This window comes from Photinus pyralis, unplaced genomic scaffold (assembly GCF_008802855.1).
Source record: "Photinus pyralis isolate 1611_PpyrPB1 unplaced genomic scaffold, Ppyr1.3 Ppyr1.4_LG6, whole genome shotgun sequence".
NCBI classification, from domain to species: domain Eukaryota; kingdom Metazoa; phylum Arthropoda; class Insecta; order Coleoptera; family Lampyridae; genus Photinus; species Photinus pyralis.
Genome location: NW_022170663.1, coordinates 34653460 through 34724988, shown reverse-complemented (window position 1 = coordinate 34724988; position 71529 = coordinate 34653460). Strand labels below are relative to the sequence as shown.

General features: G+C 36.3%; 5 protein-coding genes across 9 annotated transcripts; 2 read left to right on the top strand and 3 right to left on the bottom strand.

The window, feature by feature from the left end:
* Positions 1–15928: 15928 nt before the first annotated feature.
* On the bottom strand, positions 15929–26350 carry LOC116174380 (N-acetylgalactosamine kinase-like). 3 transcript variants are annotated; one of them, XR_004146100.1, is made up of 9 exons: positions 26111–26350; positions 21081–21248; positions 20830–21031; positions 17643–17751; positions 17393–17550; positions 17089–17344; positions 16668–17038; positions 16414–16614; positions 15929–16365 (listed from the first exon to the last, which is right to left on the bottom strand). XR_004146100.1 is itself a non-coding variant. In XM_031492293.1 (7 exons), the coding sequence occupies exons 1-7, from the start codon at positions 26242–26244 to the stop codon at positions 16680–16682; spliced, it is 1386 nt and encodes a 461-aa protein (XP_031348153.1). In that variant the 5' UTR covers positions 26245–26350; the 3' UTR covers positions 16636–16679. The 3 variants fall into 3 exon arrangements, 2 of the variants coding, with proteins under 2 accessions (XP_031348153.1, XP_031348154.1); XM_031492293.1 differs by lacking the exons at positions 15929–16365; positions 16414–16614 and having other exon boundaries at positions 16636–17038; XM_031492294.1 differs by lacking the exons at positions 15929–16365; positions 16414–16614; positions 26111–26350 and adding an exon at positions 21449–21579 and having other exon boundaries at positions 16636–17038.
* A 7364-nt stretch (positions 26351–33714) lies between these two features.
* Positions 33715–38033, top strand: LOC116175195. Its single transcript, XM_031493330.1, has 3 exons — positions 33715–33898; positions 35053–35205; positions 36923–38033. The coding sequence occupies exons 1-3, from the start codon at positions 33838–33840 to the stop codon at positions 37120–37122; spliced, it is 414 nt and encodes a 137-aa protein (XP_031349190.1). The 5' UTR covers positions 33715–33837; the 3' UTR covers positions 37123–38033.
* Positions 38034–42928: 4895 nt separating this feature from the next.
* On the bottom strand, positions 42929–45386 carry LOC116174703 (protein mitoshell). 3 transcript variants are annotated; one of them, XM_031492665.1, is made up of 5 exons: positions 43817–45386; positions 43564–43762; positions 43348–43517; positions 43163–43300; positions 42929–43115 (listed from the first exon to the last, which is right to left on the bottom strand). In XM_031492665.1, exons 1-5 carry the CDS (start codon positions 44915–44917, stop codon positions 42930–42932), a joined length of 1794 nt encoding a protein of 597 aa, XP_031348525.1. In that variant the 5' UTR covers positions 44918–45386; the 3' UTR covers position 42929. The 3 variants fall into 3 exon arrangements, with proteins under 3 accessions (XP_031348525.1, XP_031348524.1, XP_031348523.1); XM_031492664.1 differs by having other exon boundaries at positions 43564–45217; positions 45269–45334; XM_031492663.1 differs by having other exon boundaries at positions 43564–45386.
* A 3427-nt stretch (positions 45387–48813) lies between these two features.
* Positions 48814–55506, bottom strand: LOC116174889 (leucine-rich repeat-containing protein 15-like). Its single transcript, XM_031492915.1, has 4 exons — positions 55404–55506; positions 55211–55356; positions 53820–55164; positions 48814–49345 (listed from the first exon to the last, which is right to left on the bottom strand). The coding sequence occupies exons 2-4, from the start codon at positions 55283–55285 to the stop codon at positions 49137–49139; spliced, it is 1629 nt and encodes a 542-aa protein (XP_031348775.1). The 5' UTR covers positions 55286–55356; positions 55404–55506; the 3' UTR covers positions 48814–49136.
* A 14249-nt stretch (positions 55507–69755) lies between these two features.
* Positions 69756–71475, top strand: LOC116174112 (ATPase family AAA domain-containing protein 1-B). Its single transcript, XM_031491928.1, has one exon. It carries the CDS (start codon positions 69906–69908, stop codon positions 71037–71039), a length of 1134 nt encoding a protein of 377 aa, XP_031347788.1. The 5' UTR covers positions 69756–69905; the 3' UTR covers positions 71040–71475.
* The last annotated feature ends 54 nt before the right edge of the window (positions 71476–71529 follow it).

The following is a 71529-nucleotide window of genomic DNA, read 5'->3' as shown; positions in this document are numbered from 1 at the left end:
ATTTTAGATGTACCAAGGTGATCTCTAAATCTTTTATTGTAGCATATAACTTCTGTTGATACCTTAAACTGAGTGTTTTTACAATATTTCTTCATGGACCCAGCTCGGCGCATTTTGCTTTCCATTTTTGTCAAACCGAATTTTTCTTTGCTAGCCTATGATGATGTCATGATTGTTAACCTTTTTTTCATTTGTATTAATGAAATCATTATTAACCAGTAGTCAATAATGAGAACTGTGACGCTCAATAAACGTTTACTTCCCTAAAATCGATAATTGTAATTTCCTTCATATTTCCAGAGAAATTACATACTTAAAACTGTCACATTTTGAAAAGATTCAAAACGAAATTTCTCTTTGATAATATGTCAATGACAGAACAAAATACTCCTGCTTGACTTTTACTTAGCGAATAATCAAAAATCTCACGTATAAGAGCTCGCGTATTTACGTATATTTAGTAAAGTTGTAATAGGGTTTCCTATTACATGCGAATGGTTGAACTTCCTTGCTTTAAAATAATTACAATTTACCTGTGACTCAAACATTTTTTTTTCTTAAATTTGTATTAATTTGCCAACGACTAGCCTCTAAGATACATTCACAATTACTTACTGAAATCTCTCCTGTTTCCTGCACTTTTTTTTAAAAATTGCTACAAAGTGAGCTTTTTATAAATCTATACTGCTTGCTTGTAACAAATTAAACGGCCAATTATTGTCATGTTTGGATATACCGATGTGGTTCCAAATCTCGTCCTCATTTTACAAGATTTCTATTACATATTTTTTCTATAAATTTCTAATTCACGGTGTCTTTATGTTAGAATCAAACAATTTTGTTTCCTTTAAATGTGTACTTTTACAATTTACAATTAAAAAATGTATTGTTGTATTGGGATTTCTGCCAGTGCCGTAAAGATTCGATTTTATTTTACTCAAATGTAGTCTTCCATCCCTGTAAATGTAGCTAGCCCGTTATAGTATCAAATTGAAGCACGAAAAACAAAGCAGAAGACGTGATAATAACAACACGTTGTCGTTTCGTATGACGTCATAGGGGAGCAAAACCCTATTGAACCTTATTGCATAATATAGGCGGGCCACACACTAGACCGAAACGAATTTTCCAGGGTAGGTAATCTACAATTTAAAAAAAGAGAGAGATTGGGTTGTGTGGAGTAAACTATGTTGTTGCAATTGTCGTGGCCTACAATTGCATCCGAAAACTAAAATCACTTCCTTCTTTAAATTTTCAATTAAAAAAATCTTCCAATTGCCAGATATAAATAAAGTCTCTTCCCGCTTTTTAATTTGGTACATTTAAAAATTTTCTTGAAGAGCGAAACGTAGTTGTGCGCCTCGGGAACACTACATTCCGGGAACTGATCCAAGAAAACGGAATTCCTCAGGACTCCGTAATTGGCGTTAATCTTTTCCTAATCGCAATCAACAATATAACCAGCAATATTGCGAAAAATGGACATTTTCGGCCATAATTCACTGCATACCCTTCTCCAGAAGACGCAACATTGCAACTCCCACCCTTAAACTCAACAACATCCTACTCCAACATCCAAAACAAATAAAATATTTGGAATTGTACTTGACAAGATGCCTTTGGATCTCTCATTATAAAAAAAAACCACCGAAGAAGCCAGGAAAGCTTTAAATATAGTCGAAGTCAAAGGGATTCTAATAAAATGTACAAATTGGGAAGTAAAAAATGGAATCATGAGGAACAGACAAGCGCTAAGAGATAAAAAGGTATATATCGATAACGACCTGACGTTTACAGAAAGAGAAGTACAAAAGAAGATCCGAGAAAGGATGGAGGAAGAAAAAGAAAAAGGCAATACAACAAAAATATGGCGGACAGGGAGGGGGAAGATCACAGAAACAATTAACAAAGGAACTACAGGTGACAACAAAAACAAACAGAAAAAGAAAAAGAGAAAAAAGAAAACATGACAAAAAAAGGAAACATCAAAATTGGATTCTGGAACGAGGCGGGAATCAGCAACAAGGATGAAGAATTTTGGCAGTACGTGAAAACTTATTATGTAATCGGCATGACAAAAGTATGGGCAGAAGAAAAATATTGGGAAAATTGGGAGCAAAAACTACCAAAAGATTTGAATGGGAATATCAATACGCCAGAAGGGAAACAAGAAAGGGAGAGCCAAGGAAGAATGAATGAATGAACAGATGTAAGAAAAATGATAAAAACTGAAAAAACGATGCGGAAACACGAAAATGGAATACAAGAAAGAAAAATCATACTAAAAGATGTACCATGGAGAGTGTTTACATTGTACAATCACATGAATATGAAAAGGATGGTGGACGAGCTGAACAACATAATAGAAGAATCGGGAGATGATGTTATAATAATAGGAGGGGATCTAAAAATCTAAAATAAGAGAAATACAAATAAGCATCAAAAACGACGTGTGGAAATTTATAAACAAAAGGAGGAAAAATAAAGAAGGAATACCGGACGACATTGGAGAAGAAGAAGGGAAAAACTACTTTATACAAAGTTTAAACGGACAGATAAGCTTCAGAGGGGAAAAATAAAAGAAGAAGTGAAAATGAGGATGAAGAAATAGGGGAAGAAGAAATGGAAGCAGAAATAATAGAGAGAGATAAAAAAAGAAAGCTCCTGGACCAGACCAAATAACAAATGAGATGATAATACATGTGCCGGAAAACGTGAAACAGCAAATCAGAAAAATTATTAACGGGGTATGGAGAGGAGTAGGATTTCCGAAAAGTTGGAAAAGAAGGAGAAATATGCCCAATATAAAAAAAAGGAAACAAAGATGACATCAAAAATTATAGGGGAATCACACTCTTAAACTCAACATGCACGCTAAAATACTAAACAACCGCTTAAATGAAGAAGTAGAGGACAAAGAAATACTAGATGAAACACAAATGGGTTTTAGGAAGGAAAGGGGGACGATAGACCACATATACATAATAAATCACGCAGTACAACAAGAACTGGAAAAGAAAGGAGGTAAAATCTACACCCTATTCATAGATCTAAAAGCAGCATTCAATAAAAATCTAGATAGGAACGAATTATATAAGAGCTTGGAAAAGAAAAATATTGACAGCTTACTAAAAGAAACTCTCAAGGAGAGAAAGAAGACCAAAAAAGCAAAGTGGACAGAAGAAATAAGAAGATATTTCCAAAGGAATGGGTATGCAGAATATGAGGCGGAAAGATTAAGGAGAAAAAGAGTAAATATACCAATGATTATGAAGGAGGGAGACAAAGACAACCAAAATACCAAATCAACCGAACACCTACAATACCACGTAGAAAGAAATAAAAACATTACACTTGCCAAAGTATCTACAGAAGAACAACAAAAATATAAAAACCATTGCAAGATTTAGGATGCGGAGATGAAAACAGAACCGGGAAAAGATGGAAGGAAGAAAGGTGCCGACTATGTAAGGAAGAACACGTGATATAGGTACTAGATGCAGTAACAATTTAGAAGCGGGATTTTCAAAACAAATGCATTCTACTAAATTTATGCCATATGTAAATTATCTGCTATATAACCAAAAAATGCCACAAGACCTTTGTAGTTCAGGCATTATTCGTTCAATAAAAAAAATATTGCTTTCTCAGCTATTAAGGGGACAAGGCATTTCATATTTGGGAAATTATCCTTTATAAGAAAATTTTCGTGGCAATATTTCTAATTTCTTTAACTTTTGAAGTTGCAATTAATCCTTCTCCGTTTTTGTTGTTCATTATATAACATTGAATTCGTTTTGAATATAGCTTTCTTTTGCGTTCCGGTCACTGAAAGTCTGCCTCTCACTCATAATAATTACTTATTTCGTACCATACGTCACTCAAGAACTTGGAACAAAAGCTTCATTATAAATGAAAACAAAGTTCGAATTGAAAACAAAGGAAATGGGAAAGCAATTCTTTGATGCTAATTAGCTACTTTGCTCTTCAGGGGAAGCTGTTAATAGGTAATAATAAAACACGCAATGTAGATTTCTCCTGAAAAGCGGGATTTATTATGAACACCTACTTTGGAGTGACACTCAAACCTACACTGTATACTGGTATCAAGACAAATGCAAATGTTATACATAAGATACTGTTCCCGCGCCGATTGTGTGTCTTATTAGACTTTTTCGAAATAAATGGCAGTCGTAAAAAACCCTCGGAATCCCGTGTAAATGAATAGGGCTGTAAATTGGAAACCTATCGAAATAGGCTGTGGCTCTTCGCCCACTCGTAAAAAAATTAATCAAGCGGCAAATGTGGTGACTTCAGTCGCATGTAAAATTCGTGCTCCACTGACGATTGTACGGTACCAAATCGATTTGCGTAATTTCGCTTCTTTTTGTATTTTACCAGAACATTTATGTCTGTGACTACACGTCATGCAAGAGCGTTTTTTTTTCAATGGCAAACAGAACATGTTCTGGCAAGCTTCTGGTTAACGGCAATGAAGCTTTTATGAAAATCATTTAAACTGCCATCAAAGTAGGTACATGTCGAGACTACTGAATAGGACGGAGATGAAAGGGTGTATTTTAATAATTTCCTTTACATCAACATTTGAGATTGCGTTTTTAATGAGTTTTTTTTTGCAAATGTGTCTTATCAGAATTGCGCAAACTTCCTCGAAATTTAATTAAACTATTAACTGAATCAGAAATGAGCCCTTTAAGGCTCTCAGTTTTAGAAAACACAAGCTTAGTAGTTAGCGTTATACATTCTCTCTTACATTAACTAAATAATTAATTTATTAATGACAGGAAGCTTAGGTCCCTCGGGAATGCTGAAACTTGCTTCGGACTGCACGAACATTTCGATTATAACTGAACCGCTGGCAGCGAAGAAAACGCATTTGGGAATAAACGATCTGTGGCGCAATTTTCGTGTACGAAAGGTGAACATGTGCAAAAAAAAAATAAAATGAAATGGACGAATTACATTACAAGCTAATTAAATTGCACCACTACATTAGTAGATAATTAATGATCACTTATTCTTTGGGATTATCACCTATAGATGTGCACATAATGGACTTTGATGTTGCGCGATTGATTATTCCCATTGATCTGCCTTTTAACGTATAATCGTCGAAAAGCAATGCGATCTTTAGCCAATATTAATATGTTAATACAAAAAAGGTCACTCAGGGAAGTTCCTAGGGAAGTTCAGTCCCTGACAAACACCTTCACTCGCTAATTTTTATTTTGATTTTCTTCAACCACACCAAAACTTGCGGCTAATATCCCAGGTATCATTTTCTAACAACCGATGCGATTTTACTTAAAAAAGTCTCATAAAATTTTAGCAAAGGAGAAATTGAAAATAATAGTCGATAAGTCAACAACTCATTCGAAATTTGGGGCCGGTTTTGTGTTTCGGGTCACAAAACACAAAGTTCATAGCAATGCCGAGCAAGCCGAAGACGAAATTGGCATAAGTCAACCGAAATTCTGGGTCATTACATGGTACCGGTCACGAAATACATACTAATACCGAGCGAACGGAAGGCGAGATCGGCATAAATAAATCGCTCGACCGGAATTTGGGGCCAGTATACGTTTTCGGTCACAAATACAAAGTTCACCATACCAATCATCGAAATTCCGTGTCGTTCATTATACGGTTCCGGTCACGAAATACCAAGATCAACTATACGTACTCAGACCTCCAGTTCGAGATACCAAGTATGTTGGTTGGTCGGTCTTCAAGAGTACTAAGCTGTTATCGATTATTTCTTCTAGATCAGCTCCTTTGTAGTACTGATGTGATCCCCATAGTAGACTATCACAGTTAAAATCTCCAATTAACAGCACTGACGCTAGGATTTTCTGTAATAATCCATTCATCTGCTTTAATATTCAAATCTGATAAATTGCAAATGAACAGTGCTATAGAGGCACTCACTCTTACAATTCTTTGCAGGTCGGTCACTATTTTCACCTTTTTTTGGTACGTTGTCCTGTATGTATAGGACCACCGCTCCTTTAGCGTGACCATCTTCAGGAACGAAAGCTAACTTTTATATCCTGTGTATATTTATTATTAAAATTATTATCATATAAATTTGTATGAAATTCGGATTTACGTGGCCTACAGAGCGGCTTCACATTGCTTTTCCGTGGTATTGATGGTCATGTCAACGATACCTTTAAAGTGGAGAGTTGTATTCGTTCTCGCTTATCTTTGTAAGTATATTAATGGCACTTTTTTTTTGGAAAAAAATTCTTAAAATGGTAGTAAATAAATGCGGTTCAGCATTACGAAACAACAGATATGTCACGTGTAACAACGTACGGCAATATCACCAGACCTTCCAATGACAATTAGCTTTAGGACAGTCTCGAAAACGTTCACGGTTTTATTCGCCATAAAATGTAGCTACTTTGTTGTGTATACAATGTAGAACTTCGAACTACAGTCAAGCAACTTCTGAAACGTTTCTATTTACTAGCTTTGATTAGTAGTCTATATTCAAAGTTTACTAGAATACTTACTTTTTAAACCAACAGTAAACAATTTAGTTCGAATTGAAATGTACATAAGTAGCAAAGGCATTATGAACAAATTTTTACTCCATGCACGAGAAGTTTTACGAGTATCAAAGTGCTCCAATATTGTTCGAGTCTAGAACTTGCGGTGAAGGAATCTTGGCTTACGGTCAACAAATTACATGGAGCCTCGCAACCTCTCAAAGTTAAAATTCATTTTTTCTTTCGAAATTGGTTTTTAGTCTAAAAAAAATTTTCTTATATAATGTGCCCTGTAGAATCCATAATTTCAAACAGTTCGAAGATTGGGCTACTAGTTCAAAAGTTACAGCCCTTTGAATTTTCTTTCGAAATTGGTTTCTAGTCTATAACTTTTTATTGAGAAGTCTGATCGAAAAAGTACGTATTGATTTGGATTCTACGCCCCAAAATTAATAAGAAAAAGTGTTTTCCCGAGAAAGTTTGGTGTAGTCGATTTTTGATAAAAAAAAAAGGAAGGTGCCTTTTTTTGAACCCCGAAAAAAAATTGTCTCAGATCGCCCTGTAGAATCCATAATTTCAAACAGTTCGAAGATTGGGCTACTAGTTCTAAAGTTACAGCCCTTTGAATTTTTTTTTAAATTGGTTTCTAGTCTATAAATGTTGATTGAGAAGTCTGATCGAAAAAGTACGAATTGATTTGGATTCTACGCACCCAAATTAATATGAAAAAGTTTTTTCCCGAGAAATTTTGGTGTAGTCGATTTTTGGTAAAAAAAGGAAGGTTATAAACTGCCTTTTTTTGAGCCCCGAAAAAAAAGTGTCTCAGATCGCCCTGTAGAATCCATAATTTCAAACAGTTCGAAGATTGGGCTACTAGTTCTAAAGTTACAGCTCTTTGAATTTTTTTTCGAAATTGGTTTCTAGTCTATAACTTTTGATTGAGAAGTCTAATCGAAAAAGTACGAATTCTTTTGGATTCTACGCCCCAAAATTAATAAGAAAAAGTGTTTTCCCGAGAAATTTTGTTGTAGTCGATTTTTGGTAAAAAAGAAAGGTTATACACTGCCTTTTTTTGAGCCCCGATGAAAAAAATTGTCTCAGATCGACCGGGAACAAAATTTTCTTATAGAATGTGCCCTGTAGAATCCATAATTTCAAACAGTTCGAAGATTGGGCTACTAGTTAAAAAGTTACAGCCCTTTGAATTTTCTTTCGAAATTCGTTTCTAGTCTATAATTTTGTATTGAGAAGTCTAATCGAAAAAGTACGAATTGTTTTGGATTCTACGCCCCAAAATTAATAAGAAAAAGTGTTTTCCCGAGAAATTTTGGTGTAGTCGATTTTTGGTAAAAAGGGAAGGTTATAAACTGCCTTTTTTTGAACCCCGAAAAAAAAATTGTTTCAGATCGCCCTGTAGAATCCATAATTTCAAACAGTTCGAAGATTGGGCTACTAGTTCAAAAGTTACAGCCCTTTGAATTTTCTTTCGAAATTGGTTTCTAGTTTATAACTTTTGGTTGATTCCATTCTAAGCATCTATACATCAAATAAATGACGCTCACATAACAATACAATAATAATTATCCAGAGAAGTGGCTATTGTTGACGTCATCTGTTGCTAGTTGAGATCATTGAAAACGATCTGGATGGCTATTTATTTTATCTACTAGCAAGTTTTTATGGAACGAACTGGATTTTATGCTTTACCTCACGGTTACCAGTTACGGGGTACAGTTACTAGGTTTTGGATCAGATGTAACGACCACTCCAACAGGTAAGGTGCCCAAGAACGAGCCGGGTCAATTATTTGATCAACAAATGCGAAAATATTTCTGAAAATTCAACGAGTGCGTGTTTCAGACGTTTTTCTCGACTTATGTGGCAATCTGGGATATTGTGGATTGCACGATTTCAAAAAATGTTTGAATCTTTTGGAACTGAGAGATTATCAGATCGATTGCCTTCAAAACTTGTACACGCAATAACAATTGAGCCCCCTCAGTATTGGGTCTTGTAATGGTTGTGGGGAGTTGTGGTTCAGTGATCAAGGGGTTGTCTACCTCGAACCAGCGTATGACAGCCCCAAGTGAGACTAAAGACAACATCCTCTTGTCTGTGCCGTGCGAGACGACCCGTAATAGCGAATGAACGGATCCTTGTAGTTGCCTGAAGTTTCGACAACCCATCATCGGCAGTGTCATCGGGTCAGATTGCCGTCAAGTTGAGCATTTTTAGGGTCGGTAGTGGCAGCAGATTGCCTAGCTGTTCTCGAATGACCTACTCCAAAGCGAAATCGGGCTATTTTCACACCTCATTATAGGGTGTGACTCAAATGCTCACTATACTACATGTACGATCACTAACGTCAACCCTAAGGGTAAATTATTAGTTGAGTATCTGACCAATTTTCACAGTCAGTGAAATATCTCTAATGTCCTAAATAGGCAACAGCGTCTTTAGTCTCTATTAACATTTCAAAGTACACATTTCAATCAAATATTCATGATTACTGCACCAGAGGTAACAAAAATATCAGGATACCTTTCTTCAGGTTGGACAAAACCAAGAATAGCTCTGAAGTGATGGCGTTAAAATTCTACAACCATCTCCCAGAATCTACGAAAAATTTGGAAAATGCCAAGTTTAAGTTAGAAGTTAAAACACTTCTTTTGAATAATTGTTTCTATAACTTTGAGGTTTTTTAAGTTTTAAATTTTAAGTTTTTTTATGTGTAATATTTCGATTGTAATTTGCGAAGAATGCAAGCGAATTTTTTCCCTGTAAGCATAAATATATTATTATTATTATTATTAGTAAAATTTATCGGAAGATCTTGTAAGATTTTTAAGTAAATTTCTATGAAAAATGATTTCAAAGATACCTAAAAAGAGACTTTGTCTAGAAATATTTTCTAAAAGGCCCGTAGAGGTATTTATAAGGTTTCAGCACCCCAAGATTGTTTCTCTTAAGGGTCCCTAGATGCCGTTTATGATTTGAAGGGAAAACTGGGAAACATAGTCAACAAAATTCATTAGGAAAGTAACTGAAATGTTTTCAGAGGAAGTATTCCTATATGAATTTGAAGAATTTCAAAGAACGCCCGATTTATTGCTCATTCAATGTCTTCGGATGATCAATCAATGGTGATAACCACAAAATAAATCAATCCTATTTAGGAAAATTGTGTTAAATAAATTTATTTAAGAAACTTCTATCGTTAAATTTAGAAATCTCGTAAGCTTTCGGCAATCGCAATTACAAGTTTGTCTCAGCTTGTTATTCCAACTTTTCACTTAGTTGGTTTACGCACGCACGCTGTTTTTTTCTTTAATCGAGGCCTAACGCGAAAATTTCAATAAGTTTTTATAAGATATTAAAGTTACCCCAACATTAGGAATATTAAAAAGCGATGATGGATTATTCCACCAAACCGCAACAGCGCGCCGCCGATTTTCCGGAGAGAAAAAGGGAGACCGTTCGGGTTTACCGAAACAATTTGGGTTAGTTAAATTTATGAAGACGAGGAAGTGGAGAAACTACACGCAAGAAACCTCCAATAACGCCTCGATGGGCCATAAACCGCCCGTTGACCTGACCTAAACGATATTTCTAAAGAAATAAAATTCTATCAACGTTAACCCGCCCCTTAAAAAACAATTTACATCTTTCCCAAACGCTTTACTTGGCGATCAGATGGTGAATAAATAATAAATACCTTTGTGCCTTTTTTAAAGTTAATGCAATTTAAGCGCTTTAATGGAGAGGGTTACCTGCTGAGTTATCGCTCCGTTGAAAATTGGAAACGAGGATTGGCGATAATCGTCACTCGAGCTAAACTGCGCGATCTAAATTAGGAGATCCGTCCATTACACAAATTGCATCCGATGGACATACACTAAAAATATAGGTTTATTTCGACTTTTACTTCATTTTGCTCAAAAGCACTGCCCGAGCGCCGAATAAATGTTGAAAACGGTCGTGATAGACGATTTTCAGTTTCTAACAGTAGTAATTTCAATTTTTCAAATTATCCTGTTACAGTTCAGCTACCAATAAAATGAACTTTAATAATACGAAATGGTGGGACTGTACGCTTCATTTGATAAGATTTATCCTTTAACTCATAACAATTGGTCAAATTGGTATACCAAAATTAAGCATTAATCCTTCACATTCTCAAACTCAATTAATCGTATTGTGGAAAAACTCATTTCGTTCAACTTCTCTTATTTTTGTTTTTGGTTGCAAATTGACCATTCTACAAATATTATTTCAGTTTCTAACTAATCTAAAATTACTTCTCAATTAGTTTACCATGTAAAACTAATACGTCTTTTGCAAAAACGGCACGAAGTGCTAACCGGTCCGTAGTCCAAATAAGAACCAGAAATTGAGAATCCAAAGAAAAAATTTAAGGAAATTAATGCAAAACCTACAAGTTAAGAGAGAACTTGAAGAAAAAGGAGCAACTGATGTTTGAAGGAAGTTTGGAGGGAGCGAATAAGCAATCTGAAGAAGTACGAGAAGATCTTTAAAAGCACAACAGTCAAACTTGTACCTTCAGATCAAACACGTAAAGAGAATTAGAAGAACAATACTTGAAAATGCAAAAGACGGAGGAACTAGAAATCAGAAAAAATACTGGATAAAAAAGACAAGATCAAATTACAGAAATTGTGAACATTCAAGAAAAATTAAAAGTGGCAGAGCAGAAGTTAAAAAAACGCAAAATAGGTGGCGTCTCTAAATAAATCAATATTCATCATTAAGATTTTACCAAATATTTGTGTCAATAGAACCCCAAATAAAATCGGATTCAGACTGATATTAGTTTATGCGCGACAGCAAAGCAAAGCTCATTTGGAACTTAAAATTTATGGAGGGTTACCAGAATCAATATTAAAACTGGGTTTTGTATAATTTCTTAACAAACAATAGTTTAATTACATCCGTAATTTTACCCTGATGGCTTTGATATGGAAATTTGATCGTTTTATCGGTTCTTCATTTTGGATGCTTCTTCCACTCCCTCTTACTTCGGATTCGGTGAGATATTTACCAAATATTTATCTTAAACCTCGTCATATTAAAAAGTATATCTTAGCTTTGGTAGATTTTGTAAATTGCTGAAGCTTTGTTACAAGTTTGAACTGTTTACCTTTTCGGCAGTGCAACGTCAAAGTGAAATGTGAGTTTTATGAAAGATTAATAAATTGCTTGCAAAGGAGAATGTACAAGTTAAAGTTACACGAGGAATACTTGTTTAGGAACTTTCTCGCTTACCTGTCCCGTTTGAGACTGTTTAAAGGATTAAAATACTTCAATAAACTTCCATGCGACGATTATATTTTAGCAATCAATAGTTGACACAGATTTTATTTAAATTCACTAATGTCATTTATTTTAGTTTTGCTGATGCCGTAATTAATTAAAAACAATCATCCACGTAACTTGACTTTCTCTAATGTTGGTTTTCTGTTTCACGCGACAGAATGGCGCTGATTTTGTTGCATAAAGTACGAGATTTGTGCAGAAAAATCTTGAAGACGGAGAGACTTCATTGATTCAATATTAACGTTTTCTGGATGTCGCTTATTTATGGAAATTGACGAAAGTATGAAAGGTTGAAATAGTCATTCCCCTACAACAACGAAGGGAAAACTTTCGTTTCTTTGACTTGCTCTATATTGACTTTACGTCAAAATCATCTAAAAGTGTGAAATTACTTTTAAAGTGTTACTTCGTATATAAAAAACCTTTCTTTTCGATGGCATTGCTCAACATGAATTTTTATGTTAACACAAACGGCGCGCCCTTTCCAAAAAAAAACACTTTGTTGGCCATTAGAAAGCTTCTTAAATGGCGTAAAAGGGAATTTGGTTTACCTATACGATACCCCCAGAGCAATTTCTGAATCGATCGACTTAAAGGTAAAATTGGGATATTTGAGTGTGTTAATGCATTCCCTAGATACCGCTATCTCTTCGATTCTGCATAGAGGCCCTACTAAAAATTTATCGGCGCGCAAAAACTGAGGTAATTTATCATGCCACCTACATCAAATGTGACAGGTTAGCGTAATTCGCCCAATTTCATTGAAGGAAAATAATAAACTAATTAATCACGCGTTATGACAGTCAAAAATGGATGAGAATCGAAATTAAGTACGAAGTAAACGGTTTAAGTTGTTACAACAATCGTTTGCTATGAGTAATGATCTTCGAGGGAAATAAAATTCTTACCTGCGGCAAGAACGGTTCTGGCAAATTTAAGCTGTCAGACCGAAATGCGAGCTTAAAATTGTATAAGTGATTTTTCATTTCCCTTACCGAAAACCCTTCCCCAATCTAATAAGATTTATCGCGGATGAATTTATTACCAATAATTTGTTCGACTCTCATTTTCGGATTAACCGTATTATTATAAGTGCGATAATAAACACCAACTAGTAGTTGTTGTATCGATTGTTATATCTCTAGTATTGGAAGTAGGTATTCAGAAGGGAAAGTGACTGGACTCCCTTAGATACAGCCATCTGTACCGCATTTGACTTAATCGGATCACTAAAGGAGATTTGATGTACTAAGTATCGAAACAGGGTACTTACAAAGTGATACCATACCCCTGAACCAAAAGGTTTTTGACTATATGAGTTCCTTCAAAATATTTTAGACGATATAATCCTGCAGTAAATGAATTGCTTTCTGTAAAAACGACCCATTATTTTCAAGATAGAATTGCTATGATCAAAATACAATTAACTAAGACTATCTTAAATCTTAAAGTGAGCAAAATTTGGTTCAGATGAGTTGAGTAATGATGCGTTGGAACATTACTTTCGAGTGTATTGTAACGAGAGCATTTTTATTTGAACTTTTTTCGTGATTTTTCCCCGTCGAATTACGCGAAAGTGCACCTTGTTAAGTTGTAAAAAAGTCAAGGTTCTAAAAACGTTCCCACAAACAAATATTGTTCATGGTACTTTCAAGTTTGTTTTGATGATTGGAACGAATGTGATGTATCTCATTTCTCACATTTTTTTGTTCTGTTAATTGCCTTTAATCGTAAGTCAAGCCAGGAAGTCTGTGGGTCTTGTTTTGAATTACACTCTGTAAATATCTTTCTTTGGCTACTTTTGCAACTCAGCTAATTTGGAATAGTGCTCTGTGAGAAAACGAGAGTCTAAAGAGTTTCACCTTCAAGTGATAAAAAGCGGGCAGTTCGTTGATCTATTATTCTTTTTGATCTGACGTGAAGGTTTCGATATCGAAAGGTTATGTTAGTGAGCGCATTTACCAGCATATAATTAACACCGGAAGCAGGCCTGTAGTATCTATTCCAACTTCACACGTATATGAATGCTTTTGATGCGAATTTTCCTTGGTTTAAAGTTCCAAAAATCTGTAGAGGAGTATGGAGATTGTCCACTTTGTAACAGTAGTTTACTAATGGTGTTGAATACTTTATGTTGTTGTAGAGATGAAAGTTAAATTTTGCTAGGGGTGTACATGATTATAAATACACCGCAAAAGAAAGAAACCCTAACGAAAAAGCTTAAACTGGAGGAAAATTAGTGGTACAGACGAACAGACGGACAAAGTGCGGACAATGGATATCACTTTCTTGTTGGAAAATGCGCTAAAAAGTCTACAGGGGGTTTAAATTATAAGTGCAATTTAAATATAATAAATTCAATACGTGTTAAGTTTGCAGTTTCGGATTAAAATTACTAAGTGTCTTTGGCGTAGTTAAATTTTTATAGCATTGTGACTTTTCAGGGAGTTTAGCGTCAATAATTTGGACGTAAAGCCGTAAATAACATTATAACGCAGGGGACGTGATTAAAAAGAAATCACTGGGAAAAAAAACGCAATGGATTTCACTGAAAACATATAAAAAAATACAGAGACAATATCTATACACAAGGAGCTTGCAGTTTCGTAGAAATCAACAAATCCAGGGAAAATTCGTTAAGAAGAGGTATCGTAAATTTTCTTTATTGTTTTGTGTAAAATTAACATTGGTGCATTTTCTATTTACGAAGATGGAATAAAAAGTAGAATGTTTATATTATGTTAATTAAAAGGAATTTTTTTGTACTCCTTAAAAAGGTACCAGTCGTTGCAATTTCGTTATTTAAGATCTTCATTCCACAAAACAATCCTTTTGGCTAACAATCCGTTAACAGGGATTTGATTTTGGTTAAATGCCAACTTTATGTTCGATTAAATTAGTAAATGAGGATTTCCCTGTGAATAAGATGTGCCTGGTAAAGAAATTCGAATATATTTTTTTGAATTTCTAGAATACCTAGTTAATCAAAACGTGGCCATGGTCCTTGTCTCAAAAAAGTTATCAACAGCCCTTTTTAAAGGACCAGAGTCTTTGTGGATCTATTGTCTGGATTCCAACTTTGATTCTAGGTCCCAATGGTGCACCCAAGTCTCAGAACCAGTCAAAATTCGTGCCAAATAGTCAGCATCCTTTTCCAAAGCTGCCAAATAGCATTGCAAAATTTGCAATCTGCACAACTTTTGTTCAGGGTTCAACCGCGCTGATGATACCGTGCTCATGTCCAAATGGCCATGAATTATGGTTAACACACTAAACCAATGTCAGTACAGATAGTGCAGACCTTGACACGACAATTTGGCCACCACTTCATCGTTTGTTGCAGTTCTTGGTCGGCCACCTTTATGATAATCTTCAATGAATTCCTGTCCCCCTCGAAACTGTTTAACCCAAAATTTTAGCACATAATGCGACGGCAACCATTCTTTCTCGAATCGTTTTCGGCTAACGCCCTTCTTTTATCGGAAACTTTATGACGCTGCCTGCTGCCATGCTCTAACTTCAGGGAATTCATATTGTCGCACAAAACACCGCATAAATTGCAAGATAATTGTCACACGAAATTCCTGAATGCCTGAATAGATGTATGATCAATTCAAAAAAAGACTGATAGCACCCCTTTAGGTGCAAAATTAAAAAAACTCAGATCCAAATCAGGTAACGCCAAAATGGGCCAATTAAAAAAATCAATTATTTTCGACCTCTATGTACAGAACCAAATAAGCTACTATTTATGTATGCAGCCTTAAGTTAGCTCCATCACATTTACCATGCAGCCAGTTTTGCATCTTTATGTTTACTGGCCTTCACGAGCTTCATTTTTTCGTTTGCACCAAAGCCCCATAACCATAATCGCAATATTTGGAAAATGATGTGGTCACCTCACTTACCTATCATGTTTTGTGTCTGATGCCGGTCCTTTAGAATTAATTCGTCACTCAACAGTATTATTTTCATCCCAATTGGCTAATTATTTGCGATATTGTTTTTTTAATCAAATGTTTCGTGCATTTTGACGAATATTCAACTTGAAATCCGCAAAGTGCCAATTTAATATTTCCAGTGAGTTAATAAATTATGAATATACATAATAGGGTGCGTGTGAAATAATTATATAAAGGAACAATTTAAGTTACGGTGCCTGTCACACATAGAGAGCAATTTATAAAATATAAAAGTTATGGAATACAAAACATAATTTTGGAATAGTACCAACGTGGGCGTAAACCTTCAAATTATCCTCCTCCATGTCCACAGCATATGTGAAGAATGATTTATATACTCTTGTGGTGTACCGAACTGTCTTCTTTAACAATAAATCTCGCAAACTTTTTTAAGATTACTGTTCCCAGGAGACAACTCGACATAACCGATTAATTTCGCTTTCCGGCATTCTTTCACAATTCGCATCCACTTTTTTTGCTAGATGGCGCACTTAATTATTTTCAGACTGGCATTACTTCTAATGAAACCTTCCGTCGAATAAATTTCGGTCTATCTGAAAATCTCAATTTAAATTTTCCACGAAATTTAACAGAAAGATTACTTTAACTTCAGTCGACATTAAAAACGACAAGTTTTCGGTTTGAATAAATAACCAGCCTGCACTGTCCAATTTCATTATTTGTCCCCGCAAAAGTTAAACTCTAACGTTATTATATTTGAAAAGTTTCAAATAAAACCACATAATCCGCGACATCAACCTACGTCAGTTCATATTTTCCCAGCGGTTATTTTAAAAGTCCCCCTATAATTCAATTTACTCGTGAACGCATTATGAACATTTTATTTAATCCTCACAAAGGGTTTTTTTTAGATTACGTAGATGTGTGCTCCCGCATTCGGTTTAGTTGCGAAAACTAATCCATCGAGGTTATTGTCTATGCCTATCTGGCTGTAGAATTTTGTTTTCAACACGTCGATGTAATTGGAAACGTTTTCGGCGGTCACCAGAGCAACGGCACAACCGCCCCAACCCGCTCCTGTTAGTCGTGCTCCTAATGAGAAATTTTGGGATATTTCAACGAGCGTGTCCAGTTGGGGATGGCTGCATTCGTACAGATCCCTCAGGCTGCTGTGACTTTCGGACATCAGTTTACCTAAGGTTTCTAGTGCTCCTTCGGATGAAAAGTTATTACAAGCTTCGTGAAACTTTTGTACCCGAAGCGCTTCTGTAACAAAAACACAAATGTTATTTTATCATATAGGTACAGAATTTTACCTTCAAAAACGTGTAAAGCTCGCTGATGTAACTTGAAGCTTTCGATGTGTTTAGTGTTTGGGGTGAGCGAGGTTTGGTCCAAAACTGCGCTCGTTGTTTTTAATTCGTCCACAATTTCCTCTTTAGTATACGGGCTTTCGTGCAGTATCTTTTTTACCAAAGCAATCATCGTATGCAAACTGCCCTTTAAACCAGACTGCAGATCTGAGAGCGTCTTTACGGTGAACCAATCGATACCCTGATGCTTGGCAATAAGCTTAAATGTAAATGGTGAAGCTTAGTAAAATCTTTAGGGAGAAATTACCTGAGCTGCTAGGCGGCACTCAACAACCCGACAGTTAAAATCCGCCGTGGCTGCTTTGTTTAAACGTGTTAGGCTGTGGGCTATCACGAACACGGCTCCAGGGGGCAAAGAAACATCTTTACATCTCAACGGGGTGAAGTCGATCAATTTCGCACATCCTGAAACGGATTTCGAACAAATACAGTTCTTATTCTCTGCTTACACAAGCTCGGAATATTGCCAGAACGCAATAACGCTAAATTACACATACCCTCGTTTGCCAAAAAGGCAATCGCTTGATCCATACCGCCGCCTTGTGTACCAATGTACCGCTCACACCTCGCGCATAAATTAGCAAGTTCCTTCTTGGAGATGTTGAACTGAAAACATTTCGTATAAAACTTTTTCGATTATCAATTGTTGACATTATGTACAACTTTTCTTTGTGACGGAACGGAAATTGCGAAGCAAATATTACTCCAACATGATGAAGTTTTAATTCCCCTACGTTTGTAAATAAATTGCTCTGTATCCGTATATATAGTTTTGTAGCTCAAACACTTCTGCCGAATCGGGCAATTGAAACAATCTGTTCGAAACAACGCGCGCTATAATTTTTGTTTAACTATTTCGCTTACAAGGTAAATATAAAGGTTATAACCATTTAACTTGTGGGTGACTAGAAAAAAACTAAGTTCAACTTCAAAATTCTGTTTTATTCAGACATTCGGCAACTTCCGGAGTATTCTGGATAATGGTAACCCCCAGAAAATGAGTGACTGAAAAACTGGTCCCTTGGAATAATCTCCCTCAAGAAAGATTTACCGTTTCGAGAGAGACATTTACTTTTACATTCACATTAAATTCAGTTTTGTGTAATCTTTTTTATATGTTGTTTGCTTTCCTTGTTTGTTACATCGTTCTATTCTCCATTCTGAGCAAATATTAATTTATTACAATTACGCTTAAATAAACGCTTTTTTCTACAATCGATATCCAAAGTAGGCATTTGCGCTCGTATTTGACAACGCAAACGTCATCTTTTTCGAGGAATGTCACTTTGTCGCTTATAAGCGACAAAATAGAAAAAACGCTCGCTCTCCCAATTATTAACTATAAATCAAATATGCATTGCTCAGAGTATCCAATGACAACGAGTAAATGACATCTTTCATTTGGGCATAAGATTAAAATGATTTGAGTGAAAAATTTAAATTTTTGGAAATATGTGAACTGCTCGATTGTAGAAAAAACCTTGTGTGTAATTCGAGCGCAAATTGATTGTCGATTTCAAGAGATTGCCGCGCTCCTTCGTCGCGCGTCAACTGTCTCTTTCAATCGACAATATATCATTTTGCGCTCTTAATACACAAATAGCTATTAAAGTATACCTATTTTGGTCAATATTTTAGTTATACCATTCTAATCCACCTTTTATTTCTGTGTTTCACTAACATTTTTAACTCTCAAACTCATATGACAGTGACCTGCGAATGAGTGTTTTGTCCAAACACTTCTCGGCTCCCTCCGAGTCTCCGTCTTTTATACCTAAGAATGTAAGTACCAAATTTGGTTCCAGTCGGTTCAGCCGATTAGCCGGAAATTTGAGTACAAACAGACATACCGACAGATGGACGTACATCATAGAGGTTTTGTTTGTGTCGGAAACCTGGTGCTTCAAAACGAGTATTTCCGTCAAAAAAAATTTTTTCAAATTTACTCGATAAGATCCATTGCCAAAGATAAATATTGATGATCTGTTGTATATTTAGTATTCAAGGGTTTAGTTATTACATAAATTGTTACGGTAAGAAAGATTTGATTAAGGTGTAAATGAACTTAGTTGATTCAGCCGAAGCTAAATTTCAACAACAATTAAGTTATTTAGAGTAAGAAATGAAATGGCCGTTTCAAAGTAAACTTTAATCCCAAATTCTAATAGGGGAAACTTATACACTGCCCTTTTTGAGCCCCGAAAAAAAATTGTCTCAGACCGACCCGGAAAAAATTTTCTTATAGAATGTGGCCTGTAGAATCCATAATTTCAAACAATTCCAAGATTGGGCTACTAGTTCAAAAGTTACAGCCCTTTGAATTTTCTTTCGAAATTGGTTTCTAGTCTACAACCTTTGATTGAGAAGTCTGATCGAAAAAGTACGAATTGATTTGGATTCTACGTTCCCAAATTAATAAGAAAAAGTGTTTTCCCGATAAATTTTGGTGTAGTCGAATTTTGGTAAAAAAGAAAGGTTCGTGAACCTGTATTAGTAAACGAATATTGAGTCTAAAGGGGAGAAGCATACTATTTGCAGAAAAACAAAACCGTTGCAAAATGTCACCCAATAGAGGGGCTTTACAGTAAGACCGGTGGAAAATAGTGCCCAACGTGGGACTTCACAGTAGGGATCGATGCAAAATGAAGAAAATAAGTAAATATTGGAAAAAGTCTTTGCCAATTGTCGAAAATAAATATCTATCTATTTGGTTTAGAGTTTTTGTTGAAGCAAATAACACAAAATCAACTCCGAAGGTAAGTCCAGTGATTCCTGACCTGAAGGAAGTGGGTATCCACGTGTCCTGTGATTTGCTGAGCTAGCCCGAGGAGTTATTAAGTGGCCAGTTTCGTGCCATCGAATTCAAATTAATTACTAGCTTGTATTTTCTCTTGCGTTATTTTTTCGGACGTTGAATTCCTGGACACAGTTACAGAGAACCACTCCTCAATGCATGTCAGTAGGTCTTGAACTATAAGTTAATAAGCAAGAGGTAATTTACTGTGAATAAATTAATTTAGTTACCACGCACATAGTCTTCATCAGAAAACTAGAAACACGTTCGTTAATAACAGAACCTCGTTCAGTTTTCTGTAACAATTGCTTGATTAGTTCTGTTCACAACGTCTAGAAAGTATCTGTACAAAGCTTGTCGATTGTTCCCAGGATCATCCAACTTAATGGTTTGTTGGTTTTCGAATTTTGTTTTTATTACCCTTGTACGTTCGATGAAATTTATCGACGCCGTATGATAAATGACGCTTAAGAAAACCGTTAACGTAAATCTTTTCCGAGGCGAAATTGAAAGAGCAATATTTCGGGGGGTGTCACGATCGAAATGTATGGACGCAATCCCATTTCATTGCGAAATTTACATTCTCGAAAACAATATCGAATTTCTTCAACGAGTTTTTCGAGCCAATATCTTACACATACATAAATAGTCAACAACCCTGAATTTATATTTGAACACAAAACGTAAAGCTCTGAAGGGATAGTCGCTTCATCTTAAATTCTAAATCGATGTACCGTCAACTCGCGTTACGCAAAGCTTGATGTTTGCCTATAAAATTCTATTTTAAAACGCTTTATCGTGCTAAAAGCGAAATAAAACTCAATTAGTGGCCTCTACTTTCGGGTTTTCTTGTAAATTATTTAAAGTGGATGGAGCGGAAATTTGCTTACATTATGCACGTGGGAAGTTGACAAAGCCGCGGCGCTAACTAAAGCACTGCTACTTGAGAGACCGGCACTTTGAGGTATAATTCCGCTAACCGCCACATTAAAACCTTTAATACTGGTTTCCTTTGGTAAAACATCTAAGAGGCCCCTTACGCCGCATAAGAAGTACTGATACCACTTCGGCGCTTCATCCCCAATGGAAATTCTGTAACACATCCCTTTGGAATATCAACACTCATTCACGCCAAACTTACTCGAACTTCCTAAGGTCGCACTCGTAATCCTCATACGACGGATCTACATTTGTCAACCTCAACGTCTCGCCATCCCCAATAGACACGGATAACATAATATCTTGCTCTAACGCCATTGGGCACACGCTGTATCCACAATAATCAATGTGCTCCCCGATAAGGTTGACCCTAAAATAAAAATCGGGCTTTAGAGTTTCCCAGGGCGAATTCCGCTCTGAATTTATTTCCGAGATTTGCTGATGTAGTAGAGCTTATGCGTTCGATCAGTTTAAATTTGTGGCTTCCTACGCTGGCGTTTGATGCAAATAATAGTCGTATTACTGGTGCACTTTGTTCCTCTTCACTTGCGTTACTATATCAGTACTTACCCACACAAATAATGTGGATAATGGAAACATTTTAGTAAAGGCCTACTTTACCCAAGCAACATAATGAGAAGAATGCCATTTGAGGTTTGCGAAAATCAACTAGAATAATGAGGATGCAAAATATAGTATTTACATACTGGTTTTAAATTAGAAAGCAATTCAATTTTCTTATCGGTCAATAAACGTGGAAAATGCCAGTATTTGCGTTTGATAAAATTTGCTATCTGTAAAAGTTACGATATTTCTTGGTCAGCTGCATATCATTCTACTTCGTTTTTTTGCATTGAAATAAAAATTCACTGTGTGTCATTTGTTGTGCAACACTACTGAGTTGTACAACTAATTCACGTAGGTCGTAGATATAGGAAGTTTTCTAAAATATTCATAGAAAAGCATTATCCTATATAATTAATATATTCACAACACAGGTTACTAGTTACAAAGTTTTGAAGTTCAAAATGGACTATCCTCTCATAACCATCTAAGTTTTACTTGATGAAAAGAAAGTAGTAGTTTTATAGTAAAATGTTAGAATGTAATTTGTCTTCTACAATATTTAGTTTATTTCCAAAAATACCGAAACAGCTGCTTAACGAAATACACCACACCGTCACAATTTTCTATTTTCCTCTTCTTGTCGGCGACTTCCTGTCCACTCCTGGACAAAGATGGCTATGTCTATGAGACCATGAAAAGACCTATAAAGTAAGCGTTCAGAGTAACCAGGGCAGAAAATGGCACAACAATTTACTAGTCAATTGTAACGACCTTATTATTCCATTTATTAAGACACGATTTCAATTGAATAATGACCCCTATTATACCACTAGTGATACAATGAATAATTTCACTGCTTAAACTAATTCCCTTGCAAAAACTGACACTTTGTTCTTTATAATACATATAAACAAGTAAAAGATTTCCTTGTCCCTTGATTTTGAAACAAATGTTGACATTTTATTAACGAGAGACAAAGAGCGAGTTCATGATTTTGGATTTGTGTCCGCACGTCCGTCTGTGCACATGATAACTCTGCCCACTTCTGTACATGATAACTCGAGAACGGTCTCGAATTTTCAAATTCTGTTTTCAGTAATAAGTAGACAATGGCGATGGAACTAACTGATTAAATTTTGGTCATTTGGACTTTCTGTCCGTCCGTCTGTGTACATGATACTCCGTCCGCTTGTGTACATAATAACTCGGAAACGGTTTCGAATTTTCCAATTCCGTTCTGGGTATTCGACCAACCCCGACGGTTATAACCTTATTTAGTTTAGGTAACTTAAAGCCAATTTTCTTAAAATGACATATAATTCACGTAAAAAGGATTACCTGGAAGGACAATGCCCTTAAAGTCACGAAAGAAAAGTTTAAGCGCAAAAATTATCTCTGGGGTAACTGAGTATACCCCGCTCCGGTAATGTTAGATTATAATTAGAAAAGAGAGGTTAGAGAATTTTAAACATAAAAAATTACAAAAGAAAATGTGAACAAAAAACGATTTTATTCATTTATTTATTATCCCTCTCTTGTTCTGGGCCCTCAACAGGCTTGCGCCCAATTACAGAGTTCTCATCATTTTTGCCACAGATAGGGTCAAGAAAAGGATGAGCAATCTAGTAAACAAGGTAAGGAAAGAAAGGGTTTACTCGAAGAGTTGAAGGAAGGAGTAATGTGCCGAAAAAATGTGTGGAAAATTATAGGAGAATTGATATAATAACTAGAACCTGTGCAATGATACTGAACGAAAGAATAAAAAAAGAAAAGAAGGGGATGGTGGAGGGAACAGAAATGGGCTTCAGGGAGGGGGACGATCGACCGCATATGTGTATTACACAGATTCGTCGAAAAGGAATTGGAAAAAAGGGCGGAAAGCCGTTTTGCCGGTTTGCAAGGAGTTAAGGGCAGCGCTTGACAAAGTGGAAAGAGAAAAAGTATTCATGATGATGACAGAAAATTTTAATGAGGGAATTTATCAATAGGAAATCTATGACGTTAATGATCTAACGGTACGTATGTACCAAAATCCAGAGTTTAGAATTTCAAAGACCTAGGCTTAAGCTAATAGCTATTTTTGAGATAGTAGGTAATTAGATCATAGGTTGACGTAAAAAATAAAGAATGGCTTTCATTGAGTACACCTGAAAATGGTCTTAAACCCTTAAAAATAAGGAAAAAGATGATGTAGTTTTTTTTAGCATTTTACTACGATTAGTGCTTCAAGAATCAGAGCAATCCCTCACCAACTTAATGAAACGTAATAGTTCTACTTACAAAATTTTGGTTTGGAAATTTAGACCCTCATTTTTACGCATTTAGTCGTAATTTTTTATACACATAGGACTGTATGTTTTGCAATATCTATATATAATTTACAAAATATACCACTCACATTTCTCCGTTAATAATTATTTTTCGATGTTGGAAAGTTGGTAAAGGTAAAGGAAAACAGGATGGTTACTTTATTTATTTAAGGTAGAAGGTTCCATCAAGATATGAAAGGAATGGAAAGCAGTGATGTCAAGGGCACTATTCGCGCTTACTATTAATTAAAGATGAAGTGGAATGAAGGGGGTAAAAAATCACAATACTAGGGAAATTTTTCCCTAATAAAACAAGTGTTGTATCAGGTTTGTCATTTATTTGTATTAAACGAAATATATTGTGTCCAAAGCCAATGAATAGCTTTATTATTTAATTTCACGTGCATGCTTTTGAATATGTCTATATTTTATAATCAAAGCTTCATACATGTACCTATCAATTATTCCCCTATCAACTCTATTTATTAAACGTGAGCGGTGAATATTGTATATGCATTGTATATTACACTCGATATTACATTAAACAGTTTTTTTACTATTAGTTGGTTTATGATACGTTTAATACTGGTATTCAAAAACCAATAACTTCTAAAAACGCAGAATGCAAGTTTTCTATTTATTTCCCTGATCGTTCAAGCACATTATTTGGTCAGACTCATTAATCTCCAATCAAGAGAAAGACTGGAAGTCGACACCTTACTAGATCCAGATCGAACAATCATTCACAGTATTCTAAAGCAGCGCATCAAGTTAGAGAGGAAGAATAGGATTTTTCTTTAATTTTTAATTCTAGTATAAAGCTAGATTACAAATCGAAGAAAGAAATGGCAATTATTAATGTTTAAAAAATACAAGTAAGCAAGTTTTGCTGAGAATTGTCCTTTGACATCAAAGGTAATTAAATTTTGGGAATTTTCTGAACATGAATTATAATAAATTCAGTTTTATTTTTGTGTGAAAACGGAAAACCTTTGTGAAAATCATTTAAAAAAGATGTTTTAACGTAACGAGATTACCTACTGGTAAATAACCAGCAGTGGGCAGCAATTAAGTAATCTTACAGTATCTCTCAGAAGTTTTTTAAATTGAGGAAAATGGAAACAGTCCTATGTTCATTTTATGAAAGAATATTTAAACTTAGGTACATCATACCCTTATTCATCATTTTTAAAATAGCAGTGTGGATATTACTTATAGTCCAGTCAGTAGGATACGAATCAGGCCTTTGACCTACAAAAAGTGGTGTCGTTGATTTTTTTTAAATATGCTATTGAGATAATGGTGGTTGAAACAAAAACCATATGTTTTCGGCCTTGGGAAAAGACCACTTTTTTAAAAAATTGTTATAACCATGTAATAAATATCGAGAAACACTAAAAAAAATCACAAACTTTGGGCAAAAGAGTTCATATTTCCGCCGCTGTAACTCGGAACATATTAGAAGTACTTACAAAAAAAGTGTATAACAAAAAGGTGTTAAATGTCTTCCTTGCATTTTATTTGAACCTTTTTTTCGTAAGATCAACCGCTGCGGAGTTATTTTGAGAAAACATGGTTTTCGTTTCAAGGCCCAGAACCCAACACAACATATTAAAAAAATGACTACCACACCACCTTTTGTAGGGCAAAAATCCCTACTGAATGGACTATTAATGTACCACGCTGTTTTCAGGAAACCTTAATGGTCCTAAAATTCGAGTTGTTTTCGATGTTTGAATTAGTTGAATTAGTTTGAATGGCCACAAACTTTCAGCTGTTCACGGTTTGTGAAGTGAAAGATTTTTAAAATAAGGTAAAGCTCAAGACTCTCTGCTTCCTATTTCAGGGTTTCTTTCAGCACTCCCAGAGGATTAATGTAATTTAATCGAAAACCCGCCTACAGAATTTCGCTCTTTAAAATATATGTGCTATACGCAATGTAATACAACTAAAACAAGTAATGCGACACAATTATTTACTGTTATTAGTAGGTATTTGTTTACGTTAGAACCACTACAACATTGAAACTCAGTCGAACCTTCTATAAGATGCTGCTCTCCTGTTAGCGCAAAAGCGTCAAGAATCCCAAACCGCTGTGTAATTTTATAAGGTCGAGTTGCAAATATGCCGAATATTTTTCCAAAAATTCAATTGTGATACTAAATAAACTGTACGTTGTACATACGTAACGTAATAATACAAAAATGTATAATTTGCTTGTTATCTCTACCAAGGATAATCCTAACACAAACAATGGAAAATAAAAATTTCAAGGCAAAAACCGAATTTCGTGGCAAAATTGATTATCCATTGGCTGGTGACAAAACTTGAAATGTAAATAGTGTAGGTTACTAACCTTCCGGGCACCCGAACATAAAATGCAGGTTCCTGCTGGAATTTTGCGGCAAAACGTTCTAGGAGCTGCTTGGATCGATTCGTGTGATTCATTCTTGAAATTGGTACGAAACCATTGTCAGCCTGGATCTCCATAACTTTGTACTTTTGTCACAAAATATCAGCAATCACTAAGCTTTCCAATTTTGAATTATAACAAACGGACGAAACTTCTACGTGGAAGGATAGCCGATATCTAATCAAGTTTTTTTTAAGAAAGCGCTAAATTTGCGGGGGAAACGGTGCCTGTAACGAAGTGGCAGTTGGGTTTAGTAGCAATAGATGCCATTGGCCACATTTTGAATTCATTTTTGGCTAGTTCAGGCATTTCTCTTTTTTTTTATAGTCATAGTTCTTTCTGCTAGAGTCAGATTTTCCATAGAATTTTTCTCAAAGCCTGTAGACTATCAACTCTTTCGTACATACCGCCTTAGAAATGGAAATTTATGGCATTAGAGAGTCCTCTGGCATTGTTATATCTAAACAATCTCGTTTCTGAACAGGAAACGCAATCAAAAAGCGCCCGCTTTTGTGTTTCAGGAACTCGACGCTAGATATGCAACGTCTACTTCTCCAATAACAGTCGCCACCTACGGCAACTACCCGAATTATATCGAATCGGTGGGAAAATTGATTTTTAAACGCTCTCTCTGATATTTGAGGATTCAAGTTAGTATTACATTTTATTTCTATTTCCCTTACTGCGTGCAAACTAAATCCGTACAACTTCCACGCGAACGATGACGAACGTTCGGTCTGATATTGTGCGACAATGCAAGAAAATTAGTGGGAAGTCGGCTGGAAGTTATAGAGGCCCGTATGTTTGTAACGGTAATGTTGGATACCTACGTAGATCGGTAGGCTTTAACTAAATCCTCCACTACGTTTTATCAGTGTAAGGGGGTTAAAACTGCTGTATTTGCAGAAACGAAACAATTTTATTGCTGCTATAACTTCTTTACGCTACATTTTGCTTTCCGTCTTATGACTTTGATTTTACCTATTTTGTTTACGTTCTCTCTCATTGAATTACGCTTTCACTATGAAATTTTAATGCCGTTTTATATGGGTTTATAAATTAAATAGTTTCATAATACCTAATTCATTAAAGGATCTTATTCAGGGGAACAGCAGTTCAAACAAGGATGAAGTTTGGGATACGGTCACAAATACTGGTTAATCAGGGTGGCTCAAAAATGTATAACGTTAGCCTACCAGTTGATGGAGTTTTTCACCTTTATTCACACCACCATTTGTTATAATCTCTATAAAGTACTGCAAATCTCCACTCGTCGCCAATCAATTTGAACGGCAAAAGTACATCGTCGCCTTCGGGGGAAAATCGCTTACTTAACTTTACAGGAGGAGCAAAAAATTCTATCAAAGTGAAATTTTGGAACGCAGAACGTAATTAAATTATAAATAGTTTATTTTGAGACTATAAATGATATTTAATAAAGTAGATAAGATACATTTTTACGTTAATAAATTTTGCTTACGATTTCCCATGTGATTTTTCATAAAATTATTTATTCGAGTTTTGTTAGGGGTTGTTTTGGTGGTTTTCTTTTTACATTATACGATTTTCTACCAACAATTACGTATTGTGTTGTACCCAGGCCAGCCCCGAGAGATTGCGCAACTCAAGATTTTAATTCAAAACTTTCCTTCCCAAACTAACTGAACCCCAGTCCCCAAGGCACATGATCGTCTCTAGACAAAGCTACCTAACCTGAATAACAAAATAATAGGACCGAAACTCGAAATTAAAACTTGAATTCAACATTAGAAATAAATTAAAAAACCCTAGAAAAAATCAAAGGTATCCTTAAAATGTACATACCACTTTAAATAAGAGCGCTAATTATAGATGAACGTGCAACAATCGTCGTTCGAAAATCGTATTAAATATCAGCCGAAACCTAAAGAAGATATACGTCAAGTAGATATAAGTAAAGTAAATATACCGGGAACAATAATAATGCTTCTAATGAAGAAAATTAATCGTTATAGAGTACCAAAGGCGTTGAACGACAACAAAGACTTTAAGTACGAATATCTGCCGAAATAATGTTTAACGAAACGACACGTGTCTGTTCCTGAATCCCAGAAAAATTTGCTGATCAACCTGGCGAATAAAGATAGTTTAATTGATCAACTGAAGGAAAAATTGGAATGTGTCGGTATCCAAGAGTTTTCTGCCACAGATGATGCTGATTCTTGAATTGTCCGGACTGCTTTTAAAGAAGCCTGTCCCACGGCAAATGTGGTGGGACAGGATGTCGATTATCTTATTCTTATAACTGCTCTTTCTCCTCCTGTTGAAGATATTCGATTTTTAAAAGAGATGTTCAAGGAAACATCAAAGAAAGGGCATATACTTCTCTTGATTGGCAGAATTCGAAAGTCCTTCATATCTCTAAAATAATATATTATTTGCTCGCACATTCAGTGAATATGATCCACGATCGGAATTTTTTCGCAAAGGGAAAGCACTAACCAGCGCAATCAGCCAAATTTTGATGCCAATTTACAAAATGTCGCAGGTTCTTTTTTTTTTTAATTTCGACGTATTACTTTGATATGTCCTTATTCGTTTATAACATAACTATGGGTCTGGATTGCTTATTTCTCTCACTAGTGGTGACGGTAGGAAACTGAAAATAATTTCCAACGTTTTCTCTTTCCCACGTTTACATGAAAAAGTTGTTATTCACAATCATCCTGTAAGTGTAACGTGTAGCATAATTGGTACGTACCTAAAAGGGTGAGGAAGTTGTATTTATCCACATTCTCTTTACCATAAGGGCCGAAAGTAGATTCTAGCGGTTAGTAATGACTTCTTCCCACCCTGTTGATAACTTTCTGTTTGTTAGATAGGTGCGCAATATATTTGCACATTTAAAATTGGCGTTGGATCATTGAATAAACAACTCTTTTATTCAATGGTTGGATGTAGAACTTGGAGGTCCGTATTATTACGTGTAGTGAAAATTTTAAAAAGCCATTGTTAAGATTTTATAATATTAAGTAACTGGTATAGGGGAGAGGCGAGCATAATGACATACCTACGTAGTTATTTACTCAGGCAATTTCTTAATTCAATGTTATTTATAGGTCGATAGCCAAAGATTTTCTTTACAACCTCTTTTAATAAAATTAGTTTTATTTGAAAGTTTTTATTAAGATCGAACCTAACATATTTTTTAGGTTAGGTAAATCATACGAATCATACGAAAATAATTCACAAAAAGAACATGAATGTAAAAAATGCAGTAACAGAATACCAAAGTTAATCCTTGTAGAGTTCAGGAACATATATTTGACCCTTACCTTGGGATACCTGCACAATAGGCATATGCCCACTACTGTCAGTATGGATCTTCTTCTTCGCTCGTTTCGCTTTCAATTCGCCCTTGAATTAGCCTAACACTTCCCTCATATCTGTGACTTTTTCTCAAAGGTTCTTGATCTTTTTCCTTTTTATTATCCCCTAGGTCCCTCCTAACCTCCTATCAACAATATTTCTGTTTTTCTTTCTTTTTTGTTCTTGGCCTTTTTGAGTTTTTTTTTCAAGAATACTTTGGACGCTTTCGGTTAACACATCTTAGTAAGAAACAGTTTTGCGTTTGGAGGTTTTTCTGACGTCAATTTGTGGCATTGGTGATAATTTTTGTAATATGTCTTGAATATCGTCGTTTTTTCAAGAGCAAGAAGTTTCTGGTTCATTTATTCCCACACAGGGTGTTTGCGCTTCTTTATTATTTCTTTGGGGCTGCTCAGGATTTTCTAGTTGTTCATTTTCTTTGTGCGAAACTGCTCTTTCTGCAATGTCCGTAGTTAAACTAGGTAAATATAGATGGTCAAGAAATATGTTCCGGATTAAATGGCGATATTCTCGTAGCACGGAAAAGCACTAGTTTCGTAGACATGATTAAAAGTTTGGACACCTGGTAAATGTTGACTGTGCGTCTGGGATTTTCTTTTAATCACTAGGTCGACTTTTTTCACGATCCCCTAAATGTCATAGTTAGTCAAATTAGATCATAAGCCTACTGTATGTCCAGAGCCTCAGTACCATGTAATTGGAATTTTCTTATTCTGTATGGCGTCTGGTTAAACAAATAAATATATAAATAAATGAAACACTTCATTTTCATGTTTATGTTTTATGTTTCCACGAGAGTGGCAGTAGCACTTTAATAAACCACACCACCCTCGCTAGAATCCAAAACAATTCGTACTGTTTCGATCAGACCTTTCAATCAAAAGTTATAGACTAGAAACCAATTTCGAAAGAACATTCAAGGGGCTGTAAATTTTGAACTAGTAGCCCAATCTTGGAACTGTTTGAAATTATGGATTCTACAGGCCACATTCTATAAGAAATTTTTTTTTCCTGGTCGATCTGAGACAATTTTTTTTGGGGCCTCAAAAAAAAAGGCAGAAAATTCAAAGGGCTGTAACTTTTGAACTAGTAGCCCAATCTTGGAACTGTTTGAAATTATGGATTCTACAGGCCACATTCTATAAGAAAATTTTTTTCCGGGTCGATCTGAGACAATTTTTTTTTCGGGGCTCAAAAAAAGGCAGTGTATAACCTTCCTTTTTTACCAAAAATCGACTACACCAAAATTTCTCGGGAAAACACTTTTTCTTATTAATTTGGGTGCGTAGAATCAAAATCAATTCGTACTTTTTCGAACAGACTTTTTAATCAAAAGTTATAGACTAGAAACCAATTTCGAAAAAAAATTCAAAGGGCTGTAACTCTTGAACTAGTAGCCCAATCTTGGAACTGTTTGAAATTATGGATTCTACAGGCCACATTCTATAAGAAAATTTTTTTCCGGGTCGATCTGAGACAATTTTTTTTTGGGGCCTCAAAAAAGGCAGTGTATAACCTTCCTTTTTTACCAAAAATCGACTACACCAAAAATTCTCTGGAAAACACTTTTTCTTATTAATTTGGGTGCGTAGAATCAAAATCAATTCGTACTTTTTCGAACAGACTTCTCAATCAAAAGTTATAGACTAGAAACCAATTTCGAAAGAAAATTCAAAGGGCTGTAACTTCTGAACTAGTAGCCCAATCTTGGAACTGTTTGAAATTATGGATTCTACAGGCCACATTCTATAAGAAAATTTTTTTCCCGGGTCGATCTGAGACAATTTTTTTTTCGGGGCTCAAAAAAAGGCAGTGTATAACCTTCCTTTTTTTACCAAAAATCGACTACACCAAAATTTCTTGGGAAAACACTTTTCCTTATTAATTTGGGTGCGTAGAATCCAAATCAATTCGTACTTTTTCGATCAGACTTCTCAATCAAAAGTTATAGGTAGGGAATGCAATACCGGGATCGCGGGATCCCAAAATACCGGGATCCCGCAGCATTTTTGCGGGATTAATTCCGCACATAAATGGAGCGGGATGGCGCGGAATTTGCGGGACTGAGGAATTTGTCCACCTTTTTATGCTTTACACTAAACAGGTGATTTTTTTTAGTTAGACTGAAGGTACTTTTTTGTTGAATATTGGGATAATTAGCGATTTATTTTAATACAGAAGTTATAACCGCATAAAATTGCTTATGCGGGATCCCGCAAATACCGGGATCCCGCGGGATTAACATCTAACGATCCCGCAAATACCGGGATTGAGGTTTTGCTGCGGGATTGCATTCCCTATAGGTAACTAACCCGAAAGGAGATACCCTGGATGAAACCATCCGAGTAAGCAGCTCGAAGGACGTGCTGCTTTAAGGCGTCGCTGGTTGGAGGATGCTGTATATTTCACGGTTCTTCTTGATGAAAAGGATTTTTCTCGTTTCGTTGACATCGAAGGCTTCCGATAGTCTGCAATGAGTATAGCTCGGCATTGCGTATTATATGAAAAGAGAAAGTATGGAAAAAGTGCAATTATGCGGAACACCGTTATTTATTATACATATATAACATTTGGCGAAAAATGACAATTTGCCAGAAAAATGCAACTCAGAGGTTCTTCTAGTTTTATCAATGTGGAATGAAATCCCTCCAGCGTCGTGTACGTGATTAGGGGTGCATACCACTGATATACTAGAAAAACCGAAATTTGCCATTTTGGTTTTTAATTTTTTTATGATGTTATTTGAACAGATACAAAATAATAAAAATCACTTTCTCATTGCCACTTTTTGCACTGTGCAAGACACCGTTGAGAGATTTTCAGTACAACGTTTCGTTTCAGAGCAATCATGATCAACTTAATTTTTTTATACGGCCCGTAAAAAGTACACACTGTATTCATCAGCATTATTTTTTATTACGATTTCAATGATATATACAGCACGCTGTGGTTGATTCAACATGATGGTGCACCCGCGCACAACGTCCTAATCGTGCATAAATACCTATCGGACAAATTTTCGTCCGATGGGATTTCTCGAACGATTAAGGCATTATACGCAGAAGCACCATGCTTTTTAAACCAACAGAGTTGCCAACTCTGGTTTTCTGTGTGTGGTAAAGTTCACTTACAGCTGCATTTTTTTGGACTTAAAGCCTCTTTGGTCCAGTTTGCGTCCCAGCCTACTTTGCCTCTACTACCCATCCTCAAGTTGAGGAATTTGGAGGGCATTCAGTAGGAGACAATACAAATGACTTACCTTGTAGGGTAGGAAATTGGAGGGAGGAACTGCACTACTTTATTTTTTGTGCAAAAATAAATATTTTCGCACGTTGAGGCATCAGGAACAGAAGTGCACTGCATCTACCACTCTTCTGGAGAGTACTAAAGATTGTTTCTATAAGTCGTTTTTTACCCTGAGGCTGTAGGATATGGAGAAATTCATCCATATTGTAATCCAAAAGCAATCTATCGAAAAATCTTATCTTCAAGACATTAAGTTACTCGTTGACTCACCCTGTACTATATTAGTTAATGTATCAAACCATGGCAGTTTGTTTTATAATTTGTAAACCCTGTAAGAGGGCCAGGAAGCTCTGAGCATCCCGCCCACAATATCCATCTGAGTCATAGTGTCTGAGGAATAAAGCACGTTGACTTTTTTTTTCGTTTTTCTGATGACTGGCTATTGGTGCTTAGTTTTTCTTCAGTATGTAATTTACGAACACCGTCTCATAGAAGACTTATTATAGACTGAATAATTAATAAGAACCTCTCACCCATCCTCTCAGAATAAAAGGCAAAGAGCTAGATTTTGTTAGCGCATCGTCAAAAAAGCGAAAAGTGTTGGAAAGGAATTGATTTATCTGTAATTAATAGAAACGTTACAATTTTCTATTTCAACGTGTATTTCCGATTGTAGATTAAAATTTACTAAAAATTATACTACGCATGCAACAAGACATAATCGTATAATGAATCGTGGCACGGATATACCAAATCAGCCGTTTAAGACAATTAGGTAGTCTTAAACGCTGAAATTACGCCTGATTTAACGTTTGGCTAGAAGGACATTAAAACGAGTTCGATAATAAGCTTTGTTTTCATCACTAATCAGTGCAAACGAAGGCACCTCGTACGATGATATTTGAAAGTGACACTTGGCGGCACGAAACGGCACCAGCGCAGTAACATCCTTGCGCAAGGACATCTCTGTGCACTCGCAAGGAGTTAGTCCGAGTATTTCGGTCTTTAAAGACTATTTTAGTGTAAATATTGTAAATTAGTAGGTTTTTCAAATAATGGGTCACCTCCAGTACCTCATTGCGTGTGGTTTTGTGTTAATTTTATATATCCAACAAGGTAAGCGAATTGCATTAATTTTTATTGGGGGATTAGGGTATTTGAACCAATCTTATGCGCTCTTGACGTACCGATTTCAATTAAAAATGTACTCCAATTCCAGACCATTTATCATTGTTCGCCCCCTCAGCAGTTTCCGGCATGTAGATATTAATTAATGTTATACGAATTAATTTTGTTGGTCTGAGCTGAGGCACGAAATTTTGATCTCATTTCGACATGTAGGAGAAATGATGTCCACACTAAGTGCGCTTGCCCGAAAATCTCGGTGAGAGATCAATACCTGCAAGGAAATATCCTTTCTATCAGCAATTTCCATTACGGAAACTGTTTTGGATTTTCTGTATTAAGTAAATGTAAAGAATCTAATGCGTTGGTTAGTTGTTATGGCCCTTTTGGGACTGGGTGAAAGCAGTCTTTTTGTGACTTCAATTATAATAGGGGTCACCATTAATTGTAGGAGCACATTGCCGACAGCTTCATATTGTGGAAACCTCCGATTAATACACCTACACTAAGAAAGACCAACTTTTCCGCAATCAGCTTTAGTAATTCCCTCCTTTTCCAAATTCGAGTTGAATTGGAAAAACGTGGCCAATTCGGCAGATTTTATTTTGCATCTGCTATCTGTCTCTAGAGCCTCTTCAAGGCTGCTGATGCATTTTTGATAAACCAAGCATTATTGTGAAAGCAACTATTGATCCATTCGCACTGGCTCTATTTATTCGTACCCAACATGTGACAGCACCCGCAATTACTTCCATAAAACTTTTTTTACTGCCTTAGCCTTATGTCATTCAGTCGACATTCACGACTGTCCTATGATTACACAGAGTGACTCAGACCACTCTGGCCTTTGGATTCGAAGAAAGAAAATGGTCAATTTGTGTTTTCTTAATTTCTACCGGCATTACAAACGTGCAGCTTTGTTTAGCTGCTGCTTTCAGTTTTGTCGTAGGCAGTAAAAAAAGGCAAAAAAGCATGTATTTGATGGAAATAGATGTTAAAAACTATAGTTCTAATCGTTTTCCTTGATCAATTACACCCTCTACTACGCACTACATTCTACATGCTGGGGTATCTATAGTGTTAACTAATAAAAATTAATGTATCCGTGAAAACTCGTCTGATTGTACTAACTACTTGTCTTTTAGGTGCATCGATTAGCTGCTTTATATGCAATAGCCACGACGATAGTAGTTGTATGGGCGATTTTCCACCAGACAAATACAAGGTTGACTGTCCTGGAAGCAATTACATTTTATGCAGGAAAATCAAACAAGTTATCGATTTTGACGTTAACGGGCGTAAGTATTTTCAGTAACTTTCAGTATAAGTAAAGAACATGTCTAACCCTTTGCACTTATTTTGACCCGTGTTGATATTTACAATATTCTTTTAAAGTCAGTGACAAGGTAGGTAAATGATTGATTTTTACGCATTGTTTTTGCTGTTAAACAATCCGATTCAAAATGATCACAGAAGGAATAGGTAAGGGCTCCGCCACAAAATACACTCAAGAAAACCAGACCCTCAGCTAAATTCATTCTGGGCGTATTCGCTTCTAAAAGGCTTTCTTTCGAAATATTTATTCACCTCCCTATGTTCAGCAGTTTCCCATCTGTGTATTTTTTTGGGTTGTCTGCCAGTTGGCAGGTTCTTAGGTGACATTCCTTCTCCACAACTCCCGGTCTATTGCCTCTCTCTGCATCGCCACATAGCCGATAAAGACTTCCGCACAAAATACACTCTAGAAAACTTGTCCCACAGCTAAATTTATCTGAGGCGTGCATTCGGAGTACTTGCCCATCTCCAGGAAGACCTATCCATCGGGGTTATTAACCCCCAGGCTATTCATTTGTGTCCGTCAGAATTACTTCCAATAAAATTCATGCAAGAAAGAGCTAGTCTCCAAAGGAAAACTCTCCCTTGAAATAACTATTTGTATACCTTCTTCTTCGTGCCCACTCTCCCTTTATCCCCACGTAAAATTCGCTTCTGAAAGATTCACCATCAGCGCATTCTTGCCCCTGAAATTCATTCCCAGAACCCCTCTGAACGATTTGCTCCAAAGAAAATTCACACTGAAAAAGCTAGATCAACATTAGGAAAACTCTTCTCTAAAATAGCTGCTCTGGTATGTAGACGACCCCCTCGTTCCCCTCAAGAATGCTTGCGCCTAGGTCACCTGAAATTCGCCCACCGGAAGGGCCACCCCGAAATATTCGCCACAGGCAAATCGCCTTCTTGGAATCCTCTCACGGATAATAATTCATCCTCGGGGCACTTATCCCCTAAAAAGTGCATTTCCAAAATTACTTTCACGCCAGTAACAAAAATTCTTGACCAGGAAGCCTTGACCCCAAAGAATCACCCTTCTGAAAACACTCGCTCCACATACCCTTAAAATATTCGCCCTCGAAATATTTGCTTCAAATTGTTCCGACCATCCTTAGGAAAGCTCTCCCTTGAAATACCTGCTCTGCTAGGTACAAGACCCCCCTTGCAGTCTATGGCACAAGTAAATTCACCATTGCGCTCGTCCCCACTAGAATACAATCTCGGCAGAAACTGCCTCCAACAGAAATTCATCCAACGGAAGCTTGTACACGACTTCACCTTCGCGCCAAAGTAAATTGATCCTTAGAATAACGAATGTTACTTCTTCGAAGATTCGCCCCCGGAAAATCTGCCCGTATACAACCCCAGGAGGAGTATTCTTTCTCGAAAAATTCATCCCAAAAAGGTTTGTCCACGTAAAATTCGAACCCATCCCAAAGGATCAACCATAAGAAAACCCTACCTTGAAAAAGCCCTCTTTGCATGCTTTCCCCAAGTAAATTCGCCCCTGAAATTTTGGCCCCCGCAAAATCCGACCGAAGACAGACCGCGAATTTTATTGCCAAACTCCTATAATTGTCAAAAATAGCGTGTTAACTGTCATTTTGAGAAGTATAGTAAAATAAATGCTAACGCTATATGTGCAAGTAAAATTGAAATAATGAAATCTGGTTTACTTTTCAGTCAAAGCGGAAACGAGAGTCATAAGAAGTTGTGGCTATTACAATAAAAGTCATACAAATCAATGCTACCAGCGCTCTGGATTTGGTGGACGTCAAGAGGTCTGCGCATGCCAAACCGACTACTGCAACACAAGTACCACACCACTAGTACCAATTTTTGTTATAACTGTGCTCATCGCCGCCCTTCAAGTATTTCATTGAATGTTACTGTTATTAGTAAATAGTGATTAACTAGATTTTGAAACTCCATTTCAAGTATGTAACGGTGCCTACTCATCCGCCCTTTTAGTATTAATTTAATTTATAAAAACGTACTAACACACCTTTAGTATTATTATTATTATCTTTACAAATGAATGTGATGAACGCGGTTGAGTAGGTGGCCAATTTTCATTTTCCATTCGACAAAGTAAAAACGCACAAACAAGACATCTTTGTTTGGCGAGACAATAAATTTTGGGAAACAAAATGGGATGCTAGCCTTTCTGGTTGTGCGTTTTCAACTTTTTAAAGCTCATCGAAATTGCTCATGTAACCCTTTTTTCTAGATCGGACGTTAGCCGCAGCAAGGGAGTAATTTTGTATATCATTTTTTATGTACGACTCGCAGCTTTTTAGCCAGTGTTAGTGTTAATGACACATCGTACTTTGTCATTTTCATTTTACTCACGTTAAACTAGAATACACAAAGGGAATAATACTCATAAAATAATATGCTTAATATCAATTGTTAATAATTATTGAAAAAGTATAGTCTTCATGTTGAATTATATTCATAAACTAGCGTTAGGCTTAATTATAGAATTTTAATTAATTCCACGACATAGATAAGCGATTTAAAGAAAAGATAGCGATTAGTCCTAGATAAGTTATGTTGCCAAAAAAACGTCGAAAAATAATTATGCTACAGCAATATGTTATATTCAAAAGTCTTACCAAGGATATTCGATATTGATAGGTAATTATTTAAAAAAAAACAACCAAACGTACGAAATAGGCACAATTAAATGCACAGGAATGGATCCGGTCGCCACATTATTTTTTTTATTCTTCAAATTTTTCTGGATCCATGTCTGCTCAAAAGTTATGAATAATTACAAAAAATTTACATATTTTGTTGTCTAATTTCTCCTTTCCGCATAGTCCATGCAAAATAGGTCTAATCCTAAGTAGCCACAATCCGATTTTGTATAAAGATAGATTTTTGGGCGTGTTTTGTATTTAACTTTATGTGTATCTTACGTACAAAAGACTAAAATCGTCAAATATTTCTTTATTAACCCTAAACGAAGAAAATTCCATTTAGCACTATCAGCACCAATCTGACACATTTTTAGCCCATCCATTCGAAGAGCAATAGTTAGGTGGAGTGTAAAGTGAAACGATATCACGACTAAATATCAAATTTTGCATTTTTTTCATAATTCAGTTGAAAATTCTAGTAATAGTTACGGCCCAGACAGACAGAGAAAGTAGTTATAATAGCGGACACTAAAAATGTGTGTGATTTGGAATTTCAAACTTTCACTGTCCGTTCGTCTGTCCTAAATTACTTGGCCATTCGTTTTTGTTTTTCTTTGCGCCACTCAATTTTGTTTTAATGCTTTTAGCATGGTCAATACCTACTTTTTGAAATATGCCTTAATATCACATGAAAGCTGTTTTTAAAGTTCTTAAAGTTACTTAGAGACGTAGGTACTTCGTAAAAGGCTTATAAAATCTCTTGGGAAGCATTAATTTAGTAATCTCGAAGTATACTAATTAAAAAGACTTAATGACCCTTAGGAGCTTGTGAACTCCAAAGGAATCACTATAAACCGCTGGCCGGACGCGGTTTCAAATTCTTTACGGCTACTGTTAAAAAAAGTCAAAAATAATAAAAACGACAGACGGCAGTGCACGTGTCTTTTCTAAGCACATTCAACGTATACAGCGCCCGCAATGCATTGCAGTAATCATGTTAAAGACTTAAAAGCTCATATGGTTTCTTAAAGATTGAATGCCTAAAAATTCCAACAACAGCTTGGAGACGAGACTAAAAATATAATAAATACCTGTAAAGGTTCGGAACTTAAAAGCTTTTAGACACCTAAAAGTTTTAAAAAAACTGTTAAGGCATATCTTAAGATTCTTAAAAGTTCTCTAAATCTCTTCAAGGCCCGACTTTTAGAGAGAGGAAGGAATAGACTGTAAAAATATGCGACGACTTAGTTACATTATACAAGCGTTGAAGACCCTTATGTTCATTATATAAAATTGAACCTCTACGGCTATCTCTATAATAAAACCTTACAACCCCTTACCTTACGGAAGTTTGGCCTTTTATCTCCTTACATCTAAAAATCAAAAACCTTGACGCATCAGTTTGACTGCAGCTAAATAAATAGCAATGTAAAATAAATTACTGAGATGCAGTTCCAATTTCTTTTACATTCCGTCTGATATAAAACGTTACTTTGCTTCGTAAAATACAAAGAAAATTTAACGTAACTTTCCTTAGCTAACTTTCTTACGTAAAATACCCTCTTGGTAATTTTGTAAACAAAATATTTGTACACACCGCTTATGGCTAAACAGAAATGGAGTTCATTCAAAGGAATGTTATTGCTTAAATGGAATACAAATTCCCAGGAAATATTAACCAAATTCCTTTTTATGCATTTACTTATAATTGAAGATCCGGTTCATGCACTTAATATCCCCTGCTCGGTTCTTATACGTTAATTGAAATTTCACAGCAAATCACCAACAACCGACCAATACTAGGTACTTACTACTGGAAGTGATGTTTCGCTAGGTTGGAACTTAAATTCAAATTTATAGGGATGCTTTTGAACCATTTCAAGATAATCAATTAAAGAAACAAGAATTTTTTATGTACGACAAGTTACACCCTTCTTATTGTATATGAGGATAATAAGTAAGAGAGAATTTCTAAAAAAAATTGATTCAATTCTTAATAGCGAGGGCTGGTACTTAAATTCAAATTTGTAGGGATGCTTTTGGACCATTTAAAGATAATCAATTAAAGAAACGAGAATTTTTTATGTACGACAAAAGTTGCACCCCCCTCATTGTATACGAGAATAATAGAGAGAATTCCTAAAAAAATTAACTCACATCAAAATATCGAGGACTGGTGCTTAAATTCAAACTTTTAGGGATGCTTTTGAACCATTTCAAGATATTCAATTAAAGAAACAATAATTTTTTATGTACAACAAAAGTTACACCCCTCTCATTGTATATGAGAGTAATAAGTAAGAGAGAATTCCTAAAAAAATTAATTCATTTCAAAATAGCGAGGGCTAGTACTTAAATTCAAATTTATAGGGATGCTTTTGGACCATTTAAAGATAATCAATTAAAGAAACGAGAATTTTTTATGTACGACAAAAGTTGCACCCCCCTCATTGTATACGAGAATAATAGAGAGAATTCCTAAAAAAATTAACTCACATCAAAATATCGAGGACTGGTGCTTAAATTCAAACTTTTAGGGATGCTTTTGAACCATTTCAAGATATTCAATTAAAGAAACAATAATTTTTTATGTACAACAAAAGTTACACCCCTCTCATTGTATATGAGAGTAATAAGTAAGAGAGAATTCCTAAAAAAATTAATTCATTTCAAAATAGCGAGGGCTAGTACTTAAATTCAAATTTATAGGGATGCTTTTGGACCATTTAAAGATAATCAATTAAAGAAACGAGAATTTTTTATGTACGACAAAAGTTGCACCCCCCTCATGGTATACGAGAATAATAAGTAAGAGAGAATTCCTAAAAAAATTAATCATTTCAAAATAGCGAGCACTGGTACTTAAATTCAAATTTATAGGAATTCTTTTGGACCATTTAAAGATAATCAATTAAAGAACCAAGAATTTTTATATACGACAAAAGTTACAACCCTCTCATTGTATATGAGAATGTTTGTCAACCAGAAAAGTTATGCTTGGAGACATTCAGACATCACCAGCGTCTATGTCTTAGAACTGTACGCAATATGGCACTCACTTATATTCTGTGAATATGAAAATACCAAGCAGGTAGTTATATGCTCTGACTCATTAAGTGCCATGCATGCATTAGTCAATAAAGCAAATTCTGTAGACCCTTTGATATGCATGATAAAAGATCGTATACAATACCTACTAAATATTAATATTAGGGTGACATTAATCTGGATCCCAGGTGATGCTGGGATTGCCGGTAACGTAGCTGTAGATACGGCAGCAAAAGAATCGACGAACTCCACAGTCTATGATGGAATCTCTATTCATCCAAGTGATTTCAAAAAACACCTGAAAAAAAGAATGTATGAGAAATGGAACTCTGCTTGGCAAGATGCAAATACTTACCTGTATAAATTTCAAAACAGCACACAAGCAATCAAAATAAATTACCATTTATCGAAAAGGGAAGAAATTGTTTTCACGAGGTTACGTATTGGTCATACTCGTATGACACATCAACATCTGCTGGGAAAAACTACACGAGAGGTATGCGATGTATGTCGAGATAGAGTCACTGTGGACCATATCTTAGTAGAGTGTCCAAAATACGCAGATCAGAGGAATGTAACAGGTATAAATAAAAACATTACTGAAATCTTAAATGGAAGTGAGGAGAATCTGAAGAAAGTAAAGTCACTTCAAAATATCGAGGGTTGGTACTTAAATTCAAATTTGTAGGGATGCTTTTGAACCATTTCAAGATATTCAATTAAAGAAACAAGAATTTTTTATGAACGACAAAAGTTACACCCCTCTTATTGTATATGAGGATAATAAGTAAGAGAACATTTCAAAAAAAAATTGATTCATTTCAAATTAGCGAGGGCTAGTATTTAAATACAGATTTATAGGGATGCTTTTGGACCATTCAAAGAGAATCAATTAAAGAAACGAGAATTTTTTATGTACGACAAAAGTTACACCCCTCTCATTGTATACGAGAATAATAAGTAAGAGAGAATTCCTAAAAAAATTAATCATTTCAAAATAGCGAGGGCTGGTACTTAAATTCAAATTTATAGGGGAATTCTTTTGGACTATTTAAAGATAATCAATTAAAGAAATTTTTTATTTACTTTAAATATTGTTATTGAAATTATTTGTGAAATGCGTTTTAAATTAAATTTCCATACCCCATTAAAGAACCAAGAATTTTTTATATACGACAAAAGTTACACCCCTCTCATTGTATATGAGAAAAATAAGTAAGAGAGAATTCCTAAAAAAATTAATCATTTCAAAATAGCGAGGGCTGGTATTAAAATTCGAATTTATAGGAATTCTTTTGGACCATTTAAAGATAATCAATTAAAAAACCAAGAATTTTTTATATACGACAAATGTTACAACCCTCTCATTGTATATGAGAATAATAACTAAGAGAGAATTTCTAAAAAAATTAAGTCACTGCTAGGATATCCAATGAAATGTAAAAGTTCTCGAAAAGTTTCTTCAAGAAAATGTGAAACCTGGATCGCTTTCAGAATATGAGACAGCCGAACTTTCTTTGTGAAAATGCCCCCTTAAACGCGATCTCTTCGTTTTTGAATCAATGCCAGCTCTTTAGCGCTAGGTACAACCTTAACAGTGGTTTTGTTCTTTCCTTATAAGTGACAAAGTTAATATTAATTGTGTACGGCAGTTACGCATCCAAGAGCTTTGTACTCAACTGAGTGTTTTTTTATATACTACAAGAATCTCAAAAGCCGAAAGACCTATATGCTCCCAAACAGTTCATTAAATCAGTGAAGAGTGGAATTATTTAGACAAAAGTCTCCTGAACACCTTCCCCGTACGTTGGGCGCCTTCGACTACCAGTGTGTGGCGGTGTATGTTCCCTCCATGGCTAGTCAAAATTGATGAAAAATTCTCAAACCAAGTCTGAAGTTTATTAAAAGACAATGTTTTGGATACACTTATACAAAATACAGGAGTTTTTGAAATTTTACTAATCAAAATGATCTTATTCCTACTATTGTTCCTCATTTTAATGGTCACCATCACCTTCTGGATTTCGTACGTTCCGAGCACCTTCAACAAAGACGAGCGGTCCAACGGAATCGGAATCCTCTCCGGTAATGTGACTAAAATCTAAACCTACAAACGATTGTTTCACCATTTTTTCGAACGCATCCCTGAACAGTCCAACTTGAATTAGAATGCAACGATCACGCTGAAACGCACACTCATTACTGAAGCAATCACTGGCATTAATCTCACCGAGAAAGTGTCATAAGCGCAGCTAATAAACTGTCTAAAATCGTGTATAACCTCGTTAACGTAGTAATACATTTTCGCCTCCACCTTTTTCGAAATTGTAGATAGGTCCAAGTGAGCGCTGCTCAAATCTGACTCGGCCTAAAGCGAAACTTTTAATGTCACACCCCACTAAAGGATATACTTGCCTTTGATATGTCAAGACGGTCGAGTTCCTTTAGTATATTTTCAAAGACGCCCCACGAGGCGGTGGTCAGTCCTCCGTTTCTGTACTCCCACGCACTCCGACGATACGTGGAGTACTCCTTTCCGATGGGACTTCCACGGTAAGGATTAGAAAGCACTTCGCAGTCCGTCTCTACGAGTTTAGCCGAATAATGGAATTTATACGTGGGCGTTATTACCTGATGAGTCCCATTGCGCTTTAGAGTGTGATAACTTCTCATCATCCCCATCGCTAATTTCGAACAGACTGGCCTCGCTGCCCAACCAGCTATCCACGACCGGTGGAAAAACGGACATGTTGCTTATCTTCTTAACCGAGTCATTGAAGGCGCTCACTTGATTTAACCGTATAAAATCCGGGGCAACGCTTTGGGCTGTCTGCCAAATTTGATCGTTTGGATTGAACGTCTCCTCGCCTGCATCGCTGCCTACCTGCAAATTTGGGGAGCTCTCCCTCTTCGGTACGTTGTAGCTTCCCGGTTTCATGTAAGTTCGGCATTCGCTGTCGGAATCCTCTTCTCTGGGCGAAATTGTGCTTTCCGATTGAGGGTGATCGTCAACCACGTCGGCGGAGGAAGTCGACGGTATGTGGAGAATTCCCGGAATCTTATTTTGTGTTGGTGCCTCTTTTCTCCGTTGCGGTTCTTGAGGGGAGGGGAATTTGGGTTTGGGACACTGCGCGTTTAGATTAGATGACGAATTCGCTTCGTCCAAATTGTGGAATGTCTGAATGAGGTGGTAGGTCAACTTTTTCGTGCACTTTTCCCAATTCGCGTAGCACTCCCTGAATTCGTCTGTAATTTCCCGATCGATTTTGCCCAAGTTGCCGTCTTTCGGACCGAGATATCCTCGCAGGATGCACCAACAGTTGATGGCACGGACGAATGCAAAGATAAAGTCCTTGGTCGCCCACGGTAGTCCCTGTGAGTGAATGTTGGAAACGGTAATGTTAGGCTTCGTGACCTCGCTGCGAGTTCTGTTGCACAGGTTTTGTATGTTTTTAAAGCAAGGGCGTTGCTCATTTCTCTTCGCGATGCTCTCGCCAATAAAGCATCCGTTGTCTAGGTATCTTATGTAGTTGTCGGTGGACAAGGAAGCGACTTGAGAAGCGGTGAGGTTTCTGAAAATTCCCTTCAGTTGATCCATTGATGAATTTTCGCCCAAGGAAACGAAAGGTGTTAAAGCATTGCGATTATCTTCGCTATCTTGTTTGTCCAGGATTCTTCGATCACGAGGAGGAGGCTCGAAGGCAATCTCTATTGCAGATGGCATTGGGCAAATGTTTGCAGGCAAAGTTTGCGTTATGGGTGGTGGAAGAGACAAACTGTAAGGAGGATTCACATGTAGTTGAGTGTACTGGTAATGATGAAGATAGGAAGGTCTTGGTAAAGGTGGGGGTTGAGTTAAGATTGGGGGCCGATATCCAGGTGCGTAATAAGGATACATCACACCGTTACAGGGGCAGCACATCAGGTGCATGTGTACTTGCAGACTGTTTTGGGCAGGATTCGCTTCTTGTCTATTTTGATCCATAGCAGTTCATATTTAGTACGCTCCTAAAACTAAAAGTTCGCACTGAGTTCTCAACTGTGAACAAAATTAATCAACGAAAAGCCACCCACTGGTCTTCGTTCAATAACATATACAAAACCAAACGTTATTACAAGAAAAAACTTTGTTGCGTTTTGACACTAAAGGGAGATGTCAATAACTGAATATCGGCGTTGTGGCAAACAGTCAGTTCCGTAAAATTCGGACGTTTGGTTGTCAAAACGAAGTCCTACTAATTGCACTTTTTCCACTTTTCGTTGGGAATGGAATGTTTCATCCGGCCTAACGCATTGATGGATCAATTTCTAGAAACGTGAATTTACTTACTGCTACCGTCGCTAAAATCCTTGATACGATATTAGGCTTTGTTTTTCAGGAAGTGCCGTCAAAATTTCACACATTAACACTTAATTAGGTAATAAAAACTGCTAAATCTAATACACTTTTGAAAACTCTACACAATAGTATAATCTGTCTTCTTAAATATGACGGTCTGCCAATATTCCATACGTCAAACTATCAAAATGTAGTTGGCTATCCTGGCACAAAAATATATGTGCACCGTAGGTAGCATCTGACCCATAAGCAAATGGCATTGTGAAAAAGGATTAGATAATTTGAGCCTCAATGCAACCAAATTCTGCTTTTAGACGTTGTTGGTTTATAATTATTTGAATTACAGTCTCAGTCTCTGGTATTTAAATAAATTTGGGGTCATTGAATACTGCCATACAGTAGGATTAACGTTCCAAAGGACCCAAATGTTGCATTAAGTACTTGTAAAATTTAATTTTCGGTTACAAAAGCCAAAAAGGCTTATTTTGCAACCGTTTTCCATATATACCTTCATGTGCCTTTCTTTAAGGCTTTTTTAAAACCTTTCCCCAAAAAGAAACGTCTCTTCTATATCCTTCACCGTGACTGTTTGCTGATTTAACACCATCAAAAGGTACTATGTGAAAGACACTGTGTTTCAAATTTCTGTGTGCCCATCTTGTTTAACATTAAATAATATAGGTTAACCTTCCCGTTTTTCCATTGTGGTCATGAAAAATTCTAAACCACTTCAAGAAACAACGATAAACTTAAAGAGTCTTCTAAGCTTCTGGAAGGCTCTTGGAAACTGTTTAAAGCTCGGAATATACCATTCCTGATCAGTAAAGGCTCCTTTAAAGACTGACAACACTTTCTAGGATTCGTAAAAAGCGCGTCTCCTAAACACCGTTAAAGCGTATTGAGGGTTTTAATGGCTGTTAAGGGCCATCAAATGCTGTTAAAGACTTTAACTTTTAATCTTTAAGGAAAACTCTCGGATCTTTTTATACAAACTCCTGGAGACCTTTGGGTGCCTTTAGAAACTGTTAGTGACTCTTGAAAGCTCTTACAGATTCTTAGAAAACCCATAGAGGCACTTACGGATCGTGAAACTCGTAAAGGCTAAAGTCTTAAAGATTATCAAACCTGAAAGGGGCTTTAAAGGCTATCCGACGAAATAGCAGAGTGCGACATCATGATAAAAAGAAGGCCCAATTGTGAATTTAAACCATCCGGGGACACACAGAGACAAATACAAAAATGTTCATTAAAATCATTTATTCACGTCTATTCCAGACCTGCTCTACAATTGCTTTATACTTGCCTCTTCTACACCTGCGCTTATAATGCACGTTTTCGCCTTCTGCCATTTCACAACCTCTTAAGCTACTTCAAATTCATTCATTCGCACATTCAAATTTCCTTCCCGATTTCTTTATACCTCCTTGACGCCGTTTCCCTCCCTCCACTGCACACCTTCTGCACTTAATTCCACGCTTATTCCCTTATTGCCTCATGTTTTCTTTACGCCTCGGCGTTTCACACTACCCCCCGTCACGTATACTTGAAGGCCTTGAAATCCCATCTTTATTTTTCCATCCGATTTTCACGTCTGTTTTGTGCACGACTCCTTTCGTTACGCCTCTTCCTTGTAAACCTCCTTCTTTCTCGCCTCCTTTCTTCACGATTTCTTTTGTTCATATATTCCTTAATATTCCTTTCCTCAATCTCTTTTTCACACCTTTTTATTTCCCATTTTTAATACAACCGTTCTTGTCCCGCCCCCTCCTTCCATAGTCCTCTTCCACGTGTGAATTATGCTTCATTCATTCATGTTCATTTGGATTCCTCGCATGTCTTTCTTTTACACTTGTTTTCCTTCGCTTCCTTTCACGTGTCCACCTTTGCGTCTTTGCAAATTGTTTTTTAGAGCTCCTTCACGACTGCCTCACGAGGGTCTTCAGCATTATAGACGAATCTACCTATTCGCAAAAAAATGTTTCTTCTTCTTCTTCTTAAAGGCAGTTGTACTCAAATGCCTTGAAAGTCTTTTAAATCTACTAATGATTCTCTTAAACACTCTTGAACTTTCTTAAGGATTGATAGAGTTTCTTGAAAATTGTAAAAATAGGTTACGACGAACGTACGGACAGAGAAAATAAACACAATAGCGCACCTCTGTTGGAAAAAGAGCTAAATAGTGTCTACTGTGATTGTAATCCTCTCTAAGTGCGTTGTAATTTGTCAAATTCTGACAATTTTAAAATCCTGTCATTTGACCTCCTCTTCGTCATTTACACATACATATAAGTAGATTTAGTGTTCTTTTTTTCACTTTAGCTGTTACACATTTTCTCTCATTGTTTGTGAATTATAACTTTTGATTGAGAAGTCTGATCGAAAAAGTACGAATTGATTTGGATTCTACGCACCCAAATTAATAAGAAAAAGTGTTTTCCCGAGAAATTTTCGTGTGGTCGATTTTTGTTAAAAAAGGAAGGTTATACACGGCCTTTTTTTGAGCCCCGAAAAAAAATTGTCTCAGATCGACCCGGAAAAAACATTTTCTTATACAAGAATCCATAATTTCAAACAGTTCCAAGATTGGGCTACTAGTTCAAGAGTTACAGCCCCTTGAATTTTTTGGTTAAAAAGGAAGGTTGTACACTGCCTTTTTTAGAGCCCTGAAAAAAAAATTGTCTCAGATCGACCCGGAAAAAATTTTTCTTATAGAATGTGACCTGCAGAATCCATAATTTCAAACAGTTCCAAGATTGGGCTACTAGTTCAAAAGTTACAGCTCTTTGAATTTTTTTTTGAAATTGGTTTTTAGTCTATAACTTTTGATTGAGAGGTCTGATCGAAAAAGTATGAATTGATTTGGATTCTACGCACCCAAATTAATAAGAAAAAGTGTTTCTCGAGAAATTTTGGTGTAGTCGAGTTTTGGTAAAAATGGAAGGTTATACTCTGCCTTTTTTAGAGCCCTGAAAAAAAAATTGTCTCAGATCGACCCGGAAAAAAATTTTTCTTATAGAATGTGGCCTGTAGAATTCATAATTACAAACAGTTCCAAGATTGGGCTACTCGTTCAAAAGTTACAGCCCTTTGAATTTTCTTTCCAAATTGGTTTCTAGTCTATAACAATTGTGATATTACTAGTTCTTTACTACTTACCATAACTGTTAACTGTTATTGTACAGTTCGTTTACTCCACAAGTACTGCCGCCGGTTCCAAACACAGGAGGAAGGTTGGAAGTTACTATTTGCAAGTTGAGTGGGTTGCAAGAAATGCTATTTGTAGGGGCGAATCGGGGGCAGAGTGTTTAAATTGTTTCTACGTAGCTCTGTTTCTTAGTTTTCAAAAAAGCTTTGTTACTCCGGCTCTTCTAACTATCCTGCAAAAGGGATCGCTCCTCTCATTCGCACCTCCACCCTTATGTTTCCAATTAAGCAAGCACTAACAAATCATTGTTCTTTTTCTAGTTAAAACGTCACAGACAAACAAAGGGGACAGACGGACAGAAATGGCTACAATTAATAATGCATAGTAATCTGTTTAATCTTGTAAAAAATGCATTTCTCACGGCCACATAGCTATATCAACAAAGTAAAATTACTGCATTTTTCGTGAGAAAACTCTTACTTATAGTAAAAGCATTACAAAAATGTAATAGAAACTTTGAACATTCATCCACCTAAATAGCCTTAAATAACGAGTGACACATGTACCTAATACAACGTTTCTCTCCATATTAATTGAGTTTCAATCCCTGCAATGAAATCAGCTTCAATTGTAGCGCACAAAAAACAATCGTGTTAAATTTGAGTATTGTCCATTATTTTATCCGCGCTTACTGAAAGATCAATTTCCCCAGGATCGGATTTATGCTCTAGCTGTTCGTCGCTCTCGATCTCCCACAAATATGCGTCCTTTTTTAGCGTCACGCATAAAAAGACGCTCGCCAGGACGCCGAAGAATACGAAGATTAGCAAAATTCCGAAGCCGATTATAAATGTTGTCGTGTTGTCCGCCGATTCGGAATCTTCCGTTGGCCACGTCGTCGTCTCGTTGAGCGTCTTCATTTCCATTTTCTGAAACATAAAATATAATTAAACTATTATAGTAGTGTAGGTTTACGTTATATAGCAGTTGTGACAACCACAAAGAAACATTTGCCATAACAAGTGCCACGCCACGCGCTTTTGGATATATATTGAAAAAGTTTTTAAAACGATTTGTCCGTATTTAGAAAAAGTTAATTCGATTGTAAGCATTATCAACCGCTTGCGTGCGGGGTTTATGCCCAAGCAAGCTTTGTAAGCTTTTGTTCCTTGCAGAGATTTTGTTTTAATTGTTTCGAAATAAATTATTGTCATTGTCAATCAATTATTTGTGTGTTTATTTGAATCGATTGATCGAGTCTCTCAAATTGAAAAAAATTAAATGAATATTAGGAATTTTCTTCTACTAGATGCCGGATGTGTACAAGGAGTTGTCTGCGATAGTATTAACGGCCCATTTAATTTTGTTTGTTTGTCGAAACCATTTCGATATAGTCGAGGGTCCACCGGAAATAAATTGTTTGTTGAAGCTTTGTCCGGTATGGCAGAAAATTTAAAAGAGGCCCTCGTACAAAAATTCATTTTATTTTATCTCATTTCATTTAATTCGTTTATTGATTCTGTGTGCTTAATTTTTATTCGCAGATACGTTTTTCCCTGACCTGAAAATTTTCCAATACCTTAAATGGGTACAATGATCGCTACTTCTTTCACGTTTACCCTAAACCTTTTGCTACCAATTGCAGTCAATCGGAAACATTACGTAATCAGAGGATTTTCATTTATCATGTCTGCGAAATGGAACCGTACAGCAATAACTCAAAACTTCCTACTTCTTCGAAGCGGAACGAAAAATAATAATTTATAGCATTGCGAAAATGTCGAATATACGGATAAAGTAAACCATATATTATGTATACTCATGAGTAAATTGAAAGGGACTAATTATAGAAATGCGTACATCCGTGAAGATTGGCTCTTTTCAAATGACAAACAATTCTCAGTGAAGTGTATCCCCTAGAGCAGCAACGAACTCATAGAGTCCAATTCGTTTTGTTTGTTGAAAATTCTAACCAATTTTGATTGACATTTTAAAGGACCTTCGCCCACCACAGTCGCTGGCCCTTGGAGAGTCTCCCTTGTTTTCTTTCAAAGTAATATCAGCACTTCGGAAAGCTCACATTTGTTTGCCTTTCGGCAGTTCGACACAACGTTTTGGTGTGCGAGTGGCTGATAAATAAATATACGAAATCAATTTAGGTTTTCCTTCCGTAATTGCGGAAACTAAAAGCTTCCAATTTTCAACTCAGATCGAGTGGAGCACTGAAAAAGGGATGCGTTCAAAAAAATTAACGCTTCTACCATTATAGAACGCTATTCATATTATATATCCATGCATTTCATTTTGACATCATGCTTGAGTTTATCCTGTCGACTTTTATAATTAACAGGATATATACTTTTATGGAAATCGGCACTTTTTAATAACTTTTGTGCAGTGCACAAATAGGGATAGCGGGATTATGATAGTATTTCTTTTCCTGTATTAAAACACATCTATCCATAATTCCAAACATTTCCAACTGTATGTACTTTTTTTACGGATTGTATAGAAATAAAATTGATGATGATTTCTCCGAAACGAAACGTTGTATTAAAAATCTCTCAACGAAGTCCTGATTTTCTTTCAGCATGACGATTACAGGTAATCGCCCAACTAATTTGACCATCTTCGTAGCTTTTGTGCTTTCCGAGATCCCCCTGATAAACATCCTTATCTTAGATGCAATGAACACTTTTTAGGCAATTTCGAGGCATCCTTATTTCAAAGCACAACCAGGAGACAAAGTGCTTGATAAGGTCTAAGAAGCTCCGATAGTGCGGAACTGGTCCTGGGAGCATTAAAAGACCATATTATAGATATTTTTTGAGAAGGGCACATTACGATTATAAAAAACGCGCGAGAGGTGCTTGGTCACTCTGGAGAAGGGATACAAGGGTTTAGATACTTGGGTTGGTAGGAAAAGTCTTTTTTAAGGCCTTCCGCAGAGTTAAAATCGCTGTTATTGGACCCTTTCTAGATTCTTCTAACTCTGGGAAACACCTGAAGGGTCTAAAACAGTCACTGCAGAGACGAATTTTTGGAAAACATTTTTCAATACTTCCTTTCCGGGTTTTTTACACAAACTGTGCGGCTTTCTGTGCTCTGTAGTATTTTAGAGCGCCAGAAAGGCAATAAGCCTCTGGGAATGCTTTCTAGAATACTATGTGCGTTTTTAGTTTTCAAGAGAAGCTTCATTTCCAGCGATATAACTCCATAACATTTGCCTTCTTGGAGTTTTGTAGGCTATTTTCAGAGTGCCCTAGTTCCATTCTATACCCCGTCCAAACATGCCCAAGAAAACCGAGATTGGACAATTTTGGAGAAAACTAGATCGCTCTGGAAAAGTGTGCTAAGTGCTCTTCAAAGATTGATATACTACTCCGAAACGTTTTATTACCCTCTTAGTATTTTGTATGGCATTTCCAGAGTGTTTTAACCCCATTCTAGTCTCTGTTCGTCTAATCTTGCCCAAAAAGCACGGAAAAGGCTGCTAAGGAATGAATCTTGAATCTTTACAGATTCGAAATCTTAGAAATGCTCTGTAAATGACGGTGGGACTTTAAGGAGTTTCCAACTGAGACATTTTTATAACGGATCTTACTTTCCATTAAAAGTTATCACCTGACATAGCGCTTGAAAGCCCTTAGACTATTTTTTTTCTATTTTACAGTAATGGTTCTTTGAACGGACGTGCAAAAAACCCTGGTTTGCACGAAACTTAGTGTCGGCGAATCTTGAACATGAAAATAGAAGGTTCCAATTTTATAAAATTCATCCTTCTGGAAACAGCATACCTAATCAACAGTACCTAGTAGTCCAGGAAATAGAGACTGAAAATGGACCTTTTCCTGCAAAACGAGAAGTAGTTCCAATTTTTTTTGCATGCCATGAAAGAATATCTGGTGGATAAGAATCCAAGTTTTTGACCTCCCTCCCCTTGTGCTTCCCCCGTACCACCCTTAAAACCAAAGAAATTTGGTTGGTTTTTTAGTTTATCAATCATATCTTTTTATAGGTTCATTTTACGAAAAAATATTGTCATCAGAAATTGTAGACTATAAAATTCTACACAACTTTGATATACACTACTTTTTTGTGAAATGTTTATTAAAAACGATATAGAGCATCAGAGTTGCTTATATTTGTAAGAATTCTAAAATTTGTATGTAAATGTTTTAACCAAATTTTATACTTTATCTCTATAATTAAGAGTTTTATAAGAAAAATCTTGAACTTACGTGGTATAAATCGCCCTACGCCGCTCCCTTACCAAAGGGGATGCATAATAATTCAACTTTCAACCCTTGCTAGTGGGGATATTTGAATCACTGTGGGATTGTAGGGCTTTCTAATATACGTTTGAAACAAAAAAAATTAGGTATCTCACTTCAGTTCAGCTTCATCCTTCCTATCCTTTATCACCCCCCCCCCCCCCCGCGGTAGGAATAGATATGTATAGAGGAATAGAAAATATACGTGATAAGCGTTGTACTCTCTGACTAACTTCACAATCGCCATAAGAGCGTTTAAATATCTATTCCTACCGCGCGGGGGGGGGGGGGGGGTAAAACTAAACTGAATGAAGTGAGACAATTTTTTAATTTAAAAAGTATTTTAGAAAGCGCTGCAATCTCACAGTGATTCAAATATCCTCACTAGCAAGGGTTGCAAGTTGAATTATTATGCATCCCCTTTGGTAAGGGTGCAGGGTAAAGGGATTTATACCACGATAAATTCAAGATATTTTCTCATAAAACTCTTAATTATAGACATAAAGTATAAAATTTGGTTAAAACATCTACATACAAATTTTAGAATTCTTAAAAATATAACCAACTCTGATGCTTCATGCCGTTTTTAATAAACATTTCACAAAAAAGTAGTTTATATCAAAGTTGTGTAGAATTTTATAGTCTTCAATTTCTGATAACAATATATTTTTCTAAAGTGAACCATTAAAAACATATGACTGAAAAACTAAGAAACCAACCAAATTTCAGGGGTTTTGGGGGTGGTACGGGGGAAGCACAAGAGGTGGGAGGTCGAAAACTTAGATCCTTAACCACCACATGACTGTCTATGACATGCAAAAGAAATTGGAACTACTTCTCATTTTGCAAGTTAAAACCCTCTATTCCCTGGACTATAGGTAAAGTTGTTAACTATTATCCTTCTATGGGTATGGTTACGGAAAAACGAATTAAAGAAGGAACGCAAATGTTGGGACGCATTTATAGCTACCGAACAAAACATAAATGCGTGGTTTATTTGTTATTATACCATACACTTTGTACAAAGATAAGATCGAAAGGACACCAAACGTCGATTTAAGTATCGCGAATCATTAGAAACTGATAAATTTTGAAACGCTCTTATTAAATTCATCCGTGATATTATTACCTTCAAGCTCGATACTTTCGATGGACGTCAACCCGTTAAAAATCCCGTTAGGCAAATTTCGAAGGTAATTATTCGCCAACACCAGCACGCGCAATTTTTTCAGGTTCCCAAACAGTCCCGCGTCAATTTCCCGAATTTCGTTGTTATCCAAATCCAAAACTTGAAGCAAAGCCAAATCTCGAAACGCCTCCCCGTGGATGTCGGAAATCTCGTTGCCTTTCAACTTGAGACTCGCCAACGAGCGTAGGTGGCGGAAGTTCGTTGGCGAAATGCTCTTGAGGTTGTTAGCGCTCAGATCCAGAAACGAGAGGTGTAGGTTTTTCGAGAAGAGACCGTCGGGGAGGGTTTCGAGGCGATTGTCCATTAGGTTTAGGTTCGCGAGGCGTGTTAGTCCGTTGAATGTATTGGAATCGAGCTTCGAGATTTGGTTCGCGGCCAAATTTAGGGTGTGGAGATTTGTGGTGGTTCTAAAGATGAGCGGATGCAATTTGGAGATTGTATTATGCATCAGCCCTAAGATCTCCAATTGGGGCAAGTCTGCGAATACGTCCCATTCCAAATCGCTGATTCCGTTATCGTCTAGGACCAGAACGCGTAGATTTCTGTTAGCCTGGAAGAAATGCCTTGGTATTGTTGAAATGTAGTTCTTCTGCAGGAACAAGGAGTGCAGGTGTTTTAGGCCTTTTAAATCTAGGGTTTCTAGTTTGTTGTCATTTAGCATAAGTGTTTCAATTGAGATAAGTGGGCGTAGCAAATTCACCGGGAGCTTTGTCAGCGCATTTTTTGTGAGCACCAATTCTTTGAGGGTGTTTAAATTGTGAAACACGTTCCTGTCAATGAACTCCGGCTGGCAATCGATCAATTCGAGCTTGATAAGGTAAGGTAAACGATCAAATAAGCCCCATGGTAGTCTTTTGACTTTCACCTCACTTAGCTGCAGCATCTTTAAGTTGGGCAAACCGTGAAAGGCGGCCAAGTCGATCATCAAAATGTTGCTACTTTCAATTTTTAGACTTTGGAGGTGACTGAAACCTATAAATGCTTCACTTTGTACGTTAGATAGGTTAGAGTTGCTAATTTTCAGGTTTTGAACTTGTTGGTAAAGTTTCTTGTTGAGATCCGGACCCAAAAAGTTCAATTGACTGTGGGTGATTTCAAGGCTGTCAAATTGAGGCGGAGAAACTATTCCCAATGCGTTTGAAATGCCATCTCTTAAATCTTTCTGCGAAGTTACTCCAATACACAACAGTGAATTCCAGTGATTTCCATGACACACACTTGGGATAATGTTGGCAAAGGAATGTTGAATTTGGTATAACAGTAGAAATGAGAGCAACATTTTTTTCTGAAACGTTTTGAGTAATTTGAGTGGTTAAAGTAAATTTACTTACTTGGCATTTGTAGTTTACAGTTTTGACACGATTTCTGTGTAAAGCATGCTTACTTATCGACATTTTTAAGTTCATCAAAGGTTAACATTAATCTCAGTGAGAATTAAACATTCATTTATGCATCAAATCCCTTTTAATCTCGATCCCTGCATAATTAAATTATTGAGAGCAATGTTATACCTAACATACCTACCTAAAATTGGGGTTATTTACATTCGTATAGCGATTTACAAAAGCACTTATAAGTCCATTTAATTCCACAGGTAACTTCCATGCACTCCAATGAAGAGGAAAATCAAACACTCTAAAACTGAAACTCAATTTTAGTGCGTGAGCAAAGTTAGAAGCTACTATTTTCCTTCCAATTTCTCCCACATCGGTCTCTTTGTGCACTATTTACATGAATGATTTCCTTGTAGATATTTTCTAAATATGAAAATTCAAACACGGCTGAATTTTTGAAGGAATTTATTGCATTTTAGTATAACCAGCAACATAAAAGTTGAGATATTGAAGCTTAGAGGAATCAATTTTATTTTGGACCAGGTTATGAAGAAAGGCTAAGCTAATTCTTATTCTGCGCCTTTCTAAAGACTCTACATTTGTCTCCTCCAGAAGCTTCAGGTGGTCGTAATGTCTGATTGGGTAAATTCCCTACGATTTAATTTAAGGTAAAGAGATTTGCAAAACTTTCTTTGCACAGACTCCAAAACTTGTGTATGCACATTATAAATAGACGGTTCCATACTACCTGACGCATACTCGAAAATTACTTCCTACAATTTGTAATTATGTATGTATGTATGTAGCACTTGCAACAAAATTACCTTTAGCTAAACAGATAAGCTCAGAGCAAGGCAGAGATGGGTCGTGGTGTTTAATGGGTTCTCTTCTACGGATAGTCAACAAAGCAAAAATAAGTAATTAGGTAAGACGGATAGGCGCCACTTAGTCTTATAGACAATTTAAAAAGAATCAGACTAAGAGATCCTTGTTCTATTCTTGAAAAAGCTAAAAGGGCAAAGAAATTGAATCAGTTGAACATAAACAATAACGGATAGCCAAATAATAACTGAAATCGATGGCAATTTAATTCAAAAATATAAAACATAACAAATGGTTTTCAAACGTTACAAATAGAAGTTGAAATAGAGTCTTACTCCAAATCAGCATTTAATTCGAAGGTCATTAGAAAAATGGATCAACTCTTAGTCAGAAAATAATTATCGAAATATACTTCCGCCCAGATCTGGGCAGTTTCGTTTTTGTAAATACTTTTTAGTATTCAAATCCTTTAAAGTATTCAAATACTTTGTAATTAAATACTTTTATGGAAGCAGTATTTGTATTTGTAACTCAAATACTTTTACAAATATTTAGTATTCGAATACTAGTATTTGGATACTTCGTAAAGTATTCGAATACTTCGCCAGGAATTGAATAGTTATGAAAAGTTATGGACTAGACACGAATTTCGAAAGAAAATTCAAAGGGCTGTAACTTTGGAACTAGTAACTTGAAATTATGGATTCTACAGGCCACATTCTATAAGAAAATTTTTTTTCCGGGTCGATCTGAGACAATTTTTTTTTCGCGGCTCAAAAAAAGGCAGTGTACAACCTTCCTTTTTTTACCAAAAATCGACTGCACCAACATTTCTCGGGAAAACACTTTTTCTTATTAATTTTGGTGCGTAGAATCCAAAACAATTCGTACTTTTTCGATCGGACTTCTCAATCAAAAGTTATGGGCTAGAAACCAATTTCGAGAGAAAATTCAAAGGGCTGTAACTTGTGAACTATAGTAGCCCAATCTTGGAACTGTTGGAAATTATGGATTCTACGGGCCACATTCTATATGAAAATTTTTTTCCCGGGTCGATCTGAGACAATTTTTTTTCGTGGCTCAAAAAAAGGCAGTGTACAACCTTCCTTTTTTTACCAAAAATCGACTGCACCAAAATTTCTCGGAAAACACTTTTTCTTATTAATTTTGGTGCGTAGAATCCAAAACAATTCTTAGTTTTTCGATCAGACTTCTCAATCAATAGTTATGGACTAGAAACCCATTTCCAAAGAAAATTCAAAGGGCTGTAACTTGTGAACTATAGTAGCCCAATCTTGGAACTGTTTGAAATTATGGATTCTACGGGCCACATTCTATAAGAAAATTTTCTGGGTCGATCTGAGACAATTTTTTTCGGGCCTCAAAAAAAAGCAGTACTTTTAAATTATTCAAATATTTGAGAACAATTTAGAAATGTTTAGGGAAAGTTTCCATTGCCACAAAATCAAATATAAAAATCCGATACAACTGAATACCGAACGATCCTGGAGTGAAACTTTTTGACTCGATAGTCTACGTAACTTAAAAACAATAGGGACTGTTCTTATCTCCTTAAGACCATGTGTACCGCGATCGCACGTTTCTAAGCAAAATATCATGCACACGGACAAACGGATGGTAAAAAATGGATCTGTTTCAAAATCGCTAGGATTAATTTCACAAAGGCGTACGTATCATGTGCCCGACGCTTTGAAAGCTGGTACACGTATTCTTAAGGATATAACTGGTATAAGAAAGGTCCTGGTAGTTACCTCCTATATAATAATGTAATAATAATAATACGCTTTTACTCCCCTTAAATTTGTATATAACAATAGAAATATAAATAAAGCTAACCCCATACAAAGTATAAGATCCTTCACTCAACGGTATAACTTGATTTTTTAAGTAGTATTAAGACTTTTATCTAGTATACTATTTTAAATGTTTAATGTATTTGAGTGACAAGTATTCGAATACTTTTCAAAGTAAGTTAATGAAATACTTTTGAAAGTATTCGAATACATTCTAAAGTATTTGAATACTTATTTTTTTAAGTATTTGAATACTTTTCAATGTATCTGTATCTAGTATTCGCTTGTGCTGGACGTAAAAGTATTTAGTATTCAAATACCTTTGATTTGTGTAAAGTATTTACTATTTAGTATTCAAATACTTTTTGAAAGTATTCTGCCCATCAGCTCTGCTTCCGCGGAAATAGCGGACCAATTGTAGATGCGGCTTTAGTATAGTAGTACGAACCACTTAATAGAGAAAATTTGTTTCCAGAATCTTATAGGGGTTGATAAGTTACTGGTTGTAAGCTTGCAGTTATTTACTTTACAAGTTTAGATACACTGTGAAAAAAAGGAAATGTGTCCATCTTATGAAAACGATTTTGCTGATTGCGGTTTAAATAGGTTAAAAACAGATTCTGGAATTGATACAATAAAAATGGGTTGAGAAATGTAAATCCGTTGTAACCAAACACGGGCAGAATAAAACGGATCGATTTTCGAAAACAGAAAGCTATAATAAATAAAAGCATCCCCTGCGGTTTATATGGCAATTTCCACCAACGTAATCCTAGGACCTAGAAGGCTAAAAGGAAAGACTCGGTTCGAATTTCAAACACGATTCAGATGAAAAATTACATTTTCTCTCTATTAATCACTAAAATTAAAATGGTCCATCGGACTAGCAGCGTTTCATAATGTTATAAAATTACAGCCAACCTGTTTCCTCAATATACAGTTTCGGAAGCTTAATTTTAGCAACGCGAAGCTTTTAAGGGTTAACATCCCTATATTTATTATTATATTAGCTACGAAATTTGACGAAATGTAATTTTCTTTATTTAATTTGACATCCTTGAACAGTTCTCATTGGTTCACTGAAAAGGACTTTTAAAGGTATATTTGAATTTGAAATTGAAATTTTTTAGTTATACCCGGTGAGATTGCAAACGCCCCCAACCGCAGATGTTTGCGATCTCAAAATTTAATTAAATCGAATTTAAATTCTAAATTGATTGATTATTAATTCGTTTATTTACACGAGTGTTTCTGAGGAAACTACCCCATGTTGTCGTCCAAAGCCCTTTTTTTAGAACGGCCAAAATGGGTCTAATGGTATCCGTACTTAAGAAAACGGTGAACGTTTTTAATTAAAGAACTTTTTCCATCAAAATAATCGTCGAGACTATAAGAGTTTGCCAATTCAATCAGCTCTTACGCCGAAACGCGAAATGTTCGGGAGAAATACACGCGTAAAATAATTAGGTTTTTGAACGTGCGGAAACAACATGCAATATAAGATTACGTAAATGAACTTTTTTCATTCCATACCAAAATGTTGCGATCCACGGGGTGGTGAAAATCAGTATTAGGTACCAATTTCCTTGAATCTTTCACAATGATAAAACTGTAATTTTCTACGTATGAGAAAACATAATCAAAAATTACTTTTTCTGTTCAGAATGTTTGGTTTGTATTTCTTCTTAGTCTTAAGAAGGTAATTAAAAAAAATGTTAAGCCGGGGGCATTTTGAGAGACAAAATTCGCTACGCGTCTAAAATTGAAATCCAGGTTTTCCTCTTTGTTGCCTACTTTTGTTTCATACCAATAAAGAATGAATCGATTTTGTACATCATTGGCGTTACATCATTCGCATATATTACAAAAATGTGTCGGAAATACCCAACTGTTCTACTAAATCCTGAGTTTAAAATGAAAATTGGATTCATGTCACTCTTATCCGCCTTCGTAGCACTCATGATTAAATTTTTCCCTGTGCTATCATTGCCACCAATATAACGAGATATCCCTACACAGAAATGAGTCATTGTAATAAAATAATTTAAAGCAGAGAATCTCTTCAGAATTAGAGCAATTAGCCTAGTGACACACACAGCAAAGATCTTATTGAAAATATTGAATAAAATGCTTAACAAAGTTATAGAAGAAAATATAGGGAAGGAATAGTTTGGTCTCAGCAGAGGAATGGGCATAGGAGTGGTGATAATGATCGGTGAAAGATATTTGGAAAAAGGAAATACTTTCTGTGTAGCTTTTGTTGACATTCTAAAGATAAACTAGGAGAATAGCGATGGCAAAATAAGCATTTAGTAGTAAGAGGACGATTTTATGCAATAAGATAGAAACTCAGTTAAGAAAGAGATTAATAAAATGATTTGTATGGATAGTGGGAGCGGCCCGTGAAAACAAACGGCATTTCGTATTAAAATTGTGCCACTTGGAACACATGTTCCCTAGACCTATTGGAGTGATTTGAGTCGCAGAGCCGGAAGTTCCGTCCCTTAGGATTGAAAATGGCGCCAATTTTCAAAATTGAGGCGAATTTCAGGATATATCTGTTTTTAGAGCGATTTTTACGTTTAGGGTGACGTTTACGAGGTTTCCCAGGGTGAAAACGACAAAAACAATATCCGAAGCTAATTTCTGTGTGGGAAGCATGATTGTATGATATCTTTAACGTTCGACAGGATTCGAAAGTTTCTTGGAAAGTTTGACCGATTTTCGTGGTTGAGGTGGCGTTTTTGAGATTCTTTTGGGTCAAGATGACCAAAAAAGACCCATTATAGGCCTTTTTCTACAATCGATATCCAAAGCAGGCATTTGCGCTCCTATTTGACAACGCAAACGTCATAATTTTCGAGTAATGTCAATTTGTCGCTTATAAGCGACAAAATAAAAAAACGCTCGCTCTCCAAATTATAAACTATAAATCAAATATGCATTGCTCAGAGTATCCAATGACAACGAGTAAATCATTTGGGCATAAGATAAAAATAATAATCTATATTTGAGTGAAAAATTTAAATTTTTGCAAATATGTGAACTGCTCGATTGTAGAAAAAATCTTGTGTGTAATTCGAGCGCAAATTGATTGTAGATTTCAAGAGATTAGCGCGGCAAATGTCTCTTCTCTTTCAATCGACAATATATCATTTTGCGCTCTTAATACACAAATAGCTATTTTTTATGAATTTTTAAGTATTTTGAATAAACAGGTCGAGGTAAACTAAGTGCAAAGGTGAAACTTATTCATTGAATTCGGTTTTTAACTAAAAATTGTTGATTATTGAAACGTATTTACAAGTAAAAAGTCATAAGTCATCAAAGGGGAATGCGTCATCATCGCTCAGATCTCCTGTTGCAGTCGAGATATAAAAAAATATTTAGTTAAGATCATTAAAAATAAAACTCTGACAGTCATGTTGATAAAATAAGCATGTGCATATATATACTCGGCTCCGATTTTTGCAGTGTTCTTGACAGTTATAGCACTGTAGGGTGCAGGGAAGGCTGTTTCGCAAGCATGAACACCTTATGGTCTCACAAGTTCACTTGCAGCCGCATTTCCCTAGGATTGTGAGCTCCTTTCATATTTATACATATTTGGTCCAGTTTGGTTCCCAGCCCACTTTGCCTCGTGTCCATCCCCAAGTTGACGGATGTGGAGGGCATTCAGTAGGATAGAAGCAGTGCCCCCACAACACAATTACCTGCTTGATTGGGGACAGGAACTGCAGTAATTTATTTTTGGTACAAAATAAATATTTTCCCACATTAGTAGTGGATTTCTCCTGCGCTTCGGGGTCATAGAGAACGGTAGTAAATTCTTCCAAAGTTTTAATTGTTTTTTCTGTTATTCCTCTTTGTGAATTGGAGAGTTCAAGTAAAGCTGGTGTCACGTCCGGGCGTTTCATCCAAGTCATAAACGCCTTCTTGTTTCCGATAGAATTGAAGCAGGGCGTTGTGGCACAACCTGTGTAACAATGAAAGCCCCGTAGGACTTGTGAATTTTCTTCTCCAAGTGCTAATACAATCAAATGGGTCACTATATATCGACGCTTGGCTCCAACACCTGACAGATATCCTTCTTTCAGTCCGAGTTCTTTCAGAAAAAAAACAAAATATATATGACCATCAGAACGTCAGTATCTCAAGACTGGACGAGGATGTTCTGGGCTCCATGCTCCACCATATCTTTCGCATAGAGGATGATTCGCCCGTCCGCCTCTTCTTGCGTAACTTGTATCCCATCAAAAGGGAAAGCGTTCTCAATCGTAGGAAAATGCGGCTGCAAGTCAACTTGTGAGACCATGAGGTGCTCATGCTTACGAAACAACCTTCCCTGCACCCTACAGAGTTCTAACTGCCAAAATTGCAGCCGAGAATATATGTATATGCTTATTATAAACATGACTGTCAGCGTTTTATTTTTAATGATTTTAACTAAATATTTTTTATAGCTCGACTACAACAAGAGATCTGAGCGATGATGAGGCATTTCCCTTTGATGACTGATGACTTTTTACTTGTAAATACGTTTCAATAATCAACAATTTTTAGTTAAAAACAGGATTAATGAATAAGTTTCAGTTTTGCACTTAGTTAACCTCGATCTGTTTATTCAAAATACAAAAACTTTCATAAAAAAGGCCTTTAATGGGTCTTTTTTTGGTAATCTTCACCCAAAAGAATCTCAGAAACGTCACCTCAACTACGAAAATCGGTCAAAACCTTTGAATCTTGTCGGACGTTAAAGATATCATACAATTGGCCTATACATGATAAATGAAACATGCTTCCCACACAGAAATTAGCTTTGGATATTACGGAACTTCCGGCTCTGCGACTCAAATCACTCCAATAAGTCTAGGGAACATATGTTCCAAGTGGCACAATTTTAATACGAAATGCCGAATAATACCAATATTTATCACGAACCGCTCCCACTAGGAGTGTACGGTAGTGAAACGTGAACAGCAATGAAAAGAGATCAGGAGAGGTTGCAAGTTTTTGAAATGTGGATATGGAGAAGTATGATAAACATCAATTGGACTGAGAACATAAGTAATAGTGCAGTGTAGAAGAACTAAGTAGAAAGAAACAACTGTTTGTTGAAGGAAGTAATCGAGGGAACTGTTCAGGGATAAAGGAAAAGAGGAAGAAGAAGAAGGTAATTGAGAGTATAGGATCGAGAGCTGTTGAAAAGAGCCATCAGGAACCCCCATTACCAGAAAACTAATAATGAAAAAAGGCAAATTTACAGCTACCGTTACACTACGCAGAGAATAAAGGGGATAGGAAAACCTGAAAAATTTGAAATACTCTAAATAATACAAATGCTATAGAAGAGAGATCCTGCATTTTAATATTTCTCTTCAATCATCTACTAGGAAAAATTCAAATTTGTTGATGGTTGGAAGGAAATCTCAGTGTTTTCTCATTTAAATAAGTAACAAAGAAGTTTAGATTTTAGCATTCAGTAAAAACCAAAATTTACATGTAAAATCGTATGGTTTTTTCTTTACCTTTATGGAAAGGACTATTGACGTTAAATTGTTACTAGAAACTTGTTTTTATTTTCCAAAAGTGCATTAGTGGCAGTCGAAGGAGGCACCTGCACAGTTTAAGTTAAAGCTCATATTTACCCACATCCCGGAAGCTAATCCAGACGATCCAGTTTTCAGTCCAAAGGGATTTAATGGCTATTAATATTTATTAATTTACGGATCTGTCATAGCGCGGTTCTTTTTTGTGCTTTGCTCGAAACGACGCACATGGGAGGTATGTACCGCAATGCTTTTTTGTCTGCTCAGTTCATTTAAAGCCGTTTTTACGCGACTTTTGTCTTTGTTACAAATTTACAGTTGCCATAAAGTTTAATGAAAGGTAAGTACAGGTAAGTGCACAAAACAACTACGGTTTTTATAGTGGACGTTACGAATTAAACGAGATCTTTGAATTGAGTTAGGGCTAGAGACTCACCTACCTTAGTTTTTAATTCATGATAACCTGCAGCGTGAAAACACTACACTTAAACATAGATACCTAACTTATAAAGCGCCGCTCATTTCCAAAGCAACGTCCCGACGCTACTAAATGTACTAGAAAGTTAAAAGTTTCGAAAAGCGTCGAGCGTGCGCTCTTAATCTGTTAAAAAAATTTACAATCTGCAAAACAAAGTGTCGCATCGTTTTATTTCAATTTGTATGTTTATAACAATTAAGACACAATAATCGCTGTTTTTGGGCCCACAATCAGTTGCTTTTAACAGTGTCGTATTGAAAAGGGATAACTAACCCCTCTGCCCGGATTCTGAAAAGAAGTCTTACCTCTAAAATCGACTTGTCTCCGATCGATTTAAAAATACCTAAACTTTTCTGAAGGATTATAGCCTGGAGAGCTGGTAGAATGAAAAAATTATGCCACCTTGACTACGAGTATATTAAGAGGTACAGTGGACAATCTACCAAATAATATAGCACAGACTATAGTTTTACATCGAAAATATTGCATGAGGAGCTAGTAGAAATGAGAAAAACAACGCTACTTTGATTATATTAAGAGCTATAGTGAAGAAATATAACAACAACGACCTCGAGCGGCGAACGCAACATCGTCAAATATACTAAAAACCGAGGAATTTTCGTTTTCTTTTCAGATTTTTGCGATTTTAACCCTGAAGGACCAGTTTGTCGAAAATAACTAATGAATACGCTTTGAAAGTAGACTAAATTGTTTACAATTTGAGGCTACAACCGTTTCTATAGACGTAATAGTTTACGAGATAATGCTTTTCAAAGTTTATCGATTTTTTCAAAGTCGAAAATTGTTATCACTATTTTGTTGTTCTGTAATTCTACAAAAGAAAACGAGAGGTGTAAATGATATTCTTAATTAAACTTCAAAACAGTCATTTTATAAAAAGAAATTTTGTTTGACTTCCATCTAAGTATATTTTCCCTTCTTGGACGAGCACGGTTGAGCATCGTCCATTTCCTCACTTGAAAGGTTTGTGGCTGGATTGTCAGTATCTTGTGTAACATCTCTCCACAATACATCCTCCACCATTTCTAGATCAGAAAAAAATCAGGGAAAATAAAAAACGCCTTACAAAATTCGCTGGACGTTTTATTTTTCAGCGTAATACCGCCCATTCTTGGCATCTGTGTAAAACAGAATAGAAAAGTCACCCATAAAGTATTGTGAAAGATTTTTGAATTCGAAAAATTGACAATCTTTGAAAAGAATTATCTCGGAATCTATTAATAATAATAACAATAATAATATAATATATTTGCCGAAAAATGTTTACAATTACCTACATTGAAATACATTTGACGCAAGTATTGTCAATACATATAGTCAAAGCTTAAGCTGGTGCTCCATAAATTCTGATATGCTATAGGGTTCAATTTGAATTAATATGCTTTTCACCGCTCTTTTGAATTCATTAAGACTACTTAAATTTTGTATATTTGTTCGAAGTCTATTATAAAATTTGATGCACGAATAATAGCAGTTCTTCTCCGTGTCAGTTCGTCTATGCATGGGTACGTTGTACGACGCCTCCAGCTTCCTTGTATTGTAGCTGTGTCCGATTTTATCGTGACTAAATAAAAGTTTATTCTTGAGCATAAACACTAATATTTCAAATATATACACCCCTGAGAAGGTAAGAATTCCATTACCTTTAAATGCGCCTCTGCACGATTGACGGTATGATAACGAGAAAATGGACCTGATTACTCTTTTTTGTATTAAGAAAACTTTCTCACAGTCAGAACTATGCCCCCAAAATATTATAGCAAATCTGAACCGGCTTTCAAAATTCGCATAATAAACAGATTTTAAAACATGCACATTGAGGTATGGTTTCATGACACGTATAGAGTACAATGCAGAATTTAATTTTATGCAGATTCTACTTATACGCGCGGACCATTTCAAAGTGGATTGTAGAGTTATTCCAAAAAATTAGTGTTCTCACACAAGCGCCTTTCAGCACCACAAATATTGATTACGTCAGGCACACTTAAATTTGAATGCACAGATTTGAAGAGCACACGTGTTTTATTTTCGTTGAGGAGGAGTTGATTAGCACTAAAATAGGCCCTCATGTCACCGAACACTTTGTTGCTACTTAACATTAGGTTATCAAATTTCTCTGCTTCTATCAGGATGTTAGAATCGTCTGCGTAATTAGTAATTAAACAATTATCGCCCTGGGGTAAGACTAAATCAATGTCGTTCACCGAAAGAATGAATAGCAGTGGTCCAATTACACTTCCTTGTGCGATGCCCATCGTAGTATAGAGTGTACTTGATTCCCTTATGACTGCTTCTCACCTTATTTGGTCTGCTTTGAAAACTTATTGAACCGTTATTGGCGAAAAACTGGGCCTTCAGGATTAAAATCGTCAAAATCTGAAAAGAAAACGAAAATTCCTCGGTTTTTAGTATATTTGACTATGTTGCGTTCGCCGCTCGAGGTCGAAAACTTGAATTATACATTGGGTTAACAACATAAGCAATCCTACAAAAAATCAGAACTACCGGATTTGACGCTTGGTACCCCCCATTTTCAGGAACAAAGTTACTGGACTATGTGGCCTGTAGAATCCATAATTTCAAACAGTTCCAGGATTGGGCTACTAGTTCAAAAGTTACAGCCCTTTGAATTCTTTTCTAGTCTATATAACGTTTGATTGAGAAGTCTGATCGAAAAAGTACAAATTGATTTGGATTCTACGCACCCAAATTAATAAGAAAAAGTGTTTTCCCGAGAAATTTTGGTGTAGGCGATTTTTGGTAAAAAAGGAAGGTTATACACTGCCTTTTTTTGAGCCCCGAGAAAAAAATTGTCTCAGATCGACCCGGAAAAAGATTTTCTTATAGAATGTGGCCTGTAGAATCCATAATTTCAAACAGTTCCAAGATTGGGCTACTAGTTCAAAAGTTACAGCCCTTTAAATTTTCTTTCGAAATTTGTTTCTAGTCCATAACTTCGGTGTGGGTAGTGACGATTCAAGTGACTCGTCGGAACTAAAAGCCAAACTGGTAGCAACGAAGGTCGTCGCCGCAGACCATCCTCCCAAATCAAGATGTTCGCGACCCTACCGGGCGACCTCCGAGTGGTAGCTCCTTTCCCTCGAGAAGAGCCTAGCAGCCAAGCCCTGGGCAAGCGGCTCTGTCCAGGTGAGACCGCATTTCCGCATTACTAGTGGGAATTGCATGGGCGAGTACTCAAACAAACCCTTTCCGGGCTCCTCGTGAGAGGGGATTAACAAGCCGGGCCCTCAAAGGGCAAGCTCCTCGAAAGAGGGAACGGCCCCTGGTGATGGGCCAACTCTTAATCGCAAGAAGAATCAGAAGGTGGAAGCTAGAAAGCGCCCGGCAGCTCGAGAGTAAAATTTCGGGTCAAGCGGGCCCTACACCAAAGGCTGGCGCAGGGGTGCAATCCCACGTCAGGGACCAAGCGTCCCAGGTCGGAGGGAAGCACTCCAGGGTCTGGCTCAGGGCAGCCTGAGAAGAAGCCTAGAGATTCAGAAGCACCCAAAGTTGGGGGTGTACCGGGAAGTGGAGGGCATGACATGTGCACAGGAGAACTTCCATAAATGTTACCGTAATAAACATGTGTGTATACATATGCAGAAGGCCCTCTGTCAGATAGACAGGTTCCGATCGGCTACGCCAGTTCATTGCCATTGCAGGCAAACTCTAGATAGATTAGGCACATATTACCAGTGTAGGGTGATAGGGTAAGCTTGATCTGGGTGCCAGCGTACTGCGGAATAGAGGTTAACAAAAGGGGGAAGAGCTGGCTCGTGAAGGCAGTGGAGTCTTCGTCGGACCCGAGCCTACCCTGAGAATTGCTCCCCTCAGGGCTAGGACCATATCGCATTTTTATACATTTTTAAAGTAGGTATATATTCAAATTTTGAAGTCACCCTACGTTATGGCATTTCGTTAAATTTCAAATGATTATTGAAATAAGTAAAAGAGGGGTTTTGGTTGTATAATACGAAAAGTATGAAAAATAATTGAAGTACACAGCAACCAATTATTATAAACGGTAAAGTTTTATGTTTAGTAATTCTGTTTACTTATACCTGCCTAAATGTAACAAAATTATATGCAGTTTGTTTTTTTATGGTCCTGAAATTTAAAAAAAATAAATCGTTCTGACATCTAACGTTAGTTTGCTAAATCGAATTCTATCTGAAGCCAATACGTGCAAGAAACTATATTATTACTGGTGGGGTAGGTGCAGTTTTCTGTCGTAAGGTGGCGACATCTGTGCATATGTAGTGCAACATTAAGATGGTAATAATTAAGTTCCCTAGATTTATTGGCAACAAGTAGCTTTCAGTTCACTATATTTACAACAGATGTCAGAACGATATATTTTATAAATTTTGGTGCCTACTCTTTTAATATAAAATTCAAAGACCTACCGTAGTTTTGCTTTATGATGTTACATTTGGGCAGTACAGGACACAAAATTTACAAAACACATAAACTTCAGGTTGCTATGGACTTCATCATTGTTTATTGATTTGCAATTGTTTCCCAACAATTCATTTGTTTACGCGTGGAAAGAATTAATACTAAATTCATATTATCATATCATAGAAACTCTCTGTTACATATTTACATCATTTTAAAATTAATTAAACGTTGTACGTAGGGTTAATGGCTTCAAAATTTATAACAATACGATACGGTGCGAGTTTCGAATGTGTACCCTGGTGTGTAGGCAACTCGTCATACTCGATGTTGCATTTGAACTACATAGTCCTACAGTAGAACGTTGAACATCGTTTTTTCGCTGTGGAGAATTAACAGCCATTGATAAAGAAACTGTAGTGAAAGCTATGGAGACTTTCGAGGAAATGCTTCTATTGTGTATAAGGACGCAAGTTAGTTTCTGAAGCGAATGAATTGGGTTCAATGTAGATTTTGTGTATATAAACAAATAAAAATTATGTTGAAAATTATAGAAGTTATACTTATTTCTCAAGGGATCACTTCTTTTGCGCCACCCATTTTACCCACTGTCCCTCGAGATTAAAACACGCACTTTAAGGTAAGACCGCACTACGCGGAACTGCACTGCAATGAAGCGACGCGACGTTACGAAACATTTGTACGAGTCATAAGTTGTCTTTTGAGTAAGATGACTGAAATTAAATTAAGCTTCCTCATCGAGGAACAAGCCTTTGTTCTTGTACCTTGTACGGCAAACATCAATGAATCTCCCGGTAATGTGGTGTGCTGCACTACGTTCAGTGGAACTACAAGGCACGCCATGGCGCGAAAGAGTTATCACAAATATGTTTTAAATTCCAAAAATCTAATAAAAGTAGGGTATTACGTTTAAAAAAATTAAGTTAGGTAGCGCCACGTAGCGTTGACGCATTTAATTAAAAAAAAATATGGTACTAGCTTACATTTATAACAAACTTTCTAGAATTTCAAAATCTGCAGTCGTTCCCGAGATATTCCGCTGTCCCATTCCTCGCTGAACACCCGCTACATATAGACCATTCAGAATATCTTTCATTTCCCTCTAAACGTTTAAAAATTTGTAATATGATTTTAAGGGTAGTTTTTACTGCTTTTGTAAGTTAAATAGTAACAAGAGTAATACTGTTTTTCCGTTACTCTTTTAAATTTCAAGTGAAATAATGCTTTTTCAATATGAATACTTTTCTAAAGTGATATTTAATTGCAACTAATTTGACTTGACTATTTTAACTGACCCACTTATTTTTGCTTTGTATTAGAACAGATTATTGTGTTTGTTTTTACCTGAATTTATATGTTCAGTTTTATGAAACTCCCTGTATATCATAGTGTTGGGAACCACATGTATCTGTGTCTCACATACAGTCAAATTTTACCTCCCTATCCTTTATCAGAGCGAGTCATCGAAAATCGAAATTTTCCTCATTGTAGGTATAAAGGAAAATGATGTAAGTGTAAAATTTTCCATATAACTTGGCGCCTTTTCGTTTTAATAAGAGTTTAATTAAAAGACACATTAAGCTACAATGATGTCAGACACATTTTCTAGAACTGAAATAATAGGGTTAGTGGTGCGTTTAACATTAGTGTCCGCAGTTACGTTTCTCAGTATCAAATGGTTAATGAATCAGGTGGATCCCACTAACAAAAGTAAGAAGAAGGCAAAGAAACGAGCACAAGAACAGCTACGGAGGCTAGCCGGCAGTGGTAATACTCCTCTGTCCGTGGACAAACTTAGTGATTACGAGATGATGATCGCAGCACACTTGGTGCACCCGGAGGATATCCTGGTAACTTGGGAGGATATAGCCGGTTTACAAGGTTTAGTGCAAGAACTACGTGAGACCGTTATTTTACCCATACAAAGAAAGGATCTTTTCACTGACTCTCAGCTGACTCAGCCGCCGAAAGGTGTACTGCTCCACGGACCTCCGGGCTGCGGTAAAACGCTAATCGCAAAGGCGACCGCGAAAGAAGCGGGGACACGTTTCATTAATCTCGACGTTTCAATTCTCACCGACAAGTGGTACGGCGAAAGTCAGAAGCTGGCGGCCGCAGTCTTCACGTTAGCCGTCAAGTTGCAACCTTGCATTGTGTTCATTGATGAGATCGACTCGTTTTTAAGGATGCGGAATAGTACGGATCACGAGGCGACCGCGATGATGAAGGCGCAGTTCATGTCATTCTGGGACGGACTATCTACCGATTCGAGTTGCACAGTTATCATAATGGGTGCTACAAATCGTCCACAAGATCTGGACCGCGCGATTCTACGACGCATGCCTGCCACTTTTCATGTTCCGATGCCGAATGCGCCTCAGCGCTTACAAATACTGCAGTTAATTTTAGAGAACGAGCCAGTTTCCAGTGAAGTCAATTTAACGACCCTCTCAAAGTCAACTGACGGATTCTCGGGCTCCGATTTACGCGAGCTCTGCAGAAACGCCTCCGTGTACCGTGTACGTGATTACATGCGTAATGTGCCCGCTAACGAAGAAGCTTGTATTAGTAATAGAAACGCTATGACCGATTCAGAGGATGAATTTCATGATGCGCTACGTCCGATCACTATGGACGATTTAGTGAAGTCGTTAAATAAAATGAAGGAGTCAAAAATGCACTGCGGTTCGTTGCCCGTTCCAAGATTAGATTTAGATTAGCCGCGCGTAGATATTTTAGTGAAACATCTAGCAGAATACGAGCAATACATAGCGAAGTATGAGAGGGTTGCAAGATTATTTGATCGCGTTGTCACTAGTAAGGCGATTAAGTAATTTCTTGTAATTTGTAAATAAATGGTACTGTTGATGTTTAAGAATGTTGCTTTAAGTTATCGATTGTGTATGAGAGGACTTACTGTGTACTGTTTGTCACTATTCATCGTATGTTTAAAACTGAGCATGACTATTTTAGTTGAATTAAGTATTTTTATTTACTTCTAGTACCGAATTTGCGACAGTTGACATCTTTTAAAGAGCAAATTATGTTTGTAATTGTTTACGGCATTGTTTTAAGTTTTCACTTCAAGTATTACATGTGTTATTGTCTGGGGGAAGATACTGAAACAATAAAAGGAACATTTTTATGTAGATGCAATTTGAGCTTTTCTTTTTCGTACTGGGCTGTCTCTTATGCCTCAATAAATTCATT

Coding starts and splice junctions, on each gene's coding strand:
- LOC116174703 (XM_031492663.1), bottom strand. CDS start 44,917: ATGGATCAAAATAGACAAGAAGCGAATCCTGCCCAAAACAGTCTGCAA. Junction 43,518..43,563: donor AGCGCAATGGGACTCATCAG/GTAATAACGCCC, acceptor CTAAACTCGTAG/AGACGGACTGCGAAGTGCTT. Junction 43,116..43,162: donor GCGCTTATGACACTTTCTCG/GTGAGATTAATG, acceptor TGTGCGTTTCAG/CGTGATCGTTGCATTCTAAT.
- LOC116174380 (XM_031492293.1), bottom strand. CDS start 26,244: ATGGAGATCCAGGCTGACAATGGTTTCGTACCAATTTCAAGAATGAAT. Junction 21,032..21,080: donor TGCGACCTTAGGAAGTTCGA/GTAAGTTTGGCG, acceptor GATGTGTTACAG/AATTTCCATTGGGGATGAAG. Junction 17,345..17,392: donor AGTGCCGCCTAGCAGCTCAG/GTAATTTCTCCC, acceptor TTTACATTTAAG/CTTATTGCCAAGCATCAGGG.
- LOC116174112 (XM_031491928.1), top strand. CDS start 69,906: ATGATGTCAGACACATTTTCTAGAACTGAAATAATAGGGTTAGTGGTG.
- LOC116175195 (XM_031493330.1), top strand. CDS start 33,838: ATGGGTCACCTCCAGTACCTCATTGCGTGTGGTTTTGTGTTAATTTTA. Junction 33,899..35,052: donor AATTTTATATATCCAACAAG/GTAAGCGAATTG, acceptor CTTGTCTTTTAG/GTGCATCGATTAGCTGCTTT. Junction 35,206..36,922: donor CGATTTTGACGTTAACGGGC/GTAAGTATTTTC, acceptor TTTACTTTTCAG/TCAAAGCGGAAACGAGAGTC.
- LOC116174889 (XM_031492915.1), bottom strand. CDS start 55,285: ATGAACTTAAAAATGTCGATAAGTAAGCATGCTTTACACAGAAATCGT. Junction 55,165..55,210: donor CTGTAAACTACAAATGCCAA/GTAAGTAAATTT, acceptor AAAACGTTTCAG/AAAAAAATGTTGCTCTCATT. Junction 49,346..53,819: donor CGAAAGTATCGAGCTTGAAG/GTAATAATATCA, acceptor TTTATGTTTCAG/AAAATGGAAATGAAGACGCT.